At 43.4% G+C, this 64,136-nt stretch overlaps 2 protein-coding genes across 3 annotated transcripts; one reads left to right on the forward strand and one right to left on the reverse strand.

Moving 5' to 3' along the window:
• Nucleotides 1-12,834: 12,834 nt before the first annotated feature.
• On the reverse strand, nucleotides 12,835-32,247 carry SUPT7L (SPT7 like, STAGA complex subunit gamma). Of its 2 annotated transcripts, none has more exons than XM_067564782.1 (5): nucleotides 32,228-32,247; nucleotides 30,631-31,264; nucleotides 21,818-22,142; nucleotides 19,053-19,290; nucleotides 12,835-14,037 (listed from the first exon to the last, which is right to left on the reverse strand). In XM_067564782.1, exons 2-5 carry the CDS (start codon nucleotides 31,041-31,043, stop codon nucleotides 13,775-13,777), a joined length of 1,239 nt encoding a protein of 412 aa, XP_067420883.1. In that variant the 5' UTR covers nucleotides 31,044-31,264; nucleotides 32,228-32,247; the 3' UTR covers nucleotides 12,835-13,774. The 2 variants fall into 2 exon arrangements, with proteins under 2 accessions (XP_067420883.1, XP_067420884.1); XM_067564783.1 differs by lacking the exon at nucleotides 32,228-32,247 and adding an exon at nucleotides 31,823-31,897.
• A 156-nt stretch (nucleotides 32,248-32,403) lies between these two features.
• Nucleotides 32,404-56,920, forward strand: SLC4A1AP (solute carrier family 4 member 1 adaptor protein). Its single transcript, XM_067564785.1, has 14 exons — nucleotides 32,404-33,046; nucleotides 36,874-37,066; nucleotides 37,839-37,961; nucleotides 38,796-38,856; nucleotides 39,603-39,742; nucleotides 40,030-40,190; nucleotides 41,371-41,440; nucleotides 46,657-46,846; nucleotides 47,282-47,393; nucleotides 47,819-48,044; nucleotides 48,917-49,006; nucleotides 50,165-50,229; nucleotides 53,079-53,151; nucleotides 54,525-56,920. Exons 1-14 carry the CDS (start codon nucleotides 32,501-32,503, stop codon nucleotides 54,572-54,574), a joined length of 2,100 nt encoding a protein of 699 aa, XP_067420886.1. The 5' UTR covers nucleotides 32,404-32,500; the 3' UTR covers nucleotides 54,575-56,920.
• Nucleotides 56,921-64,136: the final 7,216 nt, after the last annotated feature.

The raw sequence follows: 64,136 nt of genomic DNA on the forward strand, positions 1-64,136 counted from the left end.
GCATCTTCCACTGCGCTGGCCAGGGTCCCATGAAAGGGGCTTGCCCCATCTCCTGTCTTCAGTGACAACCCTGCAACCCTGCTGTGCCTGGAGGTGTGCAACTCCACCTCTGAGCTGGAAGACTGTGACTCAGAGAGCGGGGACCACAGCAGTGCCGAGTGGGACAGTGCCAGAGAGATGGCGACCGGTGCCACAACATGACAGGTTTGCCTCTAGACGGCACCACAGGAGGTCTTAGGTCCTGCTCCTCCACTCTGGCTGGCCGCTTCAAAGGTGTCCAGGGGGAAACTCCTGAGTAACTCCTCCACACGGGGCTCTCCCTTACGGGTGAGCCCATTGGCACCAGACTCAACACTGCCCTCTGTAGGACCAAATTCCACAGTGCCAGCCCCAGTGGGGAAGGTGCCCGGCGCTCCATCATGGGACGCACACGGATACCACCACTCCCTGCAGCCTTTGTTGTAGGTTAGTGCCCTCTGTCTGTTTTCTTTCACCTTTTGTGAGGGACCGGAGACTGGGATCAGTGCCAGGTCTTCAGTGCCGGGAATGCCGGTGCTGAGATTCCTTTGGTGCAGAGTCCTTCTTTGGTGCCATAATTTTTTCTGAAAAAGGCTGGCGCACGTCACACTGAGATGCTGGGCACCAAGTCCAAGAGGCCTGATTGCGAGTGGAGAGTTGCTTCCATAAAGAGGTGCTTTAGTCTAACACTTCCATCCTTTTTGATCTGAGGACAGAAGTGCTTACAGATCTTGCACCTGTCTGCTTGATGGGTTTCCTCCAGGCACTTGAGGCAGGATTCATGGGGCTCATCCCTGGGCATAGGTTTGTAACAGGTCTCATGGCTTAAATCCTTGGGACCGAGGCATGCCCCAGTTCCTGGAACTTAATGGGGGGAGAACCCTCCAACAGAAACGTATCTATCTAGTACTAAACTAACTCTACTCTATGATTTACTGGTTCGAAGGCTGTTGGCAAGCTTTTTCTCTAGTGCAAACACGAGAGAAGGCAAGAGGCTCCAACGACCATCACAGGTGGCAAGAAGGAATTGAAGAGGTGGTGGGTCAGCAGGGCCCTATATACAGCGCCATGGAAGCACCACTCCAGGGGACACCTGCATAGACCCAACAGGTACCACCAGGGGAAAGCCTTCCAATGACTGTGCATGCAGCGCGCACACACCTACTTGGAATAGACATGAGCAAGCACTCAAAGAAGAATCCAGTTTTGCTGGATGAAAGATTATAGGCGTTAATGTCTTCCTTTCTCCTTCCCATCTCTCATTAAGTTCAGGAACTTGCATCTCCTGCTAGCAAACAGAATAATCTCTCCATGAGGCAGAAGGCAGCTCCTTCATTTAACTTCTGAAAGGATCATTGACACTCACTGAAATAGTGTTTAAAGATCACATGGTGAAATGCTAAAGAGGGAGAATTCCCATGAAAAATGGCAATCGAAGATTTCTCACTAGGGATTTTGAAGGGAGTCTGAATAAAATAAAAAACTCTCTTCTTAAAAATGAACTTATTTCAATGTGGCAGGAGGTGGTTAACTTTTTATTTTCTATTCTCTAACCTGATACATAAAAATCACAGACCATCTTAAATGTGAAGCATTTTCTTATATACAGACAAACAAGTAAGGTTCCATTCAGCTCACAGTTCAGCTTTGTCTTGTTGTCAGTGGCTGAATAACATCACAGCAAGTAAATATTGTTACAAATGTTTATCACTTTTTCTTCTGGTGTTCATATGTGCAGACTCTGTGCTGGTTGAATCTAGTCAGGTTGATAGGGTTTCAATAATCAGGGCTCTCTGTATCCAGAGAGAACAGGTGTGCAATATGAACAACGTAAGCTACCCCCCTCCCCCCCATACACACACACACAGCCTCAACAGTTTGCCTCATTGCTACTCTGGGGAAAGAGGGGCATTCAGTCTCCATTCACTCCTTGGCTACTCTACTGAGACTGCCTGCAAGGGAGCCAATTAGTGTTTAATGATGGCAGTGGTGATTCAGTGATGTGGACATTTGTGTATGAGGAAATGATGGATGCTGTCAGAGCAGGGACATATAAAATCATTCACATAGCAGTGAAATCCTGCCAGCTATTTAGAAGCATTCTGGTGTCCACAGACAAGTATTGAAAATCCTGCTATCTAAAGCAATCACATGCTTAACTCAAAGCATGTGCATAATCTCATTGAAGTAAATGAGACATGCTTAAAGATAAGCATGTACTTAACTGCTCGGCTGGATCAAACCCTATGAGTCCACAGGGCTAACCTTAAGTGCCACTGATATACCACTTCCTGAAAATCCTCCTGGCCAGGCATCCCATGCAGCAGACATCTTGTTAATCACTAGAAATACAAGAAAAGGCCTGAGTTCCTCTGGCTGCTGTAAATGATATTTGCATCAGTATTTGGCACCCGGATATTATGATAGACTTAGAGATTGGATCTTAATTGTACTGCCTTCCTCAGTCACTTTGAATCCAAAAAAACCCTTTCAAAGATGCATCAGGATCTGCGGGGGAAAGGGGAAAGCTGTATTTTGTTTTTCCATTTCCTAGAAGAAACTATTTCTATTATTTCCCCTTCTTGCTTGCTTTCTGTCTTTGGTCCCTTCCCCGCTTTAATAGCAGATCAAGGTGCAAACACTTTACAGTGAAGCCAATATATCAGAGATTAACATCTCCCTTAAATATCACCAAAAGAGGGTGCAGGGTACGGAGGGAAAAGCCATGAAGATTCAGGGTAGTTCATTTAACTTTGGCACCACATAAAACACTAGAAGAAACAATCAGGCTCTTGGCCTGGATAGTTACATGCTCAGCTACTGGGGCATACACAAGAATAGAAGGTTGCAAACTAACAATTTACTTTTTCAGACAATAACAGACTCTGGTGACAAATGGGATGCAATGGATGTAGCACAGTGTACATAGCATATGGCATGGTTCCATGCAAGACCTAAACACCAGAAAGCATCTGCAATATATATCTGTGTTAATGGGGCCTTCTTTTCCGATTGACTTAAATTGAGTTATTGGTCACTTTGGGGGAGGAGGTTAAGCCCCGTGTTGATATTCCTTGTGGTGTTTTGTCCTTCATCAGGCCCTCTTAGATCTCTTTACTTGACTGCATTTGCTCTGTTACTGATCATAGATCCCGAAGACAAACCACTTGGGGTACATTTACACTGCAATTAAAAACAAAAACCAGCATCAAGTCTCAGAGCCCAAGGTGCCATGGATCCACAAGATCCCCCAGCTTGGGAGTATTCTCCAGGAGTGTGCCAGATCCCCAAAGGGTCTCACTCTTCCTGCACAGGGTAGCCACACAGCCTCACCGTCTCCTTAGACTGAACCTCTGGGACTTCACTACTCCTGTTTCACACTATGAGTTCTGTTCAGTGAGTCCAACTGAGCCAGACTCCTGGAAGAGACTTGTACATTTCACAGGGATTAATACACCTCACCAAACACTTGCAGTGACACCCAAATAGCATTATCAAAACAGTGTAGACAAGGTCTTAGGCAGGTCCCATGGGAGAGCCCTGACTCCTCCTGACAGCCAACTCTTATCCCCAATCTCACACCTTCCCAGTCCTTTGTTCTTGAGCTGGAGTCTTGGCTCAACATCCCTGCTGAGCGGTCGGGAAATCCATCTCCCGCTGGGTCATTGGTTGCTAGGTGTCAATGTCCTGGTAACTGGATTTGCCTTGTCTTCTCAGATTCTCCACGGATATGGCATAGGCCTCGGCCAGTCCACTTTAATGGCACACTCAGACAGCTAGGCGTCATCTGTACCTATGTCTCTTAGCCTGCTCTGAGAGCAAATGGTCCTTTCCACCACCACCCCCTGCCTTAGGTAACAATGCAAAATATAAGGGAAACTGAGGCATGCAAAGGAGTCAAAAATATTACAGAAAATTCCCACTTCACACTGGGTCAGCTGACTTGGGCTCACATTATGGGGCTAAAAATAGCTGTATAGATGCTCAGGCTTGGGCTGGAGCCCTCAGCAGATTTCAGAGCCCAGACTGCAGCAGGAGTGGAAATGTCTACACTGGTATTTCTAGCCCCATAGCACAAGCCCGAGTCAGTTGAGCCGAGTTCTCAATGCCACAGCGATTTCTTCCTGTGTAGACATATCTTTAGGGGCGTGATAGACAAATGATACAACTTGATGGCTTTTTGGGAATGCAGATACTGTTACAACAATCTAACCATAATACGCACAACAGGAACGTAAAACATTCCTTTACACGGTTCTGAAGACACACACTTAGGGCTGGTCTGCACTGGTGCAGCTGCACCGTAGCGCTTAGTGACACTACCTACGCCTGTTACCTTCCTGAGAGGCGGTAGCTATGTCTACAGAAGTTCTCCCGTCGACACCAGGGATTAGGTCGGTATAACGACATTGTGACATAGTTATATCGACATAAGTTCCTAGTGTAGACCAAGCCCAAATTCTCCACTAACATTTATGAAAACCCCAAAACACCTTGATTGAATTAGAGACTTACTGGTGCTGACTCAGTTGCCCCAGAGTGGGAGTGGCACTTCGCCCCTGCTCTTGAAGTGTCCTTTCTTCTGATGGGTGTCCTGGCAATGAAGATATCATGCACTGTTAGGTTCTCAAACAGCCTCTTCTGCAACTGCCTCCTTCCATGTCTTACTTCGTGAAAACCACGTGCAGAGCTGGCAAGTTTCCATTGGCAAAGCTTGCCAGTCTGTGATGGAAAACCATAGCCCTCCCCTGGGCACCTCCATTCCCTTCTGTGCTAGTGGCCAGTCAACAATTCATCAAAGACAATCTTTGCCACCATTATTATTCCTAGAGTTTGTGGCGGAATTCACTACTTATGACAGTGCAATGGGATAAGAGGAGTTGGTACAGGTGTAGTGCTAGCAGGTGCTATGTACGTTTTCTCCATACAGCTTTGACAATGTACCACAATCCTGACCTGTGCCTTCCCTTGTTACTCCAGCCCTGGACATGCTCACACTTCTGTCAGTATCCTTCAATCCTGACCTGCAGCAGGAGCCTTTTTTATGCCATGCTTGAGCTACCCCAATTGCTCTCCCAGCACCCCCAAACTATTCCAGTGCTGCTGCGCCACCAATGCCCCGAATCATCACGTCTTAAGCATGCTGGGAGGAATGTTGGCAATAAAGGTTTTATCATGACAGTATTCGCATGTGGCTTCGTGTACTAAGCTCTATGACTTCATCTGCTACTATCACCCACGTCTCTGATATTTATAAGCCTTAATCACTGATCATCCCCATTTGTTTAGATTGCTGTTATGTAAAATATTCACTGACTTCATAAGAGTAGGCCTAACCTTAATGTTACTCTGATCCACCCTGTTCCAAACAGAGTACAAAACCATTTTATAAAGTCCAAATTTACCCTCTTCCTGGGGTTTGGCCTTATGGGTAACTGAAATAACATAACTCATAGCCTTATTTTTCTTCTCAAGTGTCACTGTTTGAGAATTTCCCTACAGGCCCTCACTGTCTTTGCCTCTCATGCCTTCTGCCTCTGAGAGAGGAGGACTTCAGCCCTTCTAAATTCCTAGATTGGAACTAACTGCACATCTCTCATCTAACCTCAGCATGATTCAGCAAAAATATCTTTGCATCCCCATGCGTGGCCCTAGAACTTACCACCCAGTTACAGAAGTGTGCGCGCTTGTGTGTCTAGGCTGCAAACGTGGCATAGACAACATCAAGAGAATGAAAGATTCATGAATTCAGACAGATGGTGGATCCATGCCTATGGGCTGAGTGGCAAGAGACCAAAAAAAAAAATCCTTAGAAGCCTGAATCTACAAGGCGCTGAGCATCCTCACCTCCCATTAATTTCAGGCTCAGGCCCTGAGGCAGCATCTTTCTTCACACTAGGAATTCTGTATGAGAGGAACCCTCAAGGGGGATTTGTCTGGGAAACACATGCTGCATCCACACAGTAGAAATGCAGCTCACCAGTCCTGCAAAATTAAAATGAACGGCAAGGTACTGAAGGGAGAGGCAAAGGAATTACGCTGGAATGAGCTGTAGTTACAGCACTGAAGGAGCTAAAGAGCCCCCACTGATCTGTTTTATAAAGCTCATTTTTTAAAAGACATTTGAAGCCAATGCAGAAAAGTCTCTGAAGCTGAAGCTAGAGGAGCAATTTTGTTTCTAAACATTTAAAGTAGGGGATCGTTTTTATGTAGGGTTAATTTCTTCTCCAGTTTATTTGCACCTCATCCTTTGTTGGAGACTAACATTTGTTTTGGGAACTGGTTTTGGCCATCTTTTCCATAGGAAAATTCAGTCAATAGCTAGACAGCCACAATTGTATCGTCTCAAGTAATTGTCTGAAATGACACTGTATGTGACCTGAGAGATAGTAGCTGACTGGTCAGAGCTGGAGCCTGGAATCCAGTATTCCTGGCTTCTATTCCTATTGCCACTGATGTGCTGTGTAAGCTTAGACAAATCTTTTAGGCCAAAATTTTCAACCTTGGCTGCTGAAAGCTAGGCACCTAACCCCATATTTAGGCACCTAAGCAAGTAGTCTAGTTTGCAGGTGTTGCATACCTATGGTTAGTGGGAGCCCCTCTGAAAATCAGGCCACTTTTATTCAGATGTCTAAACATTAGGTCCACAGTTAGTCAAGTTGTTTGGCAAACTTTAACCCTTACCTCCCATAACCTCAGGACCAGACAACAGAGGGAGGGCCAGAGGTGCCTTAAGAGCACTGGTCCCTATACTCTTCCTTTTTGATGACAGTGTGAATGCCAGCTGTGAAGTCTAGATGTTGCTTGTATGCAGGGCTTGCAAAGGAAAGAATTTTCCCACACCTGCTCCAATCTTGAGTCCTGGTTCAAACAGCAATAGGCAGAGCAGACTGGAAAGATATGTTATGCTACATTTCCTCCACAATGGGATTTACCTCAAAGAGATTTTCAGTCAGAGCAGCAAAGAAAAGTTGAATGTCCCCAGATCCTGCTCCCTCTGGGATGCCAACTGTCCTCCAATTCACATACACTGCATGGCATCCTGTGAGTCCAACTGAGTGGAGAATTGTCTATTTTCATTCATTATAGCAAAACCAAAGTCCTTAGGCCCAGCTCAAGGGCTACAGTGGTGACCTCCATTTTCCTCACAAATCTAGCAACAGGCTCCGTGCTCTGTTCACAGACAGACACAGACTCCTGCATGGTGTTCAGTCTCTGACAAGCAAGATCTGCACCAGGCCCTTCTTCAGCTCGGACCTCCTCTGGGGGCTGCATCACAGATGAAGAAGCCTTGTATAAGCCAGGATTTCATTTTCTATATTCCTGGGACATGGAGCCTGCCCAGCTATATGCCTGGTGGGATAAGATCTGCAGAGCAGATCAGATCAGAAGAGAAGTCAACAATTACACCAGATGAATGGTAGAAGTTCATAACTCACTTGAAATGCAATCTCCACAGCCTCTCAGCTGAACATAAAAGATATCAGCATTTGATCTACACAGACCAGTAAATTAAAGGGAACAGCCAGAGCATCCCTTGGGTGGAAAGAAGCCACACTGGGGACCAGAACCTTCATGAGTTCCCCCCACCAGCCACTGCTCTGCCCAAAGCCCTCTTATAAGAGGAGTCCCATGTGCAGAAGGGACAAACTGACCCAATGGTATTGATCAAATTCCCCTGAAAGTAGTGGGGTGGAACCATCATCATCATAATCCTTAGCCCTTCTATATGGTATCTTTCATTCAAGGGTTTCAAAGCCCCCCAAAATTGCAGCTTTTTAAAAAATAACATTTCAGAAATGTTTTGAAAAAGAATTTTTTTTTTTTAATTTGTCAATTTTTTCACTAGAAAAAAAATTGCTTCCCAGCCAGCTCTATTTTATTGAACTGAGAGAAAAAGGCAAGAAGGTTTAGGGAGAGACTGGATATGGGGGGAAAAGAGAAGAGTCAAATAGGACCCCAAAGCTGAGGTGGAGAGGAGAATGGACGTCTCAACAGTTATGAAAAGAAGAGGAAGTAGAAAAGGAATGTAGGAAAGGATGAATAGTTCAGGGTTGGAGATGCTGAACTGAAGGGGGTAGGTCATTCAGGAAGAGAGGTCAGAAAAATATCAGCAGCAGCAATCCCTTGATTCGAGGTTGATCTCAACCAGGGATTTACAAATGGGTCCTGAGAGGACTCAGGAGTCTAACCCTGGAACCATCGATCCTCCTGCAATATGTACAGACATTTCCTAGCAGATCAGCTGCATGCTGGAAGATAGTTGGGGATGTAAGACAGAGGTCAAGAGTGGAAAGTTAGATCTGAGAATCACTGGCACGGAGGTAGGAGCAAATGAAGCAAAAGTTGGGGGAGAAAAGGACAGGCTGGAACCCTAAAGGCCACCAAGAAAAGGAAAGATCTTTTAGAACCTTTCCTCCCCAGCTAGGCAGGTTCTAGCCTCAGATAGCGGGCATCTTGCTTATTTCACCAACACTGCAACTCTGCAAAAACAATCATCAGTCTTGGCATGGAAGTGACTCAGTCAAAGCCTCAGATGATTTTGCCTCAGAAAGGCTGCTCTGTGAACAGAGTCTGTCTGTGGTCCAGTGAATCCGTATGTCCTCCAAAAAGGAGAGGACTGAGACAAATGAGAACAAAGTGCTTACACTAAGCATCCTATCACACGTCATACCACACACACAGCTAGGCCCAGAGACCATCCATGCTAACACACACAAAGGGGTGGCTATTCCAGCAGAGTCATCCACCCTGTCCCAAAACAGCAAAGGGAACACAGCACAGAGCAGACCCCAGAGGAAATTTCATCAGTGTGAATAAAAATAAGGTAGTTTTCTTTCTTTCGGGTGTTTCCATAGCAACAAATGGAGGCGATTCTAATCTCCAGTTTAAAACCCCCTCTGAAAATGACAAAGTTCTGGTTTTTTAAACAAATTCCTGCACTGAAATTTGCCTTCTGTCTATAGGCTTGCCCATTCACACGTAGGTAGCCAGTGCCACCGTGTGACCAAAGGGGAAAACTTCACCCCAGTTCTAAAAATTTAAAACTCAAATGCCTCTAACATCAGGTTTTAGGGCAGGATGTAGGATCACAGTAGAGATGGAGAAGACTTAGAAGACCATTGAGTCCATGAATGGCAGGGTGTAGTCACACCACAGAGTTCAGTAGATATTAAATGCTCTAATTTCCAGCAGGTTGAACAGCGGAGGCCACCATGTGTCCTAAAATGCAGTGGAATCACGCATTACATGAAGGATCCCAGTCCCAGGTCTGATGCCAGTGTTAGGATTAAACGACTTGCCTCGAGGATTCTGATTTAAAGTTGCATGTCATAGCCCCTAACTTGCTGTTAGCCTATTGACTTCAAAATGAGCAGAACTGCGCCCATTGTTTTTATCTATTTTTCCCCATTAAGCGAGAGGGTATTAGGTTTAACATGAGAGTAGTTTATTATAAATACCCCAGCATTCGGGACTAAGGTTATGATGCACAAGGTCCTTAACTACTGGAGTAGAAGGGAGTTAAATCAGGATACGAGTTAGCTCCTGTTTTGGTGCTACTCGCCAAGATGAGGCCTTGATCTGGTTTGGTGATTATTTTTTTCTTCCCCTGATCCCTCTTCCAGGGAGAGGGTAAGGAGCTTGCGAGGCTGGCCCATGAGTTGCTGTGTCAATACAGTGCTACACGCCCAAGCTGAGGCTTGTGCTGAATGCAGGTTTTGTGGTGACTGACTTGCTTTGTGTTTGAACAACGTTACCCCCTTTGTGGTTGGTCCACAGAGGGAATATGTGACCTGCTGTTACTGTTTGCTAAAGGAGATCTCCTTTAGGCCAAGTGACAGAGCCCTGCACTTTTGTAACCTCCCTGCTTTGCCCCACATTCTATTTTTGACTGTATGGTGAGGTCACCAAGTCTGAGCAACAACCCTTCCACGCCTCCATTATTGGGGGATTATCCTCCCCTCCGTTCACTGCAATCGAAGCACTACTTACTCCATGATGGGAAAGGAACATTCTCTCTTCTCTCACACACCCTGTAGCACCAGCAGGCTAGCATGTGAGAGAGGTGGCAACCATGCCTGACTAGGGCTCCTTGGTGCTACAGTAACACAATAAAGTATAATAATGCTTAAGAGGCAGTGAATTGCTTACACTGCATAAGTACCAGAGCCCCAATTCAAAAACTGGAGGGATGTTTACCAGGGAGCACAACCAAACCCTCATTTCCCCCCACACTCACGCCATTATGAAAATTTCACCTTTGGGATTAATTTCCAGAGATTGACTTTTTATTTTCTTGGCAACGCCCTCTGATAGAGCAAAAAGACAAGAATTTGCAACATTTCAAGCCACCTTTTGCTCCCCTGCAATAAAGATCAAGTTGCATATTTCACTTAAAATGTTCATTTTAAAAAATGTGTAAGTGAAATACCCTTCATCACACACCAGACACATGCATTAGCCTCAGCAGTGAGCCTCTAATCAGACTGGCTCACCCACCTGTCCCAGTCTTGTCACCTGTTTTCTTTTTAACTTAAGTTCTTCTGGGTTGGAAACCTCAATATTTCTGTAAAGCACAATGCACATCTAAGACAGCAAGGCTGGTCTTGAAGTTATGACTCAAGACTACAGAGGGATTCTGAGCTGCATGTGAAGACTCCTGTGTAGGTGTTTTCAGGGAAACATATATGGCCTCAGGCCAGCCCCGCCTGACATTGGTATCCAGAGGAGAGGATGGGGAGAGCTTTCAAGAGAGAAAAGATTTGAGAGCTCAACATATACATATTCTGTCTGAACATACCCTGTCTGAACTGCCCTTCCATCCCTAATCAAAACACCCTACAAACATAGTACTTGATCAGGATCTCCAAGTCCATAGCAAAATTCACTATCGACTTAGACAGCAGGACAGATCCCTGAAGAGACTGGTGCTTTCTCAATATTCTACATTTTGACTAGCCATGCACACTATCACTCACAACCAGAAACGGAGGAGAGGAAGAACAGGCAGCCAGTGAAACTGGAGGATTCTGAAAAGGTTAGTTCAACAGAGCCCCTTCCCAGAAGTCAGTAAAAATAAACAGTGATCAAGTTGTTATTGCACCAATTCTAACTCCTACCATAATCTCGTTATACCCTTGGGTCTATGGACTCTTCAGATGCAACACTAACTATTATGAGCCCCAGCATTCATTAATGCATAGTAAAATCTTGTTTGATTCCTCAAAAGAGCACATTGTCCATATTATGATTTGCTTAGCGAGGCTTGAAATGTCACTATTTTGTGCATGATAAATGTCAGGAACGTTCTTGGGGAATTACTTGCCCAGAATTTAAAGCTTCTACCTGTAAAAGAGAAAAAAGCACCAAGGAGACAAACGTCAGAAGCGACACTTAATATAAAAGGGAGGGGGGAAGGTAAAGATTTTACTCTGCTATCATTTTTAAAATGTACAGTCTACGCTGGTGCATTTCTAATCTCCACATAAACAACCCTCAAAAAAGAGAATCAATAGCACATCTGTCTCTGACACTGCAGCTACACTGTAGAAGCAGTATAAGGGTGAATTTTCACTGTATTTAAATATATATTTGAAGCATGCAGGCCTGGCTTGTTACAAAATGTGTATTATGGGAAAAATGGGTGTGGAAGGGAAGCAAAATACAAAAACCATGATTAAAAAGGAGAGAGAAGCACCTGTACTTGGGCAATCTAATAAAAGCTGAGGCTTAAGATATTATTCTAAAGCTTCAGAGAGTGGCAAACAGACTGTTCTTTCATCCAAGCCAGTTAAAAATCTGGAAAACATTCAGTGGTGAGGGCGGCTCTCTCACTGAAGGTGTTTGCAGTTGTGCACGGGACAGATTCACTGAAGAATCTTCAGTGAAATGCCTGAATTGCATAATCCACATATCAGCACATTCACAACGTCAGAGCTGGGTCCAGGAACAAAAGAAGCTGAGCCCTGCATTTCCAATCCACTTGCAGTAACCTAATACATGATTAGTTTAACTAAGGAGAACATAGGAATTGCCATTTCACACCAGATGAACCATCCATCTTGTCCAGTATTCTACTTCTGATAGCAGCTAGTACTGAGTGCATGAGATAAGGACCAAAAACTTGCCCAGGACAAGGAAGTTTCCTCCTAACTCCAGACTATTAGTGGTTGGCTTATTCTTTGAAGCATGAAGTTTTTATCTAAACCAGTGTAACTGCACATTTTATTCATGTAAGTGATTTTGCTTGGGAGCAGTGTCCTCTTCCCACCTTACTTTCTTGCACAGACACATTCCTCTCAACAAGTTACCAGGTATTCTGCTAGATGAGATATATTTGCTGCATCCTGTGAAATTTTGGAGCTAATGAAGTGAGGGTGCTCTGCTCCATTTATCATGAAGGTCCCACCGAATCGTCCACTGACTGTTCTTGCTCTTCTTCCCCACTCCACCCAGCAACAGTCCCATGCAGTAGTAATAGTTCCCAGTTACAACTAATACTTTTCGTCAGAGGATCTCCAAGTGCTCTATGGATATTAATCAAGCCCCACACCACGACTGAGAGGTAGATATTACTTTTCCCTTTTTACAAGTGGGGAAACAGAGTCAGGGAGGTTGCAACTTACCTACGGTTACACAACGAGTCACTGACAGAGTTGGGAATAGAACAAAGATCTCCTGTTTTCCAAGTCCTCTGTTTAGCCAACCATGCTTTAAATATTTGGACAGTTCTTTAACCACTAGACTGTACCTTTAACATTGAGACAACAGATTTTAACAGTGATGTCCATGAAAATCTGAGGCTACTGAGTCTGATTAGACACACAGGAAAATTTTATTTGTTTGGCTTCTATTTCTGTACAATGAATATGAAATACAATCAAGAAAAAGAATTAGGGCCATGCCTTTTATATGAACAAAAAAAAATACCATGCCTGGACCTTGCTCTTTCAGAAGATTAACGTGTGATTTTAAGGATAAATATGAGGTTCAGTAAACCTCCCAATGGATTATGGAGCTGGTTTAAGCCAGCGTTCCTACTTGACTCATGATCATTCCGACTTTTGTTAAGAGAGACACTCAATGAATCAAATTAAAGGCTCTGAGTTGAACATCAGCTGTGGATCCACAGAACAAAAATAATAATTGTCATTAGTCAGCTGCGCCATAAAAACAGGCACCAGAACAGAAGCTATTTCAAATTAAGATGACAAGATAGCAGCTTCAAACAGGACAACTCAGTTGGATTGAAATTGCCACATACAAGCCAATAGAATAAAGGAAGCATTTTATTACCAGGGCCAGCTCTAGTTGAGGCTAATTGCTCCTGGTTCCATTTACAGAAGTTCACTGTCAAAAATGCAGCCATGAATTCCCTGGCTCCGTTAGTATCAAGTCACTGTCAACAAGACTACCAGCCCCCTTCTGCCCTGCTCCCCAGCCACTCCTGCCAGAGATCAGGTAACACACCATGTTTGTAGACTGGAGATGGGTCCCATTTCGAGTTCTCCTGCAATCTCGTAGATGGGGATGCAAAGCAGAGACCAATGGAAAGAGGAGTCATGAGCAGAATAATGATATGTGGGTCGATGTGCACTGCAGATCGAACATCACATGATAATTTCACAGACTGCCCCCAAAACCCAGGGCCAGCCCTTTTTATTACAAGTCCCCATGGTATCAAGTGCCCTACTGGCTCATTTTAACTCACTGTCACACACTAGCAGGATACGAAAGAAAAAAGCCCTCTTCCCTTTCACATCTTCTTCATCTTCTTCTTGCAGCGTTGGTTGAAAACAGGTGAGGATCCCATCAGGCTGTCAGGGGAATGAGAACCATAGCTGCTCTCAGATCCATTGGGGCTCTGTGGCATCCCAGCTTCGCTCATGCCTGACATGGGTTCCTCGAAGACGTCGCTGCCTAGGACACCGTGGCCATGAACATTGCCTTCCTCACTTTCCTGCGGCTCTATTTTCACCTGAGTCAAGTTCCAGAGAGGTGAAGCATTCACCTCGGCACCTGGAGAGAGAATACTCAGTCACCAAGTGAAGGATGCATGGGAACAGATATACGGGTGCAAAGGACAGCAGGATCGGTGGAGAAAGAGCAAGAGCAGGCTAACCCTTAACACTGGGCTCATGAGGTTGGAGATAGAACAGATGTGAAACAAAAAGACAAAGCATTTGAAAGCAATACTTACTGTGATTACCTTCCTCTTAGGGCAGAAGCTTACTAAGCCCCCACTGCCCCTTGCCTCTTTCCACTGCAGCCTTCCGTGGAATTTTCCAAGGGAATGTGTCAGTTTTAGAGCCAGGCATCCTCCAAGAGCTAAGCAGCATCAGCTAATGCCAAGAGCACCAGAGGTCTATATGCCCAAGTCCTGCATGGAGTCAGGACGTGGGGGACACAGCAGTGTCACCATGGAGTGGTGCTTTTACGGCCTCCACAGGCCCTATAGTGCCAGCACTGTTGGACTCCAACCTGTTCTGTAAGGAGATGTGGGAAATGGGGGAATCACTGAGGAGAGGATTCCCCCATTTCCCACATCTCCTCACAGCCATCCAGCACTGCTGAGGCCATACAGGCACCACCCCAAGGTGACACTGCTGTGCCCCACAAGTCCTGGCTCCATGCAGCGCCAGGGCATCTTGCCTAGACCCCTGGTGCTCTTGGCTCTAGCTGATGCTGCAGAGTTCTACCTTTCCAGTGACGGTGCTTCCTTCCCAAATAACACCTTCACAGTCTCAGAATTCAGGGACGTCAGTGCTCCACAAGTGATCAAACAGACTTCCTGCCCTTCAACACTTGACACCTGCAGGGACCCATCCCTTCCTTCCTTAGGGTGCAGAGAAATCCTCATGACCCGTGGCTCCTCAAGCCCCACATGGAGCAGACACCCGGGAGTGGGAGGGCACTGTTTGAGGGAACTGTGAGTATAAATTGTATTTATTTTAGAGGAACTGATAACTCTAGGTAGGTGCCAACTGGCAATAGTCTATATAGAAAGAAAAACAAACTAGGCAACGAGCTTTGGGTCACCCAAGGAGGGGGAAGGGCAGGTTGTTAAGGAGCCCAGGAGTTCATAGGGAAATTTAACATTTAACAGTGATTGGTTAAAATAATATTATAAACATTCTTCATTATTACTGGTCATAAATATTGTTCACCCATGCAACTGTGTGATCTTCTTTAAGTTACCTTCATCTTCTCTCCCACCCTTCCCTTTTATTGGTTGTTACACTTATTTCTTGCATCTTCTCTTCAGCTACACTTAGTGCTTCAGGATAGGAACTGAGATTTGTTATGTGTCTAAAGAGCACCTAGCACAATGGGGCCCAGACCCTGCTTGGGACTTTTGGGTGCTACCACAATGCAAAAAACAAAAACAAAAAAAGGTAATAATTTCTTTCCAGAACTTCAGCCAATAACTCTTTTAGGTCTGTGAAAGCTGGGTTAATGGCCCACCAAAGCTTTGCCCATTTTTCATTTTTATGCCATCTCTTCTACTTTATTGCAGCCAGGACCAGAAGAGGACCATTCACATCGCACCCCTGGTTTGACCAGATGCAAAAAGCATCTAACACAAGCAAGTCTCTTCTCAGAGTCTCAGAAGATCAGCCATGAAATATGGAACCTTTCACTTCTTGATCACTTGGTTCAAACCCTATTCAGATCATTAATGATTAAGTTATCATCATCATGATATCTGTTCATGGCCTATATGAAAGGAATTGGGTGGTTCTTAGTGCAGTTCATAGTGGCTAAGTGTCCACATCACAAAACTCAACGCTATTAAGAAGTCAGTTATTTTATTTCTATCCTAGGATTGATGTGCATTTTGATGACCTTTTGTGTAAGATTATATCCGGGGAGGAGAGGGGGGGTGTTCCAACACAGTGATAGGTGGGTTTTTTGTTTTGTTTAATTATAATTTTGTTCCTAAGAGGGATAATTATAGATTTTGTTATTTCTGCAAATTTATTTTGACAGAAAAAAAACAAAAAAAACCCACTAACACAACTGGTACTAATTGGGCCCTTTGTTGAGAGTCTTAGCATAACAACCAAGGACTGAATGGAGATTGAAACCTTCACTCTGCTCCTCAAATATGATCCCTGGAGGTCAGGGTTAAATTCACATGAAAAATAAAATGCAGATGCAAACTAAGAAGCCAGCTTGGGAGATTTCCAAACCTAGTTTTCAGACTCAAGAGGCACCTCAAGTTTGAATAAGCATCTGAGCTTCTGCGTGCTGAGCCAAACATTTTGTACTTTCCCTGTTACCAGTAGTTATTTATACAAAGACAATTTTTCCATTAACATCACAATGGTGTTTGCATTGTAAACCTCCCACAACTGCTTAGCCCAAATGAGGCTTTAGGGAGACCCTATGCAGTGGGCAGGGAGCACAGGCTGTATTGGTCTAGGAGCTAGACAGCCAGGAAGAACTATAGGGCCTATTAGTGTCCATAAGCCTTAGTAAAAATCCCCATTATGTTAATTTCAAGTGAATCTACCTCTTCTCAACCATAAGGCTACATCATTAACATGCTATCAGACTTAAAGGTTTAAGGCTGTAGCCTCAGTGTAAGCGATAATCGGAGGGTTTCTTTCTTTCAATTTCTCTTCACCGTTAAGGCCTATTTCCTTTAGCTCCCTTTGTCATTGAGTGTTGTCACCAACCAGTAAAACTATTTAACGTTTACACAGGACAATTCATCTTCAAAGCACTTTAACATCAAAGCACATAAATTAATTTATTAATCCTTACAACACACCCGACATGACAAAGAAATAGCATCCCAATGTTTGTCTCAATTCCCCTATCTGCAAAGAGATTATGTGATTTGTCCATGACCACAACAAAGGGCATATTCAGAGGCAGGATTAGAACTCAGGAGCTCCTGGCTCCTAATTTTGTGCTCAAAGCACTGGACACACTGCTGCCTCCCTAATGGACTCATTCCCATTTTGAAGATGCCTATATCCCAATTCCAGTAGCTTCCTCTCCCTCTATCTGATATTATGCACTCAACATTGCCTACCTCTACAATGGGATCCTTTAGAGAGTTTCCAGTACACTGTATAAGGGCCTCTGTGAACGGGAATTTTCACAGAGGAACAGAACACTTGTATTCATAATCAGAAAACATCAATCTGATATCAGAGGAGCACAAAGCATTTAATATACAGCTAGCATGTTAACCTCTAGGTCTCAAGTGGTAGATGCTAATACCAAGCTTTTCAGATGAATCACTCATAACCTCATACGGCCCAGGAATAGTTCACCATTCCCTCCCTCACAAAGTAAGTGCACTTCATATTTCAGAGGCACTGCAGAAAACAATACAAGCTCCCAGCAAAACATCTGAGGGATTTGTGTTTTTTAAAACCCAACAGTGTGTATTATTATTTAAACAACTAGAAGACTCGGAGGTCTAGTCTCCCTCAGTACACACACAACTTGGATTAAGGTTAATAGAAGAGACCTCATCATTTTTAACTGGGTTTTGGAGTGAAACACTTATTTCTGCAGGGAATGGTAGAGTTCAGGAGGTTGTATATACGAATCAAAACACATATTCTTTGACTGGGGGAGTTCTTCATAATTTTTCCAGAGAACTCAGAGCTGGTGTATGGTGCTGGATTGATAGCCATAGAGACTGACATTTGTATGTAGCTACAGAACAGGTACAAAAACACACAGCAGCAGTACAAGATTCTCCCACACCACCAACCAATGTGCCTCAATTCTGACTGGAGTGATGACTTCTAGGAGCAAGAGGGGAGTTTTGTCTCATGGCCCAATCAGTCCTCGCTCTCATTGCTGAAGATGCTAATTGTAGTGGTGGTTTTGTGATGTGGACTCTCATTCACGAGAATAGGACAGAGATCTGCCAGCCCATGTCACATAAATGATCAAACAGAAATCAGAAGGTGATGACAATCAATCACTACCAACTTGGGCCAAATTCAATCCTGAAGGTGAGCTCTAAGTCCCATTAACAATTTTTGACCCAACCAATCCCCCCTTTCCCCCATTATTTTGGCTCTTGCATTTATTCCCATGTCAAAGAATATGGACCACAATTTTTTGATTACATGAAGTTCTGGCCTTACGCTATGGGCTACTTGGAAAATCTGATTAATGTATTCAGCCCTGTAAAACTTCACAGAAAACTAAAAAACTAGACGCTCCATCAGCAATCAGCTAGCAGAACAAACTAAGCAAGCCCAAACTAACCAGTAACAGGCATCTTCGGACAAGTGACAAGCTCCTCACTGCAAATGAAACTATTTCTGTGATGTTCGTTTCAGGAAGTGGTAAACTCCTGACACCACCTCAAAAACGGAAAATCAACTGGATTCTTTTTGTAACTGTTTATTCATTACGAATGAATAAAAAGCAACTTTTTTTTTTTTTGGTGCAACATATGCAAAAGGAAAGTCTTTTTGCCCTCCCCTTACACTCACTTTACAGATGTCCAAAAGTAGTTTTGTTATACTGGATTGGCAGAAGATTACCCTTATTCAAACATATACTACCATAATTCTATGCTAGTAGCTGCAAACACTTGAGTAATATTATTGTAAGCTGCAGAGCTTGGACCATTACTGTAGAATATAACACCATAAAGGCTTACATGAACACTATTTCAGTGACTGTGGCCACTGCTGTAGAATATTTTCTACTGTATACTTTTTATGCTAGCACAATGGCTTCTATCAGTAAAGTAACATTAGTGCAATCTCTACATCTTGCAGTATTAATGCAGAATACTCCAATCTATTTATATGGGCTAAATCTCTAGCACTTCATTACCTGCATTACATTTTGCTCCCTGTTTTGTATCTTGTGTTTGTGCACAAGGTTTTAATTAAGCCTCATTGCTGCTTTTTATTTTAAAAGGAAACACTCCTCTCACATGACCAACCCTCTTCTGCCCCCCAACAGCTGTAGCTTTACTAAAGTAAAATAAATGAGGCCATTTGGAAAAGCAAAGAGTGTGTTTACAACAGCAGGCTGCACCTTACCTGAAGCCTGCGGGGATGCTTCTACTTCCAGATTGGCAGAAAAGCGCTCACTCTGAGCTCCAAGGACTCCCACAGGCAAAGACTGGTCACCAGATGCCAGATCGCCCTCCAGCTCCTCACTTATGGGGAAGGTGATATCACTGACTGGCTCCTCCTTAATCTTCACAGGTTTTGTGTCTTCCGCTGCCTTTTCAGGGTTGACAATTTTCTCATACTCTTCTGAGAGCTGCTTGCTAACCTGCCAGTGATCATTGGAGACAAAAAGACTGGAGTTTCTAGACAAAGCAATGAAGGCAACAGTGTGCAGTGTTCTTTCTCCCCAACAGATTCTAATAAAAGGAAACAGGTACCCGAGCAGATATTATTTACATATTTTAATAATGATTATGATGTTTTGTCCTTTCAGAACTTCTTCCATCTGATGATTTCAAAAGACTTCAACAAGGTTAATTAATTAAGGCTTCAATAAGGTTAACGCACCCCTTTCTGGTGAATACATATCAGCAGCCCTATTCCATAGATGAAGAAATGGGGCCCCAGAAATTAACAAACTCACCCCCCAAAAAATCACATAGCAAGTCTCGGGCACAGCAAAAACTAGAACCCATGTGTGTACTGAGTCCTACTCCTAAATTTTAACTACAAGATCATTCTCTACTTGGTACCAACCCTTATTCCAGCTGTGAGAACCAACTTCTGAGCTGCCTGTCACCATTTTTAATCATAACCTGCAGAACCTGGCTACCTTCTGTTCAAACAAATACAAAAATACAGTGAACATTTTCTCTAGCCATGTGAGTGAAATAAATATAGGGATGAAACTCAGCAGCAATCCTTCACCTCTAGAAGCTTAGGTTCTTATCAACAATATGCCATCCATCAATGGAGTCTAGTTACTAATAGTGCTTGTCTGTATCACACAGTTCTGTAATGTTGAGCAGCCTTTTGCTAAGGACAGGCCAAGGTTGGAATAACAGTGACTTTTACAGGTCTAGACTGCGGTGCACTGGCCAAGTTGTTTTAAAACAAAACCTGCTTCCTAGTCTAGACACACCCCAAAACAGCAGCGATTACTGCAGGTCAGGAGTGAGCTGCACTGGCAGATCTATGCAGGAAACCCAGAATTCAAAACAGAAGGAAGTGCTGTATGTCCAGAATGAGGTTACTAGCTAAAGTCCATCTGTTTCATAAAAATGTAAATTAAATAAAAAGGTATTTCACAATGCAAAAAAAAAGTATATTTTAACCAATACAATAAGGAGTTTTGAACAAAACATCTTTTAGTGAAGATGGATCCAAATGATGTAGCTTTTTTGATAAACTTCAGAACCACTCACAATGTATATACCACAGACATTTGCAGGTGACTCTGATTAATGCAAGCTCTGTTAGCCATAGGGTGCCATCTAGAGAGAATGTGGCAGTGCAACTGAGCTGCTCTAAAAGTCAGTCATAAGCCACGCAAATACCAAGGTAGGGAGCACAGAATAAATCCTTTGAAGATCAAATGATGCAGATTTTGCCTCAGGTCATGGACTCTACAGGAGGTACAATTCTCTTCTCAATGAGCATCGACATAATCCTCCTTCACATTCATAGCATTTACATGAGTCCATGAAGGGGAGAATATCTTTATGTTTATGTCACTGAAACAATATGCCAGCATTTAACTTGTGGAAAATCTAGTTCAAAAGAAACCATTTCTCTGCCCTGATAAGAGACATTTATATTGCATTTTTCACTCCAAAGAACTTTATTAAATCAGGAGTTGTTTCACTCACCACTGAAAAATGCAGCCACTTCTGGGGATAGGAGGCAGCACCTGTTTAACAGCTCACAGAAACACTACACAGCAGCATTTTTCTCATAGAGACTGAACTTTTCGTAGTTTCAACAAACCACCTCATTCCATGAGCTATACATTAAAATTAGGTTGTGTGCTCACTGCTTTACATTACTAAAATACAGCTAAACATCCCAATGACCCACAGAAATAGAAATCGAGTTGATTAATCTAAATTTTGTTTTCCTTACATGGACACTCTTTCACTTTTATGTCAAGCTCAACACTTTTTAACTCACTCAGCCATTCTGATAAATACCAGGTGTTTTCTAGTACACTGGATAACTCCTCACACACCGCATGATTACCACTCTATTCAACTACACTCTAAAGAACCTCAGGAAATCAAAATATCCTGTTTCTGAATTTGGATGGTTTACACAAATCCATGGAAGATCAGGTAAATTATGGATCCAGTATTTGATGTAATTTAATCACAAGTTGTCTAATTGAATAGGCTCTCTCTGCAGAAGAATTTACTTGTTTGATCATCTATTGTCAAACAATAGATATCTTCAATATTAAACAAGTGCTGGGAACTTCCGGTGAAAAAAAGAAGATAGGAAAATCCCAACAATTTTCCTTCCTTGGTTCCTGCATTGGGCTGATCCATTTTTCTGGAGAGAGAGACAGCTTCCTCCCGGGCCAACTACTTCCATACTTCTAGATTGGCGAAAGGGCAGATAGCTAAGGGGCCTTCTCCCTTAGTGGCCAGGCATGCACTCGTAGCCCTTTGTCAGCCCACATAGGGACGTTATCAACCTCTGGTTGCTTTTGCTAAAACCCTTCCTAACGCCCTCCTCCCCCAAAATAAGAGATCTAGTTGGATGTTAACTCACTGATCCACACAGTTCTCTATAGCAACAAGAGATTGCACTGGGAGCATCTGACTGTGAGCAGAATTTTCTACTTCTCTCCTCACCTGTAGCATGTAGCTGTGATAATCCTTAATGCGTTGCTGCCAGAACTTCTGCAAAGAGAGCACGCTGCCAATGCCCACTTCGTGGAACACCTGTTCCATGACATCCGGGAAAGGCGTCTGCCCAAGGCGAGCTTCTCGGTCCACAGTGAAGCGCAGCAGCTTGGTGAACTTCAAGCAGTACTCGTGAGCAATGTCTGTCAGGGTCTCCAGGACGCTCTCATTGGCACACTCGAACCCCGCATGGGCCAGGATGGTGGCCATGGACTGGTAGAGAAGCTGCCGGCAGCAGGTCCAACTCAGCTCAGTTACTGGTTCTCCTTTCCCTCTAAAAGCAGAAAGGACAACATGAGCAGGCCTTCGCCCACCTCAGGAAAATGGGGAAGAGGAAAAAAGTATTGACTGTTAAAGGGGCTGTGTCATTAATTTATCAGAAGTTACCCTCAAAGGAAAAGTAATTGGATTTGGGTCCTTTGTGGCATCTCTGTTATGTATAAAAAAGGCCCGGAAGATTTATGGCTGCTTATTTTTTTCCTTACAAATATCAGGAACGTTGAGTCTCATCTTCCTTTTTCATGCTGGAAGACTCCTTGGGTGACTCAAATGGGGACGGTGAGCTTTCTCAGCCCTTAATTAAACCAAGAACTTTTCTCCCAGAGGTCTGAATTAAACAAGTGTTTAACACACAAAAAAGGAGTTTCAACCAACTTGAATGCAATCTTTTCCCCTCTCAGTTATTTGGGTTTCACTTCCCGATTATCTCAAATATCATAGACCTACTAGCTCTCTAGTCATCCACAGAGTCTTCCAAGACAGACCAACAGGGGTGCTGGGGGTACGGCAGCACCCACTGGCTTGAAGTTATTTCCATCATATACAGCGTTTACAGTTTTGTTCAATGGCTTTCAGCACCCCCTCCCCTCCCCCCCCCACACCTCTATAAAAATAGTTCCAGCACCCCTGCAGACAAGATGTGAATTTGTAATGTGAAAAAACAAGCAGAACACAAACACTTTGTTAAATCAAAAAGCATACACAAAAAGGTGCAAAGCCCATTTTTTCCATCTTTTGCAGGTCAACTTTAAGCAATGCACTTGGTGCTACAAAAGAAGCAGGAAGAGAGACAGTACAATTTGTGATGTAACACAAAGCATGCTGGGAGATCCAGAGGAGGGCTCTGTCTTAGAGCAGGAGTTCGCAGCCTGGAAGTGTGACCACCTTGCCCTTCCCCATATTACTAAATGGGAGAGGGAGTCCTGGCTACACCCCAGATGATGGGAAGCAGAGGGTACAACAGCATGGAAGAGCTGAGAACCATTGGCTTATAACACTTATATTCTTGTAAAGAGTGGATGACAAATTTTTACTGAGGTGGGTTAGCATTTGAGAGTTTCACAGAGGAAAGAAAAGCTAGGAGAAATCTGAAAGACAAAAGAGCATGTACCTGGCCCAACAAACTTTAAAATCCATAGTTTCTGTTCACCTGGTATGGTGTTTGCTTGCTTGTTAATGCTTCGCTCAACTCCACTGGTTAAATGAGACCAGTCAATTTCATGTTCAGTTGATGATCAGTTTCCTTTTCTAATCTCCTTACACACCCAACTTCTAATTCCTCCCCTCCTCTACAAATACTCCCACTACCCAATGTTTCCAATAACTCGCCCCGCTTGATACCTTACAGACATCACCTGCTAACTGCTTAATGGATTATGTAAAAAGAGAGGTTGGTCTCACTGCAATCCCTACACCAAAGAACAAACCATCACAACTGGCATCTTTCAGTCTCAGAAAAAATGCGTGGGCCACAGAGCTTCAACTCCCCTCTGATCCTTTAAAAAGGGCCCCTGCAAAACAGGGCTGAGCCATAACAGCAAAGGGTATGTGTGTGTCAGGGAGTGACAGGGAAACTTGCACTGTTGCTAACATTACCAAAACCCTTCTATGGCTACCTAGAGGGCTTCATTTGCCAGGCTCTCAACTCAACATCTTTCACTAGTACAAAATTCATTTAAATTTTAAAAAGTTACAGAAAACAATTTAATAGTATAGGAAAAGCTTCGGCTCCGGATATTATCTGGGAGACTAAGAATAGCTGCGTGGACCTCAGGTCATCAACTTCTCCCAGTTATTAATCTCTAGGAAGTGACTGATCTCAATTTTATGTAATTGTATAATTTGCCTCAGAATGGAGAAAGCAGGTGCTCTAATACAGAAATTGAAAAATTAGCTAGTTTCTCTGTAGCCAGATTGTCATCCATGCATTTTGTAACTTCTTTTACAGTGATACTCTTCAGTAGTTCACAGAGAGGCCTTTGCCTCTTACAACATCAGCACAGGGTAATTAGTTCTCTACTTTCTTCAGCAGCAGAAAGAAAACCACTGTCAAAGCCAGCAACTGGTCCTTTCTTTTTAGGTGGGTAGAAGGGCGTGGTTAAATATAGCTAGCAGCTCTCATATGAGGCACTTTGCCAGCTTTAACTAATACACCACACACTGAATTCATTCAGCCCATTTGGGATACACCACCACCTCCAGCTACTGTTTAACAACGCACATCAACATTCAGCAGCAAAGAAGAATGCTGTATCTATTTGAAACTTCTAGAGGAAAGAATCTAATTACCCAATTAGTATGTGGCCAGGACATTGAGGTAAAAAGAATATAGTCAATTTAAAATCTAATCCATTTAAAGAAAAACAGACAGTTTCCAGGTATTGTGTCGGTCTCCTTGCCCCATCTCAAAGTTTCACAAACAGTTTCCTGGTTGGATTTTTTTGTTTGTTTTTGTTTTGTTTTGAATGTTTCTCTCTCACAGGAACAATAGGAGAATGATACGGGGAAAACACTGAAATTTCTTATACCCAAAGTGTTTTCAAATGACCACTGTAAACAGACTGAAGAGAGAGAGAGACAGAATATTCCCCTGCTCAACTCCTTTGACTTATACTCATATTTGCTGGTGCGTCTATCAACAGGAAAACATTTTCAGATAAAAGGGCGAATTTTAAGTTGTAAACATCCCTTTAACAACAAATCTTTGCAAAAAAGGCCATGACATTATTTTTTTAATGACCATAACTAGTAAGAAACTTGGCTTAACACCTCATTCAAAGTTTGGCATCTCCAGAAACACAGCATTCCTAAACACGATCACTATTGATTTTGATAGCAGAAAGCCACTTCTTAAAGCTTCTAATGCTTTCCAAGAACTCTCCCCTCCAGCTAGCAACCAAACCTGAGTCGAGCCAAACCAAACCTAACACTTCAGCACTGTCACACAGCTGTGAATAAACAAAAGAGTCTTTACCCCTAAGATTTAGTCACCATGGGTTGGAAATTCCAGACTTGCAAAGATGCACAGCTGATAAGTGGGTGATTTGGAGATTTAGAATGTGATTATCTCTGCAGAAGAGGATCCAGACTATTTTCAAATTTACCACAAATACTATGACATACTGGCCCATTTGACAGAACTAGATCCTCACATCACAGATCTACATAAAGATCTACGTACATCTCTACATTTTTGTGGACCACCACTGTGGGAGACAATATGGAGGACAAACCATCTACCCAAGCCAAGAATTTATAAACTGAAATGCTGATCTTTATCCATCCCTGTCAATGGACCTGTAATGTACGAATATCACTTCAGAGCAGAGTGACAAAACTGCCAACTCAGCGCAAAGTTAGCCTTCAGAGATAACGAGATTGCTGGCCTCATAAAATGGCACATTTTCTGTGGCAGTCTCTTAACATGACAGCATGCCATTTATCAAATGCCCCCATCTGAAGCAATCAGAAACATTCTTATGTCCAAGCCCCTCTCAAGCAAGGCCATTTCCTTTACAGGAAGGGAAATCCTGTGGACCATTTCCTGTTTAACTAGCATGTTAAAGTGAAGGTAATTGGGCCAATTTAATATGTGGAGCAACAACTAAGGTTCACTCAAGTAAAATAACAGAATGAAGTGATAGACTTTCAAAGGTGAGCAGTGAGGTAGCAGTAGATCTAAGGAAAGAAAAGATTGCTTTCTCATTTTATGAAACATTGCACTCCTGAGCTGATTTCTACCAAATGAGGTGCAAAAATTCCCATCATTTGAGAACCATTTCTCTCCCCCTCTCCCCATGCAAAAGAGTAAACGATGATGCTGGAAAAGCAAGGTTAAGTTAGCTACAAAGTGTGCTGGAGAAGATGGTGCACAATGATTACAATAAGGACAGCTTTGCTCTGGGAGAGGGGACTCTTTTCCCTTTCTGAATACACCTCTTTGTAAGGTGTCTCCATTGTCTTTCATCAGCCTATGCCTGGTTGTCCAGGGATAGCCAGCAACTGGTATAATTAGTGTTGATTTCACCCTTGGAAAACTGGCTAGTTCCCAGGTGGATGATACCTGGAACCTGGCTGGGATTTGGAGATAAGCTGCAGTACAAGTCCAGGGAAAAAGGGCTGATAGAAACTGGGGGATGCAGAGTCTATTATCAGAAATCCTGATCCTCAGCATAATCTCCCCATGCAAGTTGCCACCCCATTGGAAAAAAATCAATTCCTAACCACAAGTGGGTAGTTCCTGCCTGCTGCCATTCCCCAACCCCGCTGAGGGGTCCAGACCCTGGTCCTGAACCAGAAGGGCATGTCCATAAACAGTCAGGGAAACAACTAACAGAGTCAGAGAGAACAGCACTGGGGGATAGCTAGAAAACGAGCCACTGACAGGTGAGAAAAAACATTTGAAATGCTTTGAGGGGAGGGGGACAGCGTGAAGGAGTAGGTTGTGTCTCTTTTGAAGACTGTTCCATGACAGTTGAAAGCAGACAGAGAAAACTAGCAGTCATGTTATGGTAGAAGTCTCCAGCTCAGGCAGATAATTAAAAGTCCACTGTACAATAAACTTTCAATGCTGAGAACTTAAGCCTCTGTTTTCAGTTTCTACACCAATAAAAACCTGCGAGTCTTTCTTTTTGTAAATATATACACACTCCTTATCCTCTGGAATGAGAGTTATTACAGTGCATAAAGGAACTGGAATAGTTCAGTCATCCAATTAGTCTGATACTGTGACTCTGGCAGTGGAACACAATGGATGTTTCAGAGGAAAACATAAAAGCCAACTGTATCATACTTTATCATTAGGAGGAAATGTCTTCCCTATATCTGTTTATGATCATCTTACATATTGAAGAAAAATGAGGGCTGACAAACCTTGTGCTTTTATTCTAGCTAGTGTAACTGCAGGTGCTATCCTTATTCACATAAAATGTTTACACAATACAGAGATTTTTTCTGTTCTGTACTAAAACAGAATAAAAGCACACACTACATGGACCTGCAAGTTTCCTTCCTGTAAGAGCTTAAGACAGTTTAATTTGTGAGGCACACAATTAAACCATATTTTGCATTAAACTCCAAATTCATAGCAGCCCATTAAAAACTCCCTCTTTGTAACCTACAAAACACATCCCTCCCAGGTTGCATGGCACCAATTTTTCACAATTCCGTCTTTAAGCTTCACCAGGTGGCTAACTGTTATAAATACTGTTTTTCCTACACCAGCGTTTCTCAATTAAATTTCCCCACGGAACCCTTTAGGGTCCGCGGGGAAATTACACTCATACTCGATACCCTCCGCCAAAAAATCCGGGACATCTTCCCTTTTTCGGCGGTGCGGACAACAGCTGCTTTCGGCGGCGCAATGTCACTTTCTCGCGGAACCCTAACAGTGTTCCCGAACACCAGTTGAGAAACACTGCCCTAGACCATCCTCAATGACTGCAATAGACAAGAAAAGGACTTTAATCAAGGTGTCTGTATGTTCAAACCCTGTTGGAGTTGTGTTTTTATCAATAACTGTATTAATAACTCATTCCCTGTAAACATGAAAGGGATTCACAACATTTGTCTAAACCAAAGTGAAATCTGATCAAAGATATTTTGAATCTGTACAATGATAGCTCATCTAAAAACAAAAGCTCAACACATCTGTTAGAGTTAGCTATGCAAACTGCATGCAAAGTTAAACAAGATCCAAGTAAGCTTCACTTGGTTTCTCATCTTAGGTACCTAAGCCATACACAGGAGCTCTGAGAAAGGAAGTCAACAGGGCAAATGTGTTCATTGCATCTAATGGTTAAACTACATGACTAAGAGTTATGATCTAGGTTCTATGACATAGCTGGGAACATGAATTTTTGAGTCACCTTGGATAAGCTATTTCATCCATATGCCTCCGTTCCACATTTGTAAAACAGGGATGATGCCTCTTTTGCAAGAGTACTGCAAGATTTGATTCATTGATATTTATAAACCACTCTGAGAGTCTAAGGTATAAGGAACAATACTGAAGTACAAGTTACTAATACTACTATTTAACTTGGTGATATAAACAGCTAAACTATTTTCTAATGTAGTTGGCTTTCCCGATCATATCTATATACATATGACTTTTTCTTCTTTACTAGATTACACTGTTCTTTCAAAGTGATTATTGAACCAAAGCCCCAGCATGGTGTTGTTAGAGGGACACTGCATTACTATTGCTGGGACTTTTCAGTTTGCTGGGAATTTTTTTAAAAAAAATTAATTATTTCGAGTTGAATCAAAAAACAATTTTTAAATTTTTTTTCAGAAAATCAAGACAAAAAATTTCAGCTGGCGTCATGCAAAATGTTTGGTATCAGCAAAATCAAAATACTTCGTTTCGATTGAGACCATGTTAAACATTTGACTTAATTTTAATTGTTTCAAATCAAAAAACAAAATATTGTTTGAAAGATGTCAAAACAAAGCATTTTGATTTTTTTTTCTCATTTGTGTGTGTGTTTTGTTGTTTATTTTTTTAAACCAAACAATCTGGCAAAACTGATATAAATTTGCAAAGCATTTTGGTGTTGCCAAATCTGCATTTTTCACTGAAAAGAGTTTTGGCTGAAAAATTTCACCCAGCTCCACTTTCAAGTGAGATGAAAAGCAGAATTCTTAGCCACTTGCGGTAAGTAAAGATCCCACAGAATTTTCACAAGTGTAGGAAGGGTGTTAACCCTATGGTCCTATCCAAATTCAATTAGTTAATCACATTGTGTTGACCTAAATTCCCCCTACTTCAAAAGAAGTTATTCTCCTCTCTTACAACATGTATGTAGTGGTTACCTTATTCCACCCAAGAGCAGACTGTATTATAATGGTGACAGAGTGATCTCTGTAAATAAAACCATACAGTCTGCAAAGCACCTTGGGATTGTGTAGAATGAAAATAACTTTCTCTTGTTAATTTAGTCCTGGAAAATCAAGATTGTTGTTTGAAGACCTCAGAAACTGGACATATATTATTTACCCAAAGAACAGGTGCAGCAGAGGAAAAACCAATGCAAGTTTCCTACAAACTGTCCCACTAGCTCTGTTGGAAAAGCCAGTTTTAGGGAAATGGGAGTTCAGTGTCCATAACCATAATACAATTTTGGCTTCTCTGCTGAGATTACCAAGAACAATGCAAACTGTAGTGGAGGGAAGTTTTATGTTAGAATCATAGAAAATTAGGTTTGGAAGAGATCTCAGGAGGTCATCGAGTCCAACCCCCTGCTCAAAGCAGGGCCAACCCCAACTAAATCATGCCAGCCAGGGCTTTGTCAAGCCACACCTTAAAAATCTCTAAGGATGGAGATTCCACCACTTCTCTAGGTAACCCATTCCAGTGCTTCACTGCCCTCCTAGTGAAAAAGTTTTTCCTAATATCCAACCTAGACATCCCGCACTGCAACTTGAGACGATTGCTCCTTATTCTGTCATCTGCCACCACTGAGAACAGCCTAGCTCCATCTTCTTTGGAACCCCCTTTAGGTAGTTGAACCTATCAAATTCCCCCCCCCCCCCTTCTCTTTGGCAGACTAAATAAGCCCAGTTCCCTCAGCCTCTCCTCATAAGTCATGTACCCAAGCCCCCTAATCATTTTTGTTGCCCTCCCCTAGACTCTTTCCAACTTGTCCACATCCATTCTCAAGTGGGGGGCCCAAAACTGGACACAATACTCCAAATGCGGGCACTCTGCTTGCTACCAGCTGCCAAACAGACTTTGAGCCATTGATCACTACCCATTGAGCCCGATGATCTAGTCAGCTTTCTATCCATCTTAGTCCATTCATCCAACCCATACTTCTTTAACTTGCTGGAAAGAATACTGTGGGAGACAGTATCAAAAGCCTTGCTAAAGTCAAAGTATATCACCTTGATATTACATCCACCACTTTCCCAAATCCACAGAGCCAGTTATCTCATCATAAAAGGCAATCAGGTTAGTCAGGCACGACTTGTGTAGATATTAGGAACTGAAGGGATAACATCAACTATTTTCATCATCACAGGCCACTGAACAGCCTAACACTCACACGTAAGGCTTATAAACTTTCAGTCATTATGAACCTACACTGGATTTGAATCAGCAACTGGATTTAAGTCAGGAATCTAAAGATTTCTGATTCCATAACAACCAATAAGTTTTTGAACTTCTATAGCTCCTTCCAACAATTGTCAAAACTATTTACAAACACTAAGCCCCACCCTGCTGAGAGGCAAATCCGAATTGCTAACCACATTTTACAGATAGGAAACTGATATACACACACTCTTGTAGAATCCAGGATTTCTGACTCTAGTCTCCTTCTCTAATCACTATACATTGCTCTCTCTCTCTCTCTCTCTCCTTAATGAAACAGCCACCACAGCCACTCCCCAAAAAGGATCCATCTGACTGACTCCACACATATAAAAAGATGCTTGATTTTATTGCAGCAGAGACTTAATCGAAAGGGACACCAACACACCTATAAAAGTCGCTCTCTGGGTCACTGTGCCTTAGCTGAAATGGCATTTTGGGGGTTTTGCTATCCAGAGGAAGCAGGTCATCAGGGAGAGGTGGGGAGGCCGGACAGGATGGCAGAGGCTCGCTCTCATCCGTCTTTATGCCCTCCACTTGCTGCTGGTTCTGGGCCTGAGCCATGGCAATGAGGCTGCGCAACCGTCTGTTGTGCTGGATGAGCTGAATGGTGTGAATGGTGAGGCTACAGGGCTCCGAGGGGATGTCCAGCATGGTGGGTGGCCTGGGCTTGTTTGCAGAGGGCTGATGTAATGGAGGATCTTGGACTTCCACAGTGCGAAACTCACGCTGAAGCAAATCAAAGGAGCTACGGTTGGCCTGACTGGTTGACACTGGAATCTCACCCCAATATCGCAGCATTTTGGCACAAATAAGGTATAGTACCTAACGTTAACAGAGAAAGGCTTTTGAGAAGATAGTGGGCTTTTGATAGAAGAAAAAAGGAGTCAGGAAGCTCCAAGGACCCTTCCAGTTACCAACAGCAAAAAAATTCTCATTCAAGGAAATGCTGAGCAATGTGATCTTCAGAATACTTGCAGGACTGTGCTGTTCTTATTTAAGAGATTACATGGTTGCTGCCCCTAGAGAAAAAGAAAAACAGCCATTAGGTTGTTTCTCATTTATAACAGAGACTTTTGTTCTCCCTGACCTAAAGGAAGAATTCACAGAAGAATTGAAGACCCAATCTGCCTTGTCTAGGGAAAATTTCAGAAGGTTACAAGTCCAATGAGTCCCAAATCCACTGTGTGTATGGAATTAGCTTCTGTGGGTGTTCAGCGATCACACCTGATGTTACAAAGCACCCTTCTGAGCACTGCACATGGATCTTTCTCCATTAAACCACAGCAGTGAGAACTCAGAACAAACAATATGATTTACAGCTTTAGTTTACTCCCCCACTCAGCTGCTGGAGATGGTCTATAACAGTGGCTCTCAACCTTTCCAGACAACGGTACCCCATCCAGGAGTCTGATGTGTCTTGCATACCCCAAGTTCCACTTCACTTAACAATTACTTGCTGACACAATCAGACATAAAAATACAAGTGTCACAGTGCCCTATTACTGAAAAATTGCTTACCTTCTCATTTTTACCCTGCAATTATAAAATAAATCAACTGGAAGATCAAGTGTACTTACATTTCAACGTATAGTATATGGAGCAGTAAAAACAAATCATTTATGAAACTGTGGTTTGGACTGACTTCACTAACGCTTTTTCCATAGCCTGTCCTCAAACTAGACAAGAGAGGAGTTGATGTATGTATGTAGTATCCCCGGAAGATCTGGGCTCAGGGCTACGCTTGCCCTTGGCTGAGCACCACCGGTAACCCCCGGAGAGGTAACCCCACCCTGGGTGCAGGCTAGCGGCACACCCCATTATCCCCAGCAGCGCCGTGCACCTGAGTGTGCCGGGCTCCCCTGCAGTCTGGGCCCCTCCTGCGGCTGCAGCGCGCCGGGCGGGGGGTGGTGGCGAGTCAGCGACGGAGCCGGGAAGAGACCCCAGGGCCCTAAGTCCAGGCGCGTCAACTGTCCCGCCCTTACCGAGCCCTGGGCCGCCGCCGCCGCCGCCGCCGCCGGCTGCCTCGCGCTGCCGCTGTTCGCCCCGCGTAACCGCCAGGCCCCGGGCTCGAGCCGCCCGCAGCCGCTGACCTGTGACCCGGATGCAGTCGGCGTTGGGTGGGTAGAAACGGCCCCCCGCGAGCCGCGCGCGGGGTGGGGGGGGGGGGGGAGGCGCGGCCGGAACGCGAGCGGCCCCGGAGCAGGTTTCGCGCCGGACACGCGAGGTCGCTGACGGCGGCCGCGCAGCCCGGCGGGATGGAGCCGGCGGCGGCGGAGGAGGGAGCCGACCTCGGCGGCTTCAAGCGACCGGCCCCGCTCCGCGGCAGGGAGGTGGGCGCCGCCGCCGTCGCTGCTGCTCCGCGGGACCCGGACGGGGAGCCGCCAGCGGAGATCCCGCCCCGGCCCCGAGAGCAGAGCTCGGGTCCCCTCCCCGCCCCGGCCCCGCAGCCCAGCTACCAGGAGCCTCCGTGGGGCAGCTGCCCTCCGGCCGAGGCCGGCTACGGGCTGGAGACCCTGAAGGGCGGCGCCATCGTGGGCACCCTGCGCCTGGAGGGCGGGAGCTGGTTCCTGGTGGGGCGGCTGCCGGGCTGCGCCCTGGCCCTGGAGCACCCGTCCGTGTCGCGGCACCACGCCGTGCTGCAGTACCGCGGCCGGGACCAGCCCGGCTTCTACGTCTATGACCTGGGCAGCACCCACGGCACCTTCCTCAACAAGGCCCGGCTCCCGCCCCGCACCTACTGCCGGGTGCGCGTCGGGCACGCCTTGCGCTTCGGGGGCAGCTCCCGCCTCTTCCTCCTGCAGGTGGGTGTGCGTGGGGCCCCCTGCCCTGCCCTGCCCTGCCCTGCCCGCAGGTGGGGTGGAGGGAGGCGTCAGATGGGGGGGGAACGGGGCAGCACCTGGAGGGGCATCACTGGAGGCCCAGCTAGCGCAGATATGAACAGCAGTGTAGTCACTGCTTTGAGGAGTAGAGCAGACTGCCCTATGGCCCTGTACCTAGAGTCATGGGTGCTGGAACAAGGGATGCTGGGGTTGTTGCTGCACACCCTGGCTTGAAGTGGTTTCCATCATATACAGGATTTATAGTTTGGTTCAATAGCTGGCAGCGCCCCCACTATACAAATGGTTCCAGCACTCCTGGTCATGGTATGTGGCCTGCAGGGCTTTATGCACCCAAACCGTGTCTCCCCATCTGTGCTACTATTTTTAGCAGTGTAGCAGCCTATTGTCACCCCATAGCTACACACTGCAGTGACAAGCGTGGATGCAGCCTGCCTTTCACTGCAGCATGTAGTTACTCATGTGGTTCCTGTGCTCTACATGCTGCCCGAAGTGTAGACATAGTCTGACTCACTTTTTGCCATTGCAGCTGTGTCAAACCCATCTGTGCAAAACTCATGAATTAGGCCCTTAATATTCAAGACTTTTCAAAAATATTTGTGAATCTCTTAATTAAATCTTCTGGCTTCTCAGCCTTTCGGGTTAACTTAGGTCACATTTTCAAGCTTTACTTTGCAACTGTGAAGGCAAGAAACTCACTTTTAAAGAGAGCTGAGAGTCTACATGAGCCTAGGAGCTGGAGCTTTAAGAAATACATTAAACATTGTAAAAGCTATGATAAAATTGCAAGAGTTGGCAACATTGATAATTGACCAGCTTTCAACAATTTATTTTCTTAAGTTAATGACTTTTGGGAAATGGGAAGGAATTTTCTTCACCACCTGGAATAATGCTCTGCAGTTGGCTTGGCTGATTCTACTTTTTCTCCTTTATGCGGCTTTTTCTGGTGAGAGTCGTGGTGGCAGCATGGAGAATAGGGAGGACCACACCTCCCTTTCTTCTGCAACAGGTGCCAGTTCCTCCTGGGGGATTCCCAGGCCAGCCGGAAGATACAATCCCTTCAGCATGTCCTGGGTTGGCTTTGGGGCCTTCTCCCAGTGGGACATGCACAGTATAGTTCCAAAGGAAGCCTTATCAAAGGGCATCCGTATCAAATCACCTCAGCTGACTCCTCTCAATCAAGAGGAGTAGTGGCTCTACTCCAAGGCTCTCCTGAATAGCCGAGCCCCTCATCTTATCTTGGAGAGTCAGCCCAGCCACCCTGTGGAGAAACCTCTTTTTTGCCACTAGTACCTGCAGTCTCATCCTTTCAGTCATTTCCCAACGTTCCTGACCATAGCTGAGGAAGGGGACATAGACTGACCTGTAAACCGAGAGCTTCGTCCGAAAACTTAGATCCCGCATCACCCCGACAGATCAGTACAGCGCCCACATCACTGCCATTGCCGCACTAATCCATTGATCAATCTCATGCTCCCGCTTACTATCACTGATGAACAAGACTCCTAGATACTTAAACTCTTCCACTAGGGGCAGCTCCTTCACCTGGAGAGAACACTCCACTTTCTTCTGGGAAAGAACCATGACCTCTGATTTGGAGGTGCCGATTCTCATCCCAGGAGCTTCACACTCGGCAGCGAAACATTTGAGTGCACATTGGAGATCACGGTCTGAAGAAGCAAGGACAATATCATCTGCAAACAGTAGATATGCCACTTCCAAGTCCCCATACCAAATACACTCCCCAACACAACTGCGCCTTGATAACCTGTCTATGAAGATCACAAATAGGAGTGGGGATAGGACACACCCTTGACGGAGTCTAATGCCCCACTTGAATGAATTCAACTTAATGCCAAGAATGCGGACACAACTCTCACTCTGGGAACAGAGGGACCGAATAGCACACAGCACTGGCACCTCATGCTCCCACAGCACTTCTCACAGGACATCTTGGGGAACACGGTCAGAAGCCTTTTCCAGGTCTACAAAACAAAGGTAGACCAGGTTAGCAAACTTCCATGACCCCTTGAGTATCTGTAAGAGAGCGAAGAGCTGGTCCATTGTTCCACGTCCAGGATGGAAACCGCATTGTTCCTCCCTGAATCCAAGGTTCAACTAATGGGTGTAGCCTCTTCTCCAACACCCTGCCATAGGCTTTGCTGGGGAAGCTGAGAAGCATGATCCACCTGTAGTTGGTACACACCCTCTGGTCTCCTTTCTTAAGGATCAGGAGCACAACCCTGGTTTGCCAATCCTGAGGTACTGTACCTCCACGCAACACTGAAGAGGCATGTTAACTATGATACCATGTCTTTGCCACAGAGACCTCATCAACAGAAATAGATCCGATCCCACTGGGGGTTTCCGGCACTGCCTCCTAAAAGGAGGACATGTCCACCGAGTTTCTCAAAGTGCTCACTCTCAACAAGTCCACCTCTCAACAATCTTCTCAGTCATAGTCAGCATTTCAGTACCCTTACTGTGAACAGCCTGGGCAAGGTCCCAGTGACCTCTCCTAAGGCAACAAATGATTGATTATTAAATGGAAAAAAACGCTTTCTGAAGCATTATGTACCTGTCATTGCTTGGAAACAGAGCATCAAGCTAGATGGAATTTTTTTTTTCTGTTTTTAGTATTTGTTTTTTCAAAGTTAGCTATGTGGTCCTGTAGTATAGATTGCATTCTGAGTGCCTTTGTTGTCTTCATTGTGTTTAGTTCTTTCAGCAAGATTTACAGTGAAAAAATAGGATGCATGTCATGGAAAGATGTATTTTCGCAGCAAAGCTTACATGTGGTGCTTTGGCAAACGCAGAATTTATTAAAGTAATCTAAATTAAAGAATCAAATTTAAGAGTGAAAACTGGTTTATATTGGGTGTTTTGGGTTTTTGTGTTAAAATTAAAAAGAGCTAAAGCAATCAGTGTTTCATTTTGAATTCTAGTTTAGCAGTATGATATTTCTAGGAACTAAAACATTAGTGCCTATTTACAGCGCAGGAAAAAAAAATTATTAAAAGTAGTGGTGACAGGATCTTTTGAGGCCCTCAAAGCACTTCATAAACATTTGTTTCTCGTATTTAAGGTTAAGGTTTTGTTATGGGTATTTTTAGTAAAAGTCACGGGCAGATCATGGGCAATAAATACAAATTCACAGAAGCCTGCAACCTGTCTCTGACTCTTACTAAAAATACCTAGGGGAATTAACAGTCCACGTCCTGCCACCCCAAGGGCTGACCATCAGCTGTTGCTCCAGTGCCACTGACCCAGCTCCACTCCCTACCGTTGCTCTGGCCACCAAGCTGCTTCAGGCATGGGGGCTGGTCCAGCCTCATCCTCAGCTCCGGTTGCCGGGGACTGACCCCGCTCCGGTTGCCAGAGACTGCTCCTGCAGCCAGGACTGAAAGCAAAGAAATCACAGAGGTCTGTTAAAGTCACGGAATCTGTGACCTCCGTGACAAAATCGTACCCTCACTCATACTTAACCACACCCTTGTGAATTAAAGGATATAGAGGGTCACCTGTCCTACAATTAAAATGCAGTGATAACTAGGATTGAATGCTACATCTGTTCATGCATGGTAATGCTGCTCTTCTGTAAACAGGAAGTGAAAACTGTGCCCAGTAGCAGGGGATTTAGGGATGTGGAATACAATCAGTAAACTGAACTTCTAATAAGAAAACTCTAGGAAGAGATTGATAGTATCATGTAATAATTTGCTTTTCTATTAGAAAATGGTATCTTCTCCAGACACATTCTTTAAAGGTATTGTCTGTGTCTTGTGCTGCAGGGACCTGAGGAGGATCAGGAGTCTGAGTCGGAACTAACTGTGACTCAACTGAAGGCTCTGCGCAAGCAGCAGCAGGCAAAGTTAGAGAAGACAATGTTGGGCGAGGACTCTGATGAAGATGAAGAAGAAAACAAGGAAGAGAAAAGAAATCAGAGCAGTCAGAGTAATGATATGAGTTGCTCGTGGGGAATGGGTAAGAGACATTGTACCTCTGAATGAAGTTGCTGAAATAAGAGCTAAAGCCTTTTCAGCAAGATAGATGAAAACTAAGCATTGAATTCCATCTGCAGTGGTGTATTATGAGTGAGAGGTTTTTTGCAGAAATAAATTATTTTCTTCTTATAAAAAGGATTACTAATGTAAGTAAGTTTGTGAGTGGAAGAGACAGAACTTCTCTCTTCCCTCCCCCCTCCCCCCCCCCCAAAAAAAAAGTTGTGGGGTTTTTTTTTTTTAAGGGACTGACTTCAAACCAAAAAGGACAAGTAATTAAGCTTTGAGGTTTACACTCTATCCTTCTGCTGTTTTTTGCATGTTATTGCAACAAATATAGTGTGTACAATTGCTTGAGACCCCTACACAGTGGAGTTAGCCCTAACTCTGAATTTCTTGGCATCTGTGGGACCATTCGGCAATAGGGTTGGGTTTTCTAATTTGTGGTTTAATTCTCGAGAAAACCAAACCTCCCAAGACAATCTACACGATCTGACAAAGTAGATCAAAGCTTTAAATAGCTACAGTTCCAATACTTTAATATTTGTCTTTAAAATTATAAACTACTGTTATATACTTAATCTTACTAGTAAAAAGAAGGTGAATTTGTGAAGGTAACATCAGAAGAATGTAAATGTTACGCAAAACTTATTGTGGCTCATATCTTTTATCCTAATGAAGGCTGAATTTTATTTCCATCTCTTCCCAACCTCCTTTCCCATTTCATCTGCACTTGTGTGTATGCTTTCCTCCAGGGGAAGATGCAGAGGAAGATGAGGTTGAAGAAAACCCTATTGCCATCGAATTTCAGGAGGAGCAAGAAGCCTTTTATTTGAAGGATCCTAGGAAGGCACTACAGGGTTTCTTTGATAGGGAAGGTATGTGTATTGTGTCTGTCCTTTGTCAGCTGGGCATTTCCCCATAGTGGTGCATGCAGTGATGCCATACTTGTCCCACTCTTCCTTGTACTTGGAATGTAGGAACTGATTTTTTCTCTTCTAGTGTATTGAAACTCTTGTCTCTGGACCCATGGCCTTAGTTCAGAGTTCGAACTTTGTTCTGGCTCCCCAGACTGGGAATTGTGTAAGCACCTTGTATCACTTTTGAGTGACACACCCATTCTACAACCAACTCTCAAAAATAATGTTTAAGGGATCCAGAGGCATCACAGTTCAGACCTATTTGGTTAGGGGATGGTTTCTGTGACATGAGGTTTTATAGGAGAGTATTCTACAGCAGCGGAAACAGAAGGTAGTGACAAGTTGGCGTATATTTAAAATCTATGTTGGTAAAGTTTGCAGATGACTCAAATATTGGTGGAGTGTTAAATAATGACAACTTGGTTCTATAGAGAGATTTGGATCTCATTATATGATCGGCTCACTTTAGCAGCATGTGTTTTAATACAAGTAAATGCAAGATCACAAACGATGAATCAAGAATACAGGTCACTTTTGGGATGATAGAGGACTGTGTCTTGAAAAGCTGTGACTCAGAAAAGAACTTAGGGTCACAGTGGATAACCAACTGTCCGGGATGATGTGGTGGCTAAGAGCAAATCCAATCCGTTGATGTTTAAGCAGGGGAGTATCATGCAGAAAAGTGGTTATTTTCCCTCTTTTGTTTAATCCTCGCTATCCTCCCCTACCATGAGTAGTGGTTGCTGGTTAATACAATTTGGGCAGCTGCTCTTTTCTTTATTTCCTGTGCAGGAGAAGAACTAGAGTATGAATATGATGACCATGGACACAATACCTGGCTCTGCAAGGTTAAGTATGTACACTGCGCATTAACTTTCTGAAGTTAGAGGCTTTCCATCTGCAACTGAGACCAAAATGAGATTAGGCTTAAGCATTGAAATTGAAATAGAAGGGCATGGATCATTATCCAGTTCAGTGTCTGTAGTCTTTCCCCCAATCTTTCTTGCTTTCCTATTTTCCATCCTCCAGGAACATCAAATTGCGATAACTCTCAATTATCCCTGCTTTGAGAAACACAACAATTTTTGAAATATTATGAGGGGAAGAATTTACTAGCAGTATCTCACAAACGGAGATAGAAAGTCATGCTTTGTACTATTTGAAATCTGATTCCAGCCTTTCAGATGGTATAAAATGGTATAAAAATGGTTTCTAGCATCAGAGCTTCTTCAGAGAGGCCACTAATATCATGTTGGCATTGGGGAGGGGAAAATAAGGTAGTAATCAGAATGATGTGATATTTAAGTCTGATATCTTATGATCAGACAGAATAGTTTGGAATGGCTTATAACATGTTGAGAATGCTGTTTTGGTATGGCCTGGGATTGGATGTAGGAAGTCCTGTTCCTCAAGCTAGTTAAAGATTTGCCTGCATGTTTTTTGGAAACTAACTGTTTTGACTAGTGTTGTAAAATATTGTAATATGAAAATATTTACCAAAAAAGAAATTGGAGGGGGGAGGAGGGAAGAAGGGAGAGTAACGAACGTAGTAGCATAGCAGTGTCTCAGAGCTGTTCTGTAACCCTCTAAACTCAATAGGTTGCCTGTGGATGATGCATCGGGGAAGCAGCTGGTGGCAGAGGCTATCCATTCAGGAAAGAAAAAGGAAGCAATGATACAGTGTGCATTGGAAGCTTGCCGGATACTGGATGCTAGGGGTGTGCTGCGGCAAGAGGCAGGTTGGTAACTGGTCAAGTTCTTTGGTAGCTATTTAGAAGATGTTCTCTGGGGAGCTTCTAGTTGCCAAGAAAGCATGAGTCTGCTGCATATGCCTTGGGTTAATTTAAACAATGTCTATTTAATCTTGCATTCACTGGTGTATGTGTTAGTACTACATAAATGAACAAATATCTAACTAGGGTAGGTAGGCTTAAATCAGTGATGTAGATGACTGGCTTCAAACCATTCTCTTTTTCAAAAGCTTTAACTCTTTTGCTTCCTCGCCTTTTTCCCTCACTCTTCTCAGTATCCCGCAAAAGGAAAGCAAAGAACTGGGAAGAGGAAGACTTTTATGACAGTGATGATGACACCTTCCTTGATCGAACTGGAGCTGTTGAAAAGAAACGACTGAACAGAATGAAAAAAGCTGGGAAGATAGAAGAGAAGCCAGAGACTTTTGATTCACTGGTAAGAAGAACCTCAGGTTAACAGCTAGATAGGACATTGAAGGCTTCAGGCTATAATCAATCTTGCATTCACTGTTGCTGGGAAGAAAGATCTAAAGAATTTTAAATTGTTCTGTACTAGACAGTACTTTGATCCAGTCATATAAGAGTTGTAATTACCAATTGGTCAGCCTGGGGTGCAGTCAGTAGGGCTCAGTGTCCATAGGCTAGGAGAATTGAAGGCTTGGAGAATAGAAGATTGGTGTTGGCATATGCATGGAGCTACCAGCATTTCAGTAGCATATGTGCACTTAGCTTGTGGTCCCAGTCTAATTGAGTGAACAGGTGTGTACATCACAGAAACTGCCATCACTATTGGTTCAACTTGACTCCTGCTAGCAGCCTCAGCAAAGAGATGAAGGATTGATTGGGCACGGAGAGCAAACCCTCTCACCTTAGAGCTGCTCCTGCTTAAGCTTGAGACATACGGGGAAGGCAGCCCTGCAGAAGTTTGCTCTGCTGCTATCTGCTCGATGCCTGTTCTGTGGATAGAGGACTTCAGTCCCCAGGCCTATCAGTCATCTGGCATCAGCCCTAAATTCTAGCGCACAAACTAGGGGAGGCAAAAAGAATTTTCAGCTTTGTTGATCAGAGCTTTGAAAATATTTTGTGGTAATTTTCATCTGATCGCCTATCAGAAGGGAAATGCCTGTGCAGTTTTCCTTCTGTTGGACAGGGCAGAGAGTGGGTGAATTGAGTATCAGAACAAAGACACACAGAAACAGTTTCAGGCCATCAGAACATAATTTCCAAGTGTCAGAAGTGCACATGGTACTTCCCAAAACAAGCTGATCTGGTCCCTGCTTCAAAGAACATATAACCTGGATTGAGCCTGATTTGACAAAGTGAGGATCATACTCGGACAAGGGGTGTGAGAAAGAAGGACAAGGGTAACAATAATACTACATGGTTACATAGGCATCTGCACATTTTGATGCTTCAGGAAGATAATGATAAGGATAGCATATAAAAGAGATGAAAAATTGTTTAGAAGCAGAATCAGTCCTCTGAGCCAGTAATCTCCTGGCCAAAGATCAGCAATATAAAGACAAGATAATGTGGTAGAATATTAGTTTTATGAATAACTTATTTTAAAAGCATCTTTAAATGAAAATGTTTTTTATTTGTGTGGCTCTTCATAGGTTGCAAAGTTAAATGCAGCTGAAAAAGAACTTTCCGAGATAGCAGAGAAGCTGAAGGTTTCAGGGAAAGGTAAGGCACCAAATATCTCTGATTGAAGAGCTTGCTTTAGAGAGCAGTGTGGGGAGAGGGCATAGTTTGTATATATGTTTTACGTGTAGTTGCTAAATGAAAATGGAGGAATGTAGTCTAGAAGCGGGCAATCTTGCCAGGTCATTGACCTGGCTTTTGTTTCACACCAGTTCCAAAGAGAGTACTTAATCCAGTACACAGGATCAAACAGTATCCACTATGGACGTAGTTATTCATTAATAACAAATGCAGGGGATCTAACGGTACATAACATCTAAGGTAAGGGGAGGAGGATGTACAAGCTAAGTGAGTTTAACAAGGTAAACTAGTATTCATTGTTAACTACATTTGTGAAACTAACTGAATTTGAAGATAATTCTTCTGCAACCTCCAAATCCTTTTGCATGGGGCAAAAGACCAAAGGCTTCTACAATTGCAGATGACCTCTATTCAGGTCATCTTCATCACTGCAGATGTAAAAAAGGGAAGAAAAATTGAAAAGTACACAGTGAAAATACTTGAAGTTTGGGACCTTGTGTCTGTCTGTCTGAATTTGCAACTTGCTGCTACACAAGATCAGAGTTTGGGTTCCAGACTTGCTCATTTGGGGTTGGAGGGGAGCCCCTTCTTGGTTGGGTGTGTATAGTGAAGGGGAAAGCTACTGTCAGATGAGATGGTCATATTCCATAACTCAAATCAAATCTAACGTCCTTGAAGTGAGGAACACTACTAGGCAAAGTTTTTGAGACTCTATGGGAAATAGCTTAGGGTATCCTAGAGAACTTTCACCAACCCTCTTATCTGCAAACGTATTTTGGAAACTAAAGGGTCTGTCTTCAGGGCTTCTTGTGGAATGACCCCTGAATATAGGTATATGCAAATACTGGCAGACACAAATTCATGTAATGTGCTCTTGCATTTCATAGGGGTAGTTAAAAGGACACTGTCAACTCAAAAATCCTACATTCCATTGCAAATCCTACATTCATTCCATTGCCTTCTTTTGTTACAGTAATTGCTAAGGTTACTAGAACTGAAAGATCAGAGGGGAAAGCATATTTTTGTCTTTTTTCAGATTTACTTTGTACATTTGACAGCATTTGTTGAGTAGTCAGTTACACTGCCTTCCTCATGGTCAATTGCATCATACTCTTGTGCTGTTGTAGCAGGGAGGAAGGAGATGATTCTCTTCCACAGGCTCTGCAAGCAGGTATTTATCCTTAGCAACAAGTGAACCCAAGGAGGCAACAGATAGGTGCATTCCCAAGGACGTTTGGTGGCATTGCTCTTTGGCCCACCCAAAAGACCTTGATAATGTAGCAAGGAAGTGCAAACCTCCCTTCCCCACCCTTGTTTTCTTCAAAGGGAATTTTTTAAAAAGTTGAATAAACAGCCTTTAAATTGTAAGCTGAATTTCAAATTAAAATGGACACGGTTTCTTTAAACAAAACAAAAGTCCACATGAAAAAAGTTGAGACAAAATGTACTTGTAGGCTGTGTGTTGTGGGGCAAGGTGATATCTGGAGGAAATTTACTGAGATTTTTGTTTATACATTTTCTACTAGAAATAGTTTGCATAAACAAAGGGTGGGACTTCACTGTGTTTAGCAAGAGTTCTCTGAGAATTGTAGTGATTGCCAGGGGTGATATATTTCAGTTTGGTAGCGATACTTTTATGTCTGCATGATATGGTCAGCTATTTCATTTTGGTAAACCAACCCAACACTAATGCTAGTTTGGATCAACTATTTTGTTTCTGGTCATTTGCCCAGGACTACTGGTTGGAAAAATCTTACTGACTCTGAAAGCATTTGTACTGGTCTCTCAGTGGAGTATCTCTGCGGCCATCTTTCCCACATGACTTTAGCAGTAGCTAGCTAATGATTAATTAGAGGTAGAAATTAATACCTTATATTGTTTGAGAGCTGGGATCCCAAGTTTTCATATGGTATAAGGCAGCGGTTCTCAACTGGTGGTACGCGTACCACCGGTTGTACTCTGAAGAAGGTTGGGTGGTACGTGAACCGTATCGCACCGCCGAATCCCCCGCCGAAAGTCCCCATCTCCCTCCCTCCCCCCCCCGCCCCCTCCCCTCCGCTGGATGTCCGGCCTACCCAGCCACCCTCTCGAATCCCTGCCGCCGAAAAGGGGCAAATGGCGGAGGGTTTCGGCGGAGGGCATTGTTCCCCCCCCTGTAACCGCACCGTCGCCAAAAGCCCCCCCCCCCCTTTTTTCCCCGAGTGGTACTGGGGGGGGGGGGTGTTGAGAACCGCTGGTATAAGGCATTTGTTTCTAGCATTATTACTTCTCAAGATAGCTGCTAAATCATATTGCAATTGATAGTGGGGAAAGGAAGAACAAGATGTTAATCTGTGGAGTATTGTTAATTCCAACGTGTCTTGAGTCACCAAAGTGGATATGAATCCTTTATGCCACTGGAAAACTGGGAATCCCAGCATTTATTGCTAGACCTAGTAGACTTTGAGGTATTGGACCTTACTTTGAAACAATATTGGGACTACTTTGGTACCTCAGTTTCACAATGCTTTCCTGACACTGGACCAGGATAGAATAGTGTTGGATCACTGAACAGTCTATTTTAATCCTTGTATTGGCTGTATGGGTGATTTTTGTCATTGTATTGGTAGTCTGTCAATACTATTACAGCACGTAAGGTTGTGAAACCTGATAAAGCTTTGGCTTTCTCTAAGTGATTACATGCCTGGCATGTAAGAGCAGCAGTGTAGAAGGATGGATGAGTGATTGACTGCACCTCTTACCCAGCACTTTTGTAGAGATTAAGTGGTTGTCAGAAAGACATCAATAGAGGTTTACAGATTACTTTCTCAAGGCATTTTGAACTAACTACTGATGGGGAAGCTTGATAACTCTCTCATAGTTCAGTGCAGCTGAATGAAAATCAAATACACAGAGATTTTCAGTCTTATTTTTTGTTAGCAATAATGCTCCTCTTAACGGACGAGCTGATTGTGAAATAGATGGCCTTAGAGCTTTAGTCCCTGTAATATAAAATACAATATCCATGATTAATCCTCCTCCTCGTGATGTCTAATTTTAATCTCCCAGCAATTGCAGCTATTTCAGATATCACATCCTAAGAACAAAACTGTAAACTGCACTCCATGGCCTCAGCTTGGGAAATTTGATCCCTCAAGCAACAGTGGGGTAGAGATTCCCTTTGTGATACTGAGGTAATAGATTCTGCTGTGGATCTGCTCACCAGAGAACAGACTGGTTTATCCAAAGCTGTATTTATGTGGGACAATGCCGCCCTCTGTAGCTGCCATCCAATGCTGGAACTGACACATTTTTGAGTCTCTGTGTTGAAATGGTGGCAGCACTTTAGGCGGAGACAATTAATCCATCCTAAATTGGGGTAGGGTTGTATGTATCCATTTTCTGGGTTGGTCCATTGTGCCCAACTGCAGGCCCAATCCTGTGAGGTGCTGAACACCAAATGCCCATTGACTTCTCCAGGGTTTTTTCAGATCAGGATCTTTTTGAGTCTAATGCATGCATATCTATTCACTGGCTTACTGTAAAGTTCAGATCCCTAATCTTGTGATATGCCAAACATCTCTTTAAGAATGGATTAATCCATACGATAGTGCAGCATGTGTGTGAGTTTAGTAGTAAAAGTGCTGTGTGTGTATCTATATTATCGATATATCTATATATCTTTAATTCAAGGTTACTTTATAGGCATCGTGCACATAAGGGAGAATACTGACATACAATTTAAAAGGTTCAGACAGTCAGTTCATGGATTGCTTTTGTCCTGATTCATACAGTATAAAGTTATTAATTATCTATGACAAAAATTGACGTAATAAGAGCTCCTTTGGCTGGACTACTTACAATACATTTTTATTAATGTTGCCATGTCATCTTCCTGAGGGAAGTTAGTGCAAATAGAGGGTATACCAAATAATAATAATTCCTTGCATCCTGTTAACTAAGTGATCTTTGAGTAATTGCTGTTACATGCTGCTACAGCTTTTGTGTGTGTGTGTGTGTGTGTGTGTGTGTGTGTGTGTGTGTTAAACTTTTTTGTTTTGTTCTATATCAAAAATATCCAATTTATGAACTGTGGCCTTTTATAAATGTTTGCATAATTAGAAGGAATTTTTGAATACTTAATAGCTCCTTACAATCACTTTCAGAAGTATACTCATCACAAAATATTTAAACAAAGACAAAAAAGTCAGCTTTAATTACATTCAACAAATTCTGACTTATAATTAAGACTCAGTTAATTAGGGCTGGGAGTTAAAATACTTAGGGCTTGCTTATAATTAGGGCTGGGACTTAAAAATTTGCAAATTACATATTTGTGTACAAACACACCTACAACACATCTAATCATACAAATACAAAGATTCAAGTTTGCCCCCAACTTTAGCATAGTGTATAATAATAAAAATAAGGCAGAAATTCTTACCTGACAACAAAGGGTTCAGAAATTCTGGCAACACAGAATTAGTTCTCTTCATTGACTGCCTCTGACACAACTCAAACAAAATATGCAAATTTGGTAGCATTGTCAAAATCCAGGAAAATAATTTTTCTGATCCTTGCTAAATCAGAGATTAGCAGGAAAAACCTGAGGCTCTAAAGCCTAATGAAACAAAATTTGAGACACAAAAGAAACAACTTTTATTTCTACATGTATGGGAGAGATCAGAAGTGTCTACAGAGATGGACTCTCATCTTGGGGAGAAAAAAAAGTGCCTTTGTTTTCCGAAATATAAATCAGCCTTCCCAATTAAAAAACGCTGCTAGAGTAACAGTATGTAAGGTTGTCTGAACAGGAGTCACAAATTAAATAATATTTCTCTAAGACAGAAAATACTTACAAACTTGAAGGAAGTGATTACTTGAGTTAATAACTTTCACAAATTCAGAAATGGATTTACACAAACTAAGCTGTATTGAATCAAATTAATCCTTGAGGAAAGTCCATTGAATTGTTCCCCAGGGACAAATTTGGCTCATTGTTTAACTGAACCGTGAGGTTTCACAGAGGGGGTGGTGTCTTAGCCAATTAGCTGTCTTGGGTACTTATATGGCTCCCATCACACACTTTGCAGTCTTTAAAGGTTAAAGTTGGTGCATATGAAATTCATCTTTCTTTTTTTTTTTCCTCCTCCCCCCCCCCTCACCATGATGTGTATTTTTTAAATCATCTTGCCCAGCCCAGTCCCAGCTGGCTTCTCAGGATTCCTTGGATGAGTTCATGACTGAAATAAAATCAGGATACTCCTTAGACAGCATAACGAGGAAGAAGCTTCATTTGCGGACCTTTGAACTGAGGAAAGAACAGCAGAGACTGAAAGGATTAATAAAGATTGTTAAGCCTGCAGAACTGCCCGAGCTGAAGCCCCAGTGAGTCTACAGCAATAATCTTATATTGTCCATGTGAAATTGCACTGTCCTGGCAAGTAGAATGCTGCCAAAATGTAGAAGGAGCAAAATATACGAGGGGTACCACCTCCTGTACTATAACTGATATGTCACTTTGACCTGTCAGTGCGCCATTGAACCATTGCCATGTCACAGGAATGCTGCAGAGACACACACACCAACAATTGAGTTAAAGCAGTAAAATCAACACTTGCTTAGTGTGTGTGCATGCACAATGGCGTTTCTCACTAACCTTTCAGACAAAAGGATCCCACAGCAGGGGTTTGAGTCCTTGTTTCGTAGGATCACCTTTGTTCCACAAGAGTTTTGGTTCTTAAATAGAACAGATTGATGTTCAGGTATTTACCCTAGGCTTTGCATGTGCTAATCGCTTTTCTTTGTATCTAATTTTATTAGGACTGGGAGTTGTGGTCTGGGAATAGAGAGCAAGCCTAAAAAGCTAACATTGCCTCTCTTTGGTGCAATGAAAGGCGGAAGAAAATTCAAACTGAAAACTGGAAGCCTAGGGGTAAGTTGAATAAAGAGACCAGTTTTAAGGTATTCTTTGCTTTCGTTTCCTTAAGTCATTGGCTTTCCTTTCACTTTCTTTTCCATTCTTCTTGGCCTTTTAGCTAAGTTTAAATGCATTATTGATTTAATTCCCAATATGACTGAATCAGGGGACTGTGTCATGCTCTTCTGGGGACAGTGACTGTGTCTATTTTCCCTCTACAATTTCACCTTCAATGATACCTTTCCCTAGGATCAAACAGCTCTTCATCCCTTTGGTACTTCTTTCCTAGTTCTTCCTGTGACTGGAACACACATGCTTTGTCCTCTCTTGTCTGTCTGTGGCCATTCTATATCAACCTATATACATACCTTAGGGTTTTTTATAGCACCCATAACCAGATTACCAAAGCACTGCTACATCGGTTTGCTTTTATGCCACAGAAGTTGCCTGTCAAGCGTCCAGATATACCTGAAAGCTTGTTAAAAATGAAAGATGATGGACCTGAAGTGGAGGAAGAAGAAGAGGATGAGGATGAAAATGAAGAGCAGGAAATCAAAGCAGCAAACAGCGGGACACAAAAAACAGAAATGAAAATGGCAACAGAAGAAGAAGAAGAGACTAGTCTTCTTGCCAGTTCTCCTAGCAAGAATCTGGAACCCACCCAGGGTAAACAGTAACTGCTTTTTCCCTTTTCTCTGCATTAGGTTATGTGAGTATAAACTACTGGATTTTTCAGAGTTGCACAAAACTCTGGAGGTTTGCTTCACAGAGGTTCATGTGACACTTCGCAGATTTCCTTTCCACAGCTTTGTGCCTGTGAGTTCAGAGTTCGGGGCACAAACAAATCCAAGAAAAAACTGAGTGTTACCTGGTTTTGTATCAAAACTCTGCACAATAGCAAATTTCCTGTCATTTTGGGTTTAAGAAAAAAGATAAGATAAGAAAAAGAAATCTTTGAGGCTCATGACAGGCCATACGTTGTGAGTGTCTTACAGTAATAAACTAGTACATGGCAATGTTGGAAGGGAGGATTATTCAAAAGAAAACAAATTTCAGTGTAACAATTCATTTAAAGGTTTATAAACTATGAAGAGAAAAATATTTTAAAAGTAGTAAGGGCAGGATCTTGACTGTCTCTATGTAGCTTATATCAAAATTCAAATTCTTTTTTGCATTTACCAACTCTGTGCATGTGAAAACTCAACCATAATATTGCAGTTAGTTATGTTCCCTCATATTCGCAACTCTGCCTCCTTGCTTTAATAAGTATCATGTGCAATATGGCCAAGTAGTTGTTAGAACTGTACATTTTTTTAAACTGGCTTTATGGATTAATTAAACTCTCTTTCCAATGTTGCATTGAAATAGACTTGCTACGTTAAATCTCTTTGGATGGTTAGAGAGAAGTGTCCCTTTATTTCAATGTCATTGCTGAAAGGAATATAGCTAAATGTACCCTAGTATGCTAGTAATACTAGTGCTCTACTTGTTAGGATGCCTGATAAGTGTATTGTGTTGACTTTGGCTGTTTTTCACAGGGATTTGTTTTTGGTCTCAGCCCACCAGCAAGGAGTTAAAGACACCTGAAAATGAATATCAGGTAGACTTGTCACAAGAGAAGCTTCAAGGTGAGCAATTCAATGTGGGACTCAACAATCATTGCAGGAACTTATGGACTTAAAAATGTATCCAAAGGAGCTATTGTCCACACAAATTAGCAAAAGGAAACAGCATTGTGTAGTATTTAAAGCAGTGGGTGTAAGGGCTGTTATCAACTCTGTGACACAGCCTAAATGTGTGACTTCTGGGCAAGTCACTTTGCCTCTGTTTCAGTTCTTCCCGCCCCTCCAAATCTGTAAAGTGCTTTGTTCCTTAGATGAAAGACACTATAAATACAAAATTATTTTAACACAGTAACGTGACAACAGGATCTTGTGAGGAAGAACCAAGTGTAGAAAACGATGCACACTTTTCCTCCTCCTTGTCTTGTCTTAGGAAGTAGTCATATTATAGAGGGGAAATGCATGTGAATAAATGTCATCATGCGTTTTACAGAAATCCATCTGATGCTCAAGATCAAGGCCTGACTTAGCATGCAAAACATTTACAAGAGACCTGTATGAATTCTTCTTCTCTCTTCTCCCACCTGAAAAGCCTAAGATTCTTCAGGGAGACTGTCCTTTTATTGTGTCATAGGGGAGAATATCAGTGTCACAAGAGATTGAGATCTTGAGTCACTTAGGTTAAATGGCAGGAGAGTCAAATCTATCCATCTCACATGCTCCCTCGCTGTTCTCTTCCACTAACTGATATTCCTGTACCCAGCAAAGTGGCATTTTTGTATGTTGGTTCCATGTATTTCCTAAAGTTGCTTTCTGTCTTCATGGTACAATGTACAGACACTTGATGCCCAAAGTCCAGGGCGCTTCTATGCTCCAGCTTCAATATTGTATCCTCTTATAATCTGCAGCGAGAAGATTGCTTGACTACTAGAATTTATCATTATAGTAACTACATATGGAAAAGACCTGCTAGATCATTAAGTCCTATCTCCTTACAAGTGTGGATATATGGAGTTCCAGACAGAGGATTGAATATATTAATCTACGTTTGTCACTTAAATTTATTTAATCTCATTAAATTAATAACAGTAGACTCCTATTCAACAGATAAAAGAACTGAATTTTGGTGCAACAAGATTAATGGGCCTTTTGTAAATTTATTTCTGATAGTGCTGCTTGTACATGGTGTGCTATAAAACAGATCTTGTTTCTTCACGCTCTCAGATGCTGGGTGCAGGAAATTTGAAGAGAGCCCCAAGAAAAAGATGAAAGCTAAAGGCCCAAGCAGAGTAAGTAATGATACTTGAAGCTGTCTCATGCACAGGAAGAGAATCCCTGTTCCAAAGAGTCTATGATCTAATTTAATAGATTCCCTATTAGTGAAATGGGCCAGTGATTTGGTTGGAGTGCAGCTTTGTGAAAATGAGATCTCTTCCATTGTGTGTGGGACTAGTCCCTCTGGTGCACTGCTGCTGTAGGAGGCACAGAGAATTATTGCAAGTCACCACAGTGTGTGCTCGCTAAGAAGCTATGCGCTAGAATTTCAGTAATGGCAGAGATTCTTAGAAGCAACAGTGAAACTAGACAACCTTAGTCCATTCATGAAACCTTCCTTTCCAACTGTATTGATAACACTTTGTGCTGGGTCACAGTGATGCGTCTCTGCCAGTCACTCATTCGCTTGTATGTGCTCTAACCTGCCATTGAAGATGGCATGCTCCGAGTCCTGGTTTTGTGACTGCAGAGCTTCATTGTGGATTAGCCTGACGCATTGCACACACTGGCATACACAGCAGAGGTCTTAGTCTGGAAAACTGGTACAGTTGGACAAAAATCTGGGGAGCCACCTCTGTAGTCCATGTGTCTTGCCATTAATATAACTTCATCCTTTTGGGAGTTGTGGAAAGGGGCCATTGTTAGTGTGGTGGGATTTATTGTAACTGGGAACCAACATGTAAGTAGCCTTCAGTGCATTCACAAGGAAGGTAGAGTTGTTTCTAGGATAAAAATCTGTGAGGGAAACCCTCCATGTTCTGGGGCATAAAGACAGCCACTTACTGCCTCGAGTTGGAAAGAACCTTTTCCTGTGAACATATTACTGCATAATTTACCATCATAAGGGCTTGTACCTTCCTCTAAATCAGTGTTTTTCAAACTTTTTGATACCAGGGACTGGCCTGCTGCCTTCCTAAACTCTGTCAGGGAGATCTCAGGGGCCAGCTCTGGTCTATGGATCAGTTGTTCAGAAACACTGCTCTAAACCATCTGGTACTGACCATTGGTGGAGACAGGATACTGAACTAGATGGACTACAAGTTTGTCCAGTGTGGCAATTTCTACGTAGCACATTCTGGTTGTACATCTTGTAGATGAGGGAATGCTGTGTAAACAAATTGCTATGCGATGCAAAAAGACCTGCCAATCGGCCACTAGCAGGATCTGCTAATCCAAAAAAAGACTTCCCTTGGCATTAATTGATTCCATTGTTAGCAGCCCAGCAAAGAGGCCAAGGACTGAATGGGAACATCCTTTAGAGGTTGTCCCTATGTAGGTTGAAGCACATTAGTGAGAGAAGTGTCAATAAATTTGCATTGCTACAACCCATGCTATACCTCTTCTGTGGATAATTAGAGGGCTTCAGTCTCCAAGCTGTCAAGCCAGCACCTTTAACCAGCACTAATTCATTCCATCCATTTTAATATTATAGCATTCTCATAATACTAAATACCTTTGTTAGGTTATCTTCACACGCCATTCCAAACCACTTTTTGCACATGCTGTCTTTTAAAAATTCTCCTATTGATTCATATTTCCCATAATGGGTTTCAGCCCAAAGGTAGCATTTTTTAAAAAGTTTGAGAAAAATCTTTTTACTCACTTCTGAGTTATGCAAAACGGGGGAAAAAAACTTTTCTCCTTATGAAAAGATTTTAGTTGAACTTTGCATGCTGACACTTTCCAGGAGGCTAGATCTCCCATTGGTCTCAAATCCAGGTTAACGTTAGAAAATTAAAAACCGATCCGAGGGACTGAAAAACTGCTTTGACCATGCTGTTAGGGCCGTGTTAAGGCATTAAGTAATAACCAGCACATAAAATCATTGTTTAGTAAATATAGACTTCAAGGCCAGAAGGGACCAATCGTGATCACCTAGTCTGACCTCCTGCATGTTTCAGGCCACAGAACCTCGGCCACCCATTCCTATAATAGACCCCTAACCTTTGGCTGTGTTACTGAAGTTCTCAAAACATGATTTAAAGACTTTAAATATAGGTGATTTTTTTTTAAGTTGTTATCAGTATTTCAGTATGGAGTTGTTAGATTTTGGCTACATAATTGTGAAAGTAAAAGATGAAAGCAGTTGAGAGATTAGTGGTTTGGCCCAAAATTGTCAAACCTAAATGCCTAACCTTAACTTGCTATCTTCATATTTAAACTGTCTGGATGAAAACAGGCTGATTTTTGAGGAGCACATAGCAGTCACAAGTGGGAGCTGGAAGTGTTCATCACCTTTGAAAACCAGGCTACTCTTATTTAACAGCCTGACTTCAGGCATTCACGTTTGAAAGTGTTGGCCTTAATACAATTTTTTTTCAGTGTGAATTTGCTCCTTAATCACTTAGGCACTCTTGAAATTCTCACCTGAATCTTTAAACAGGTAAATTCAATGTAAAATTATCACTAATGTAACATTAAGCTTACAAATTTAAACCCTCAAGAGTCAGCAAATACAAAAATAGCATTTTCATTGTAACCTTAGCTTGCACACACCCTGGAGACAATCCTGTGTTTCGGATTATTTGTTGCACTGAACGGCATTACAGATAAGCAGTTCTGCCCTTATTAGTACACTCAACTCCTACTGACTTTATTGGGGATTTCAAGGCTATACTGGAGAGTGGAGTTGTGTCCTTCTATGTCTGCTCTGGGACCGGCTATGTTACCCGCCCTCTGCACTCCTGTTGTGTCTCCTCATTGACTCTTCAGAGTAGGGAAACTGCTCCCACCTCTCAGTAGCTTTTTCTTTCCACATCACTTCCTTGAGTTTAAAATGACTCTTTGAAACACTTTGGAACTTTATGCTAGGAATGCTGTATCTTTAAAAATATCTTCTCATTTTTATTTTTATTTTTTGCAGCTCCAGCAAGCACTTTCCTCCTCACAGTACCCAGAAGATGACCCAGATTACTGTGTGTGGATGCCTCCTGCAGGTACCAAGCAATTTCCTCTAACTTCTTACTCCTATAAATCAGGAATCCATTTGCAAAGTAGTCCTGAGGTCCCTGAAGTATGGCCCCCCCCCAAAAAAAATCAACCAGAATGGATATTTCACACATACTTGGCATTTGGGATTGATGTCACACAAACATGTACTTTTCACACTTACATATGCTACTATTAGTTGCAATTCTACATCAGCTTCATTACACCAAGCAAACAAAAAGATATTTCACCCTTGCAGTATACTTCTAATTTTTGCAACATGTTTGAGAGAGCTGCCATCTAGTTCTGTCTATCCCTCAGCTGTGGCAGGAGTCTCCTAGCAAGAGACAATGAGTGCCAATGCAAACTTTCTTTTCAGTGTCTCCTTTCACATTGTGATGATGGTGGTTTTATTATTTGAAGGGGAGATCAAAGCCTGTAAGGTTTTGAGCATCCTCAACTTTCACTGAATTCACAGGGACCAGAGGGTATTCAGCACCTTTTGGGATTGGTCCTCTAAAACTTCTCGTAGATCCTTTAGCCAAAACTTTGAAACACAAATCTTCTTACAACTCATATCACATGTTTTGGAGAGACAAACCTTGTTAACTTAGACATGTGGAATGACTTTTAATGTGGGAACAAATCCAATTTGTGTGGAGGGTGAAAGGTAAAGATTAACTTTTTTTCTAATTAACCTTCAAATGGTTTTATTTAACCTTCTGTGGTTATTTTTAATGATGCAATGAATTTTCAGTTACACTCTTTTAATGAGAGCATGGATTATTCAGAGAGCTTTTCATATTAAGTGCATAGATTAGATTTCATATGGTTTCATGATAGTCTTACTCAAAATTACAGATAATTAGGGGTTTAAAACATTCGTGAGCCTCCGAGAGGGAGGAGATGGGGAAGAAACTTCACTGAAGAGAGCTCTAACCTAGAGCTAAGTGAACAAAAGGACTGCACTCCACTAGCACTACCAAAAACTAATGAACCAAAGCAAAATTATTGGCTCAGGTGACCAGAAAAGGGTCTGAACTGGGTGTGTTTAGCCACCTTCCTTTTTTGCAGGAGCTCTCTTTTCCTGTCTCCATCTGCTAATGGGAGGATTTGTCTCCTGTCTGAACTGACATAATGGGGACACTGGAGGAACCAAATAAACAGGAAAGATATTATGTAGTCTTGTAAAGGCACATGACTCCAGGCTGCCAGGAATTATAAGCATGTATCAGAAGGAGACTAGTATTGTAGTATTCAGTGGCTGGGTTGTTATACTCTTTCTGTGTGTCAAACATATGCTCTCTGTAGACCCTATGAATTCTTTGCTCTGAGTTGATCTTGGAAGAGCAAATATATATTTTTGTCTCTTGTCAATCAGGTCAAAGCGGTGATGGCAAGACTCATCTGAATGAAAAATATGGCTATTAAGCTTCACAGGTCTCGGACACTGGCTCTGAGGTCTAAGGGACTGTGCTACTTTGGACAGCTTCCTGCACAGAGTTGAATGAGGGGTGAAAGAATCGGTTTCCTGGATGTTGTTCTAGACTGAATGGCATCAGCACCAACCTTGGCAGTTATTTCAAGCATTGAATTTGTTCTTTGTTTTTAAAACACTTCTAAGGATTCCTGAACCTTGCCCACAAATTTTTCCACCTCTTCCTTCTGTAGTTGTCCCAATTGTTGTATTCAGTGTGAGAATGTTAGACTTGTGAGGGCTTTATATTTACAAGCTTAATTAAAATGAGACCAAGCTGGCTTTATACAATAAAAATGAGAACACTAGTATGTTTGCCTCCACAAATTACACATAAAATGACATTGTCAGGGAAAATGTGACCCAAAGTTCAGGTCTTATAAAAACATTTTATTTCAAAGGAAATTTATTTTAACCAAAAAAAGAAAAACCCTTTGGAACTCAAGCACTTCAGCAGTGAATAATGCAAGAAAACCACAGAATGAAATTGACTGGGAACACTCAGAAAAATGCAATAATTAGAGGCATGGAAAAGTCTCATATGAAAACAAATTGAAAATATTTGAATTGCTTGCCCTTGAAAAGAGACAAATATGAGGGGACATGATGATGAAGCATGATGAATGATCTAGAAAAGGGAGATCAGGAACTTCTGTTTCATAACACAAGAACATTAGGAAGTTTGATGAAATTGAAAGATGATGTATTCAAAATTGATAAAGGATAATAATTCTCTCCGTGCATAATTAGGCAGTGGAACTCATTGCCACAGAATGTTGTTGGAGCCAACAATTTTGTGAGAACCAAAGCGAGATTGGACCTCTCTATGGATAACAAGAATATTCAGAATTATACAAGTTAAGGCTGAAAAAGAGTATAGGAAGGGATATAATATCTAGTTTATATATATAATATGAAACCTGCTCCTTAAACTAATTCCTAATTATTAGTGATTAGGATGAGATCTTCAGGGAACCAGATTACCCCACATCTGCCTACTGTGCAGTTTCTTGCACCTTCTTCTAAAGCATTGTTACTGGCCCGCTGTTGAGACAATATATTGGATTAAATTGTCCACAGATGTAAACCAAGCCAACAATTCCCATGTAAAGTAGCTTTATAAAATGCCACAGTGGTGTTTGTATTATAGATACAAATTCTTCTTTGAAAAATACAGATTTTACCCCAACCATGTCTCTTCGCCTTCCTCTTTCATTAGATGTGTTTCCTGAATGGTCATAATAGTTTTGGCTTTTCTAACTTTTCAGCATTGTGTGCTTGGGCAGATGCCTTTCATACACCCCCATTCAAGCCGCTATTTAGTTGAGAGTATTTCTCCCTAGTAACCAAAGTCCATTCACATCAGCGTCCCCTTACCAGTTCTTTCAAAATCATAATTCAGGAGAAAATACCTGCAGATGGAGCTAGTGAAGCACAGACCGTGCTGTGTCATCGGTCTCTTCCGTCTACGTTACGTCAAATTCCTTTCCTCTGGACCTCTGAAGTATCCCCTTCCTAATTATTCTCCCCCTCCCCATAACAAATCTGAAAATGCACCCACACTGATGCCAGTGGCTTCAAAATCAAATCCTGGCCTGGAAGAGTGAATTTGTACCCACTCATTCAGCCACCCAGCTGTTGAGATGGGTCTTTGCTTTACAGTAAGCTACAGTATCCGCACACTGGTTCTCACCGCTTATGCCATCATGTGACCAGCATACAGTGCTTTCTCCAGCATTCAAAAACCAGTTGTCTAAAGCTGCTGTTTCCTGTGCAGAGCGCGTGATTAAATCACTATTCTCTGCCACATGTTTACCTCATTATTGTAATTACTTTCCCTTGCTACAAAACATCCAGTTAAGTATTCACCTGACAAATACATTTTAATGTGTAGGGCTTACCTAAAGCCCTCTGAGCACCTAATATCTGGGCAGCTGGCTTCAAGATATTTTGGTTTGGAACTCTGTGCATGAAGTAGTTTCTGATAATGTGCATAGCAACACATTCTGCTGTTTCAGGTCAAACAATTATACGTATGCTTTTAATGTCGTTATAAAATGTCCTAGGTTTTTTACATTCTGATTTTAAAGTGTGACATTTAGTGTTAAAAGCTCTCAACATAGTGATGAGAGAATTTAAGTGCAATGAAATGTCAAAAGCACTTTTTTTCTGATACCCAGGTGGGTGTGCCTATATGTATATACATGTGCATGTACACTTTCCAACATGACTACATTGCATTGTTTCTGGGTTCTGATGACATGTTAAACATAAGTTCAGTCTCATGGTTTCACAAGACATACTCAATAAAAATGCAGCCTAAATATAGTTCGCAGACTAGTCTTTCACTTGGAGCCTGGCTTCAAATCTAGTCTTTGATTGCAAGTGAAAAGAAGTTTGTTCTCCCACGCTATCATACAATTTGACCTACTCTGGCACACAACTGCTCAAGAATGTCCTGGATTATAATAGTGGAACTGCAGGTCAAGACTGATCTGCACTGGCAGAACTGTGTGGAGGGAGCCCAGGACTTCAACAGTTGTGAAATTCCAGATCAGGAGAAGTTTGCATTGTGCTCATCTGCACTAATCTGACTGGCCCCTCACTTTCATAGGCACCAAGTTCATGCTCATAGAGATGGGTGTAAGTGACACATATCAACCCTAACTATATAGGGCTGTTATCAATACTATTGTGTAAATATAGGACAGATAGTTTCTGAAGAGAGAGAATGTTGCGATATGAGCTGTGAAAGTCTTTATTACATCTTTATGTAGAGGGAAGATAGTCTTGCCTTTACCCTGCAGTAAAGAAGTGGGTACCTTCTCTAGACACTCTCATTGAAATTAGCATCTTCTGATTTTCTTTTTCTGCATCCCATGCTCCCTGCCAACTCCTGTCTATGCAGAGCACTGCTTCTATCTTCCTCTCACTGATCTGTCCTGTCTCTCACACATGTCTTTGTATCCAGTTCAAGCTTCTCATTCTCCACTCTGAGGCACAGACAGTTCTGCCTATCTTTGTGCAGACTTCCTCCTGCAATCAACACTCCTTAGGTTTCCTCCAAACCATTCCTTTTGTACCCTTCTCCTGCATATTTTTTATATCACCCCTTCTCTTTTAGTATATCCTCCCTGTCTCTCAAATTATCCTCAGAACATACTTTCACTAAACCTTTTATCGGTGATCCTTCAAAGATGCCCACACTGCTTTGTGATGGTAACCTATCAGCTGATCTATGGGGTCTGTCTGGTTTAGAGCCCAGTTCTGGAACTTATTCTGTGCTGGCAGAGCCATGCGCTGCCTGGAGTCAGAGTCAGGACTGAAGTCTCAGTGCAAGCTCTTTATGGTAGGGGCCATGTCTGCCTTTGTACAGAGCTATGCACACTGCTCTATAAATAATTGTAGTAATGCAAAGTGAAACAATACAAGAAACTATGGTGATGTGCTAGTGAAATATTTCCCTTTTAGAACAGCCGTGCAGCTGTTCTGATTTGGAAGCAGCATATTGTCCTTGGGAATTTCCTCAATAAGTAGTTGGCAGTGCTGTAAGTCCATGATAGAAAGTGAGTGATGTTTCTCTGATGTCAGAACAAAATGGCACTATAAATCTGTAAGTCTTGTAACTTGCTTATCAACCTTTTTATCTGCCTACCATAAATAACCCTCCCAATGGTCTTCAAAAACATCAACCAAGGCAGTTTCATCACAGCAAGCCAATAACACCCTAACAGCTCTTACAGGCTATTGCATGTAATTACGCGGGGGTCTGTGTTGAAATGCTGATGTATTTTTCCAGTGTTGAAAGCACAGTTGTAAGTTCCACAGACCATTTTCTTGCATCTAAAGCAGCTCCTTGAGCTTCAGGTGTTTCTCACCACAAAATGGATTCAACCATTTTCTTTCTGAAAATTAGCTGCTCTGCCTGCAAACTGTGTTTTCTGGCTTCTGTTTTTGAGAAGCAGTCATACAAGGCAATGCACTGTGAAGTGTTGATAGTGGATAAACTGTAGAATATCTTCTAGCTAAGTATTAAGTGTGGGCCAGTGGCTTAAGATCAGGCCTGGGCATTAGTAACTCCTGTATTCTGAACTTGACTCCCGTTCTCTCTGAGACTTCAAGCAGGGGTGTCAAGATCAGAATGCAAGGATTACTAATGCCCAGAGTTTTACTGCTGATGTCAAGGGGATCAAAGTTTCACCTGTTAAGTCTCTCTGCCAGAAATTACTTATCTCCATTTTAATCACTTTGCTTCTTGCTGCCTCTATTTCCCTATCTCACAGGGACGTTGAGAGACTCAACAGGTGAAATCTTGACCCCCATGACATCTATGGCATAACTCCCGTTAACTTCAATGGGCCAGGATTTCATCTCATGTTTGGAAAGTGCTTTGACACCCTCTGCTGAAAGATGCTATGTAAAATGTATCACTAGACCAGCAGAGGGGGGTAAGTAGATCTCTGGTGTTGAGAAGAGTGAACAGCAGATGAAGCTACTGTGAGAACCAGTACAGATGATGTGGATGAGATCATAAAAGAAGGCAGCATGAGGAGCAATATGGCAGCTGGAGAGCATGGAGATGCTGGGAAAAATAGAGCAAGAAAGAGGAGGAACCTGAATGCATTATTATTATTATTATTATTTATTATTGAAGCATCTAATCAAGAAAGATGCTCAGTGACCTCAACTTCCCCTGAAGACAGAGGATGAGGAAGATGCCTAGTACCTTGTGATCACACTCAAAATCTGCATATGTTGTTAGAGGCAGTGGGAACACCAGTGAAAATAGGGAACTAATCCAATGAGAGCTAGAGCATCTGCCTAGACAAATGCAAGCAGGACCACTTAAGGGAAAAAATACGCAGACTAGCAAAGGGGGAGCAGATAGCTTTGGAAGTACTCCTTTTCACCTGTGACAGGCCAGTGGTGGACAGCAAATGGGTTGAGTGTCGCATTCAGGGATCCAACACAGATCATGAGAAACTTTGTCTCCACCTGCCATGTAGCTCTGCGTGCCTTAAATGCTCTGCTGCTGTGGCTCACAGCCTGGACACCAACAGCCATCAGGCAAGCATGCAGTTCCCTGAGTGTCTGTGTGCAGGGCAGCCCTGGTTCAGCTCTCTGCCCCCAGCAGCCTGCCTACAACACAGCAGCCCCACCCTGGTCTCCACCAGCCTTGCTTACTACTTACAGGGTGACCCCAGTGTGCTCCCAGTCCCCAATTTCCCCAAAACCCTCTGCCCCAAAACATCCAGCCCTCTCTTGGAACATTCAGTAATCAGGTCCAGTGCTTCTTAAAGAGTCAAAACACAGCAGCCTGTTGCTTTAACTGAAGTTAACAATCCCTTCAATTCAAACAGCGCTGGGTTGGTTTCGATTAAAAGTAAAACAAGTTTATTAACAAAGAGAGGTTTTAAGTGAGTTTGAGCGCAAGGGATAAAGACGATAGTTACACGCAAACAAAAGTAAAATACACTTTCCCGTGGCTAGGACTTAATCAGCTGCAGCCTTGGTTCAAGGTAGATTTCTTATCAACCTTTCGTTTTTCCAGATATGTCCGACTTTTTCTTAGTGAAGTAGAAGTACTTACAGAAGTAGAAGGTGCTGGTTCTTCTTCGAGTGCTTGCTCATGTCATTCCATCCTGGAGCCCTGAGCATATGCTGTATATGAGGCACTGCTGGCCCTATGCCCCCTCAGTTCCTTCTTTCCACCTGTGACAGTTGCTGGAACTGTTACGACTTGCATCACAAGTCGTCTCAATCCCTTTTGTTCTCCTTGATCGTTTGTCTTAGGTAGATAGATTAGTCCTTCAGTGTTGTTGATAGTGGTAATTAGTCACTTAGGATAGTCCTGACTGGGACGTTGCTGGGAGGGGGGCATGCCCCGGTCACCAGGCTTCAAACCTTGTGCCTTCCGTGGGAAGGCCTTTCCACGGAGCAGCCCTCATGATAGTAGTTTAAAGTGCCTGGGGGAAGCTCATCATAAGGACGAATGCAAGATTTGTAAGGCTTTCAGACCTCGAACCCAAAAAGATAGAGATCCACTTGAAAGCCTTACTAATGGAGGCAGCACTCAGCCTGGCCTCCGAACCATCCCGTTCTAACTCGGTACCAAGCATGGCATCGGTGCAGAGCAGGCCGTCAGCACTAGCCTTGCCTTGGCACCAGACTTCTTCCTCTCTATTGAGGAAGAAACAGCGAAAGCAGCGCACAGAGCAAAGCCACTCCCCTGCACCATCCAAGAAAGCAGGGTTGAGCACGGGGCCACACTGAGGTCAGACAGTGGAGACTCGCTCACCACCACCAGAGCCTATGTCTCCAACCAGAGATCCACCCCCATCTCCAGGGAGTGGGTGGGTGTCTTTATACCTGCTGACGCCATCAGTGCCGTTGGCATTTCATGTGGCATGGACCTTGTTGGCCTTGCCCATGCCGTCCCCCCACCCTGACCTCTGCCCACAGAGAAGGGGCTAGTTCCACAGGGGAAGCCTGCGTTGGGACCCCTTGGTTGGCTTAGGTGATCCCTGGAGAATGATCCCCAACAGCCCAGTCACCCCAAGTGGAAGGGTCGACATGGCACCGCTCCCGGAGAAGTCACTCCAGATCATGATCTCTGGAGCACCCCTCTCCTGGTACACTGATGGTAGATGCTGCCAACCAGTGGGATAGGCAGGGACAGCCTGGTTCCACACCCAAAAATAAAGAAGAAATTGGACTTGTTCAGGAGAAAAGTTTATTCAACGGCAAGCCTGCAGTTTCTCATTGCCAGTCAGCAGGATCTCCTGGGCAGGTACAATTTCAATTTCTGGGACTCTCAAAAGCGCTTTGCAGACGCTTTGCCCCAGGACCAGGCGCTGGACTTTAGCACCATCCTGGAGAAGGGTATCGCGGTGGCCAGAGCAGCGCTGCAGGCATCTTCAGACGCAGCAAACTCAGCAGGCAGAGCCATGATGCTTGTGGCTGCAATCCTCGGTTCTGTCCCAGGAGGTCCAACAGTCTATTCAGGACCTCCCCTTTGATGGGTCGGCCTTGTTTTGGACCAGACAGATGCGAAGTTGCATGGTCTGAAAGACTTGAGGGCCACGATCCGCTCCTTGGGTCTTTATACATTCCAGGCCTCAAGGCACCAGTACTGTCTTCAGGACCAGCAACAGCAGAGATGCCAGCCGCAGTGGTTCATGCCCTACAGACAAAGGGACAGAAATAGGGGGTCCAGGAGACAGCGACCTACAGCAGGGTCCACCTCAGCCCCCCAGCAAGGGTCGTCTAGGCGATCTGGTAATCAGAGGCGGTCATTTTGAAGATGGGCCTGAGGACAGAGTTCCAGCCTGCACCCTGGATCCCCCTGTCCCTTCTTGAACCCCCTAGCTCCCTTTCTGTCAAATGGAGCAAGGTCAGTTCGGACTGCTGGGCCCATGGCATAGTTTCAGGAGACTATGCCCTCCAGTTTGCTTCTATCCCTCCCAACTACCCTCCCCCATCCCTCTTCAGGGACCCCTTTCACAAGCAACTCCTCATGCAAGAGGTAGAGACCCTTCTCAGCCTGGGGACCGTAGAAGGGGTTCCATCAGACATGAGGGGAAAAGGGTTTTAGTCAAGGTAATTCCTCATCCCCAAAGCAAAAGGGGGTCTCAGGCCTATACTAGACCTGCATCGTCTCAAGAAATCTCTCAAGAGACTGAAATTTCACATGGTCTCCCTTGCCTCCATCATTCCCTCCCTGGATCCAGGAGACTGGTATGCCGCCCTCGACCTAAAGGACTCATACTTCCATATTTCTATTTTCCCCAGCCACAGACATTTCTTCCATTTCGTGGTGGCTGGCTCCCACTACCAGTTTGCAGCATTGCCCTTTGGCCTTTCCTCGGCCCCAAGGATGTTTACAAAATTTATGGTGGTAATGGTGGCGCACCTGAGGTGCAAAGGGGTCCAAATTTCCACCTCCCTGGACAACTGGTTAATCAGGCGCAGGTCCAGGGCCCAGGTCCAGAACAGTGTAAATCTGACATGCTCCATCTGCCGCCGGCTGGGCCTGCTAATAAATGAGCAGAAGTTCACATTAACTCCGGTACAGTGGATAGAGTTCATCAGAGAGGTCCTGGATGCTTCCCAATCCAGAGCTTTCCTACCCCAGCCATGCTTCGAGGCAATGTCCACCATCATCGCTCGCCTGCACCTCTGCCCGACTACAGCAGCCAGGCACTGTCTGCAGCTGTTAGGCCACATGGCGGCCTGCACTTATGTGGTGAGGCTGGCTCAGCTAAGACTCAGACCACTTCAGTCATGGCTCGCCTCTGTTTATGCCCCAAGCAGACATTCACTGGACCGAGTGGTCACAGTCCCTCCCCAGGTCCTGGCCACACTAGACTGGTGGCGGAGCCCCTGGGAAGTGTTGAGGGGTGTGCCATTCGAGGAGCTAGTCCCCTCGGTCACTCTGCTATCGGACACCTCGGACTTAGGATGGCGGCTCATATCAGCGCCAACCTTGGCACACAAGAGGTCTGGTCGAGGGAGGAGAGGCGCACGCACATCAACACGAGAGAGTTACGGGCTATTCGCCTAGCCTGTGGGGTGTTCCTCCACTTTATTGCGGGCAAGGTGGTGTAGGTACTGACAGACAATACAGCAGGCATGTATTACATCAACAGACAAGGGGGAGCCCATCCCTCAGCCCTCTGCAAAGAAGCAATTTGTCTGTGGGACCTGGCAGTGAGGCACAATTTTCACATAATAGCCTCTCACCTCCCTGGAGTGAGGAACGACGAGGCGGACCGCCTCAGCAAATGGTTCTTACCTCGCCATGACTGGTTGCTTCACCCAGATGTGATTTCTATGATTTTCCAAAGGTGGGGCTCTCCCCAGGTGGACCTGTTTGTGTCAGCATGGAACAGGAAATGCCTGCAGTTCTGCTCCCTCTGGAGGCCAGGTCGCTCTCCGCCGCCTTCCTTCTGCAGTGGTCGGGGAGTATCATGTACACGTTTCTTCCCATTCCCCTTCTTCACAAAGTCCTGCTGAAAATCAAAGAGGGATGAGGCAGACGTTATCGTAATTGCACCGGCCTGGCCATAACCACTGGTTCTGCATGCTGTTGGACCTATCGATCGCCCCCACCCGCTGGAACTACTAAGATGGCACGATCTCCTGTCCCAGGACTACAGTCGTTTGCTACATCCAGACCTGGACTCCCTACACATGGCATGGAAGCTCTGTGGCTGAGCGCAGATGAGTGAGCCTGTTCGGCACAAGTCCAGCAAATCCTGCTGGGTAGCAGGAAACCTTCCACACAGGTCGCACATCGGAAAAAATAGAAGCGATTCACCTGTTGGGCAGAGTCCCAGGGAATTTCGCCTGGGTTGTTACCGATACATGCGATCCTGGAGTATTTGGATTTACCTAGCGGCTAAATCAGCGTTCCGCCTTTGGAGGGGAGATCAGTTTTCTCCCACCCTATGACAATTAGGTTCCTGAAAGGGGTGGAGAGGCTCTATCTGCAGGTCCATGACCCAGTGCCTCCCT

This window comes from Emydura macquarii, unplaced genomic scaffold (assembly GCF_026122565.2).
Source record: "Emydura macquarii macquarii isolate MOO-44397 ecotype Brisbane River unplaced genomic scaffold, CSIRO-AGI_Emac_v2 contig_2676, whole genome shotgun sequence".
Taxonomy (NCBI): Eukaryota; Metazoa; Chordata; order Testudines; family Chelidae; genus Emydura; species Emydura macquarii.

Excerpts from the sequence above, each read along its gene's own strand:
- SUPT7L (XM_067564782.1), bottom strand. The coding sequence starts at position 31,043 with ATGCTGCGATATTGGGGTGAGATTCCAGTGTCAACCAGTCAGGCCAAC. Across the intron at positions 22,143-30,630 it reads CCAGAGAGCGACTTTTATAG|AGGGAAAGGAGAACCAGTAA; the intron begins GTGTGTTGGTGT and ends TTCTGCTTTTAG. Across the intron at positions 14,038-19,052 it reads AGCATCCCCGCAGGCTTCAG|GTGCCGAGGTGAATGCTTCA; the intron begins GTAAGGTGCAGC and ends TTCTCTCTCCAG.
- SLC4A1AP (XM_067564785.1), top strand. The coding sequence starts at position 32,501 with ATGGAGCCGGCGGCGGCGGAGGAGGGAGCCGACCTCGGCGGCTTCAAG. Across the intron at positions 37,962-38,795 it reads GGGTTTCTTTGATAGGGAAG|GAGAAGAACTAGAGTATGAA; the intron begins GTATGTGTATTG and ends TTTCCTGTGCAG. Across the intron at positions 41,441-46,656 it reads GCTGAAGGTTTCAGGGAAAG|CCCAGTCCCAGCTGGCTTCT; the intron begins GTAAGGCACCAA and ends CATCTTGCCCAG.